At 38.3% G+C, this 71,841-nt stretch overlaps 5 protein-coding genes across 5 annotated transcripts; 4 read left to right on the top strand and 1 right to left on the bottom strand.

The window, feature by feature from the left end:
- The first annotated feature begins 1,338 nt into the window (after positions 1–1,338).
- LOC138868652 (uncharacterized) lies at positions 1,339–4,596 on the top strand. Its single transcript, XM_070146216.1, has 4 exons — positions 1,339–1,345; positions 1,458–2,368; positions 3,110–3,268; positions 4,411–4,596. Exons 1-4 carry the CDS (start codon positions 1,339–1,341, stop codon positions 4,594–4,596), a joined length of 1,263 nt encoding a protein of 420 aa, XP_070002317.1.
- A 2,420-nt stretch (positions 4,597–7,016) lies between these two features.
- LOC138868650 (uncharacterized) lies at positions 7,017–8,033 on the top strand. The gene has a single exon (XM_070146215.1). The coding sequence runs from the start codon at positions 7,017–7,019 to the stop codon at positions 8,031–8,033; it is 1,017 nt and encodes a 338-aa protein (XP_070002316.1).
- A 5,132-nt stretch (positions 8,034–13,165) lies between these two features.
- LOC104249068 (purine permease 3-like) lies at positions 13,166–15,396 on the top strand. Its single transcript, XM_070174049.1, has 2 exons — positions 13,166–13,978; positions 14,955–15,396. The coding sequence occupies exons 1-2, from the start codon at positions 13,268–13,270 to the stop codon at positions 15,300–15,302; spliced, it is 1,059 nt and encodes a 352-aa protein (XP_070030150.1). The 5' UTR covers positions 13,166–13,267; the 3' UTR covers positions 15,303–15,396.
- A 7,454-nt stretch (positions 15,397–22,850) lies between these two features.
- Positions 22,851–23,549, top strand: LOC138868649 (uncharacterized). The gene is made up of 2 exons (XM_070146214.1): positions 22,851–22,923; positions 22,999–23,549. The coding sequence occupies exons 1-2, from the start codon at positions 22,851–22,853 to the stop codon at positions 23,547–23,549; spliced, it is 624 nt and encodes a 207-aa protein (XP_070002315.1).
- Positions 23,550–38,303: 14,754 nt separating this feature from the next.
- Positions 38,304–40,156, bottom strand: LOC138868648 (uncharacterized). Its single transcript, XM_070146213.1, has 3 exons — positions 39,797–40,156; positions 39,212–39,700; positions 38,304–38,483 (listed from the first exon to the last, which is right to left on the bottom strand). Exons 1-3 carry the CDS (start codon positions 40,154–40,156, stop codon positions 38,304–38,306), a joined length of 1,029 nt encoding a protein of 342 aa, XP_070002314.1.
- Positions 40,157–71,841: the final 31,685 nt, after the last annotated feature.

Below are 71,841 nucleotides of genomic sequence, written 5' to 3'. Positions count from 1 at the left end.
TCGGGATTTGTGCCATTTGTTGATTATTTTCGCTTGGGCTTTGTTCCCTTAGCATATGTTGACGTACTCGTTCTGATTTTGGATAGATTTGATGCGCGTGGAGGTCGATTCCAGGGGCGAAGGCATCGCGAGCTAGAGATTTAGCCGGTTCGAGGTAAGTAATGATTGTAAATGATGCTCTGAGGGTTTGAAACCTAGGATTTGCCCATCGTAGTGCTATATTGAGGTGAAGAACACGCTTGATGACGAGCGTGGGGTCGTATACTATTGGGGATTGTGAGTTGGTCCATCCCGATTTGTTGGCCCAAGTTCAGGTAAAGTTTTTAAGAATGACAAATGATCTCAGTCATGGACCAGGTTCATCATGTGAGGCATAGTATTTATCAATCTAGACATGTGAGATACACGTGAAGGAGATAAGTCTCAATAATCAAGTAGCAATATCTCCTGAACTGATCGAAAAGGTTGCATATTGGATGAGGAGAGAAAGTCTCCTTACGGGAGGAGGACACAATCACACAATCCGGATAAATGATAGGGTTGGAGTTTGTATTGAACAAGGACTCAACTTTGATGGAAGATCAGCGATTGAGTCTCAATCAAAGTCTGATTACTAACTCATTAAATAGTAGTGATTGTTCTTTTTTACAGGTGTTGCACATACGGAGAAGTTAAACGTGAATAGGGAGCAAAATAGCAACACTTTTTGCAAGCAGTTCGTGTGTAATTCAAGTGTGCAAACCTGAAGCTTCTTGAACGAGATAGAAGAACCAGTTCCGTTGTATTTATTCTTATTCTAGTTCAATTATAGTAGGTGGTTTAAAGTTGTACCTTTTCATCTTTCATAGAAGCATTTGTAAAAGGTACTTTGAGTGTTCAAGTTATAGGCTAACTTGAAGGTGTCGCAACAGCTGAGGCTGTGTGCTACACAGAGATTAGAGTTAATCCTTAGGTTTACAAAGAGTTTTGCAAATGCTGTTTTGGCTTAGTGATTTTAGTGGATGTTTGGGAAAATCCTACTGAGTAGTAGGTCGTGGTTTTTTCACCTTTTGAGCCAGGTGTTTTTCCCATAAAACTCTTTGTGTTCTTTATTTTCTGTACTTTTAATTCCGCAACAGTAGCAGTTAGAACACCTAGAAGAACCAGGTTCTTCTAGATCGAAAAATTGGGTACCACACAAATCACCCCCTCTCCTCTTGTGTGGTATTGATGTTTAGAACATCAATTGGTATTAGAGGAGGTTATCCTTGAAGAGGCTAACACCTTAGGAAAAGATCAACATGAGTGCACCACCTGGGAACTGGGAAGGGCAATCCACTACCAGGCCTCCACTATCCAATGGACAGTACTACTGTTGGTGGAAGAACAGGATGAAGGATCACATCATAGGAGAAGACTATGAACTCTAGGACATAGTCACTGATGGTACTTTGGCAACTACAATAAAAATGAGGAAGGAGTGGTTGTGCCAAAGACAAGGGCTGACTGCACTGCTGAAGACCTAAAAAAGTGGGAGAAAAATGCTAAAGCCAAGAAATGGCTTGTGTGTGGACTAGGTCTAGATGAGTATAGTATTATACAAAGTTGTACTACTGCCAAGGAGATATGGGACACTTTGCAAGTGGCTCATGAAGGAACACCTCAAGTGAAAAGATCCAGAGGAATACTGTTGTATTCTCAATATGAGAATTTTACTATGAAGGAAGGAGAAACTATCCAAGAGATGTATACTAGGTTTACTACACTGACAAATGAACTTAAGTCCCTTAGAAGGATTATTATTGAAGAAGACAAGGTTGAGAAAATCCTGACAAGGGTTCTGCTAGTCTCATGGGAAAGTAAAATCACGGTCATTCAGGAATCCAAGAATATTGCTACTTTCAGACTGGATGAACTGATTGGAAATCTTACTGCTTATGAACTGAGAAGGCAAACCATGAAGATGGATACACCCAAGAAGGAGAGAAGCCTAGCTCTCAGAATTGCTGAAGGTTCAGATCTGGAAGATGATGAGATGGCTATGATCACTAGAGAATTCAAAAAGTACCTGATGAGAGGAAAGGGTTCTTCAAAAGGTACAACCTTCAACAAGTCAAGAGCTCCTAAGAAACAGACCAATGTGGGTTGCTACAAGTGTGGTAAGACTGATCACATGATCAAGAACTGCCCTCAATGGGAAATTGAGTGGAAGAAAGAAAGGGCTGAACGAAGGAACAGGAAGAAGGAACAGGTTCAACCAAAAAAGAACAAAGGTTCAACCAAGGCTATGGTTGCTGTTTGGGGAGAAATTTCATATGAAGATTCGGAAGATGAAGCTGAAGAAGAGCAAGCACTGATGGCCATCGGAGAATCAAATGATGAACAAGAGGTAAGTATCCTTCATCTCAAAAATAAGATTAAATTTTTGTCTAAAGAAAAGTTGGTTGAGCTACTACTAGACTTCATTGATGAGTCTGAGATAATTAACAATGAGAAAGAAGTCCTGTCTAGGGAATGTGTGATCCTAAAAGCAAAATGCAAAAGTCTAGAGTCTAGGGCTAATGAGAGTGATAACACAAATACTGAGTTGAAGAACCAGGTTCTTGAACTTGATAACAGTGTCCTAGAACTTAGGTCTGAAAACTTAAAACTGAAACTAGGAATAGGAAAGAAGAAAGTTGATCACACATATCTCACTCTATAAGAAAACTTGGGAAAAATGAAAGATGAATTGTATAAGAAAGATGAACTCATCAAAGTCCTAAAGGAAGATCTAGGAAAGGTGAAACATGAACTAGACAGAACTTGCAAGTGGAACAAGGCTTCTGATGCACTCTCTTGACTGCAAGAGCATCACAGTAGCAACAAAAGAGGACTTGGCTATGGGACTCTAGAAGCAAGTACCCCACTCTTCCTGAAAATAAAATCTGCACACATTGTGGCAAGGATGGCCATTACAAAAATGAATGTAATGCAAAAGAAAAGGCCAGTCAAAAGAACAATGTCTTTGTTCAAGAGAAAAACAAGCTGCCTGGGTGGGCAAGAAGGAATCTGATTCATCCTTTTGCCTATAGAAAGGGACCCAAACTAGTTTGGGTTCCTAAGACTAACCCCTGATTTCTTTTTGCAGGTCCAAGTGAAAAGGAGGATCCAAATATGGTATATGGATAGTGGCTGCTCAAAACATATGACTGGGAACAAGGACCAGTTCCTTTCACTTGAGGACTTAAAAGGAGGTAATATCTCCTTTGGTAATGGAAAGAAATGTGTGATCATTGGGGTTGGAAAGGTAGGCAAAATAGATTCTCATTCCATAGAGAATGTCTACCTGATATATGGCTTGAAATATAGCCTAATAAGTGTGTCACAATTGTGTGACAGAGGTAATTTTGTAGCTTTTACCTCTACCAAATGCTTTATGATTAACCTTACCACTAACAAGATTATTTTGCAGGGAAAAAGAGTTAACAATATTTACATTGTAGATTTTTCTACTCTCTCAGAAAATGAACTCACTTGCTTAAGTGTGTTGGTTAATGATCCCCTCCTGTGGCACAAAAGACTTGGTCATGCAAGTCTAAATCAGCTAAACAAATTTGTCTCTAAAGACTTGGTGATAGGGTTACCTAATATCAAGTTCAAGGAAGACAAAGTTTGTGAGGCATGTGCAAGGGGAAGTAGGTAAGATCATCCTTCAAAAGCAAGAAAATGGTAAGTACAACCAAGTCGTTGGAACTAGTCCATATGGATCTATGTGGTCCAATGAGAACCATGAGCAAAGGTGGAAAGAAATATGTAATGGTGCTTGTCGATGATTATTCTAGATTTACCTGGGTTCTATTTCTAACCTCCAAAGATGAAGCATTCGACATGTTTATTGCATTTGTTAGAAAAACTCAGAAATAATTAGGAAATCAACTTGCATCCATTAGGTCTGATCATGGAACTGAATTTGAAAATTCCAAGTTTGCTGAATTCTGTGATGAAAATGGTATAGATCATAATTACTCTGCCCCTAGGACCCCTCAACAAAATGGAGTAGTTGAAAGGAAGAATAGAACTCTAGAGGACATGGATAAAACCATGCTGCTTTCTAGTAAATTGCCCCACAGCTTCTGGGCAGAGGCCGTAAACACTGCATGTTACATAATCAATAGATGCATGACCAGATCTATGGTAGAGAAGACTCTCTATGAGTTACTTAAAGGGAGAAAACCAAACATATCCCATCTTAGGGAATTTGGCAAGTGCTATGTGCACAATAATGGAAAAGACTCCTTAGATAAGTTTGATCACAGAAGTGATGAGGGAGTATTCTTGGGATATTCTTCACATAGCAAAGCATATAAAGTGTTTAATAAAAGAACTCTGTGTGTAGAAGAAAGTGTACATGTAGTATTTGATAAAACTAACATTCTTTCTGAGAGACAGGAACATAAAGATGAAGCCATTGGATTGGTAAAGGAATTGACTGAATCCCCAACACAAGTCAAAGTGGCATCAAAAGAAGGAACATGTCCTTCAAATCAGAGCAACCTGACAGGGGGAACTAATCAAGGAGAAATTGAATCAAACCTCCTAGAGGAACTTGTTCATGAACCTGTTCCTCAGCAATAGAACATGGGAGAGACACCTAGCAGAAACCAGTTGGTTGTGAAACCTCACAAGTATCAAAGTTCTCATCCCATTGAGAACATTATTATTGATCCAACATCTGAAGTCAAAACTAGATCACAGTTAAAGAATTTGTGTGCTTTTGATGTTTTCCTATCTCTTATTGAACCTAAAAATGTTGTTGAGCCTTTGCAGGATGCAGATTGGGTGAATGCAATGCAATATGAACTCAACCAATTTTAAAGAAGTCAAGTTTGGCATCTAGTTCCGAGACCCAAGGACAGATTAGTCATTGGTACAAAATGGGTCTTTAGAAACAAACTTGATGATGATGGAACAGTTAAAAGAAACAAAGCAAGACTGGTGGTACAAGGATACATACAAGAGGAGGGCATAGACTATGATGAGACATTTGCTCCAGTTACAAGACTAGAGGCAATCAGACTCCTCATAGCCTTTGCAGCACACATGGAATTCACTCTTTATCAGATAGATGTCAAAAGTGCCTTCTGAATGGCTACCTAAAGGAAGAAGTGTTTGTGAAACAACCTCCAGGGTTTGAGAGCAAGGAATGTCCTGAGCATGTGTACAAGTTAGACAAGGCTCTCTATGGGCTCAAGCAGGCCCCAAGATCTTGGTATGAACGACTATCCAAATTTCTACTAGAGCATGGTTACAAAAGAGGTAAAATTGACAGTACCTTATTTTTAAGGGAAAAAGGTAAATATCTCCTTGTTGTGCAAATATATGTGGATGACATCATATTTGGGGCTACCACTGATAGGCTGAGTAAGGACTTTGCAAAACTAATGGGCAGTGAGTTTGAAATGAGCATGATGGGTGAACTTAACTTCTTTTTAGGCTTGCTAATCAAATAAAGTCCAAATGGAACCATGATCCATCAGCAGAAGTATACAAAAGAGCTAATCAAAAAGTTTAAAATGGAGGAATCTAAAGAAATAGACACACCTATTGCAACTGCCATCAAATTAGATATTGATGAACCTAGTTCATCAGTCGATCAAAAGTTGTATAGGGGTATGATTGGTTCACTCTTGTATCTTACTGCAAGCAAACCTGACATCATTTTTAGTGTAGGGCTTTGTGCTCGTTTTCAGGCAAATACAAAAGAGTCCCACTTGACTGTGGTAAAGACGATACTGAGATATCTGAAAGGCACCACTGATCTGTGTCTCTGGTATCCTAAAGGTAATAATTTTGATCTAGTTGGATATGCTGATTATGTAGGTTTCTTAGTGGACAAGAAAAGCACCTTAGGTATGGTGCATTTCCTTGGTTCATGTCTTGTGTCATGGGCTACCAAAAAGCAAAATTTTGTGGCCATATCTACTGCTGAAGTTGAGTATGTTGTTGTTGTTTCCTGTTGTGCTCAATTGTTATGGATCAAACAACAGCTGGTAGATTTTGGAATTGAAGTGGGATATATTCCAATATTCTGTGATAACACTAGTGCTATAAGTATGACAAAGAACCCTGTTCATCATAAGAGGACTAAGCAATAGATGTTAGACACCACTTCTTAAGAGATAACCATGAGAAAGGATTGATTTCAATAGAATTATGTACTACTGATAAATAAATAGTTGGCATCTTCACTAAAGCACTGAGTAGAGAAAACTTTGAGAGGAATAGATTGGATTTAGGGATGATTAAGATCACCTAATAGGTCCAGTTCAGAATGCACAATGACAAAAAAATAAAAAAAAATATATATTTTTCGGTTAGGAGTTCTAACTTTGTGTAAATATCTAGATCAATTCTTACTCAGTTTCATACTTTAATTAGTATACTCCCGTGACATGTGTATGACCCACTGTTCTCTTACAAAGTTTCTTCTATTTTGGCATTTGAGGCATGTTCAAGAGAGTTCTATATAAAGAACCCGGTTCATCAGTATGTGTTCATATGAAAAGCTCAGGTATGTTTTCTATACTCTGCACAATTAGAAAGATTATTTTCCCAATCATGAGCAGAAGTCCTACATTCATCAAATTCCCAGAAATTCTATCCGTTGAGCATTAAACCAGTTTCGTTCCCCTAGAACTTTTAAAATCGGGATTTTTGCCTAAAATCTAGAGATGCCTAATAATCACTAAGAGACAAGAATTACATCTTGATTAGACTTCTAATTGACCTCTAAAAAAGCTATCGTTACTGCATTTAAGTCTAATCGTCTTTAAATACATGCCACACCTCTTCTTTATTAGTCCATAACCGTCAAAACTCTTCTCAAGTTCTAATCGCCCTTCTTCTTTCCAAAATTTCCAAATTTTTCTTAAGAAACAATTCACCATGACTAACCCCCAAGATAATCCTGGCACTCCTCCAACAGTATCCCCTTCGAATACATCCTTATCTACACCCTTAGTGAAACCCCAAAACCTAGGTTTCGTAGGCATAAAATGTTAGCCAGAAAAACTGTAGCTTCTGGAGCTCTAAGACAAGTTCTAAATGAGAAGTTGAAGGCTAGCCAGAGGAAGGAAAGTCCTACTCAAGAATCTGACTCAAGCTCTGAGTCTGAAGCTTTTATTTTTGCCAGCGAAGGAGAAGAACATGGGTCTTCTGACACTGCCAAAATTCAAGAAACCCCTGGTGAGGTAAGTTCTTGTGTGGTACTCTCTATTGTGGTTGAAAATGTAGAAAATAGATTTGTCTTGGTTGGTCTTATCAAAGATGTAAAGGGGGATGAATCTAGTAGAAGTGGAGGTAAAAAGAAAGAAAAAGAGAGAGAGGGAGCAAGTGGTGATGATAGGGAGAATGGGAAAGAAAAAGTTCTGGCTATCTGTGGAGGTGTTGAAGAAGGTGGCAACAAGTTAGGGGGAAGTGGTTCCTGGGAGGCGGCTGAAGGGCTTGTGCATCTAAGCAAGCAACAAGATGAACCTGGTTCATCTGTTGAGGAAACACTAGCTGATCTTCTGAAGAAGGTTGGGGCCAGTTATGATCCAAAGAAGCATAAAGCTTCCACACAAAAGGCTCCAACTGCTTCCAAGCCAACAAATAAAAGCAAAATGTCATCCCCAAAACCTATTGTACCTTCAGTACCTAAGGGAAGAGCCACTAGAAGCAGGGTCAGACAAAGTGAAGCTGAGTTACAGAAAGCTCTGGAAGAAAGCAAGAAGAAAAAGAAGGAGAAGGGAAAAGCAAAGGTTGTGGAGAGTTCTGAGGTTGCAGAAGAAGATGGAGAGGAGATGGAACTGGTCAATCAAGAAAGGGGAACAACTGTGGAGGTTCCTACACCCAAACCAAAAAGGGCCAAGGCTTCTTCCAAGAAGTCTTCCTCTGAACCTGTATCTGTTGTACCCTTTTTAGCCAAAAGAACCAAATCTGCAGTGAAAGGTAAGCAGGTAAAAATTACTGAGGAAGAAGAAGAATGGAGTGGAGAAGAAGAAGAAAAGGAATCTGAAAATCGAACAAGATAGGTTTGCCATCTTTGGCAGAAGAAATTTTTTGAAAGGAAGACTGTTGAGAGACTTGGATGAGCCAGGAATGAGAAAACTGGTGGATGCCCTAGCTGCACAAGGTTGGAAGGACATGGTCCTTGAAATGGATGGGAGGGTGGATAGGAAAGAATTGATTGAGTTTATGACCAATGCCACAGTGAAGAATGGGGTAGTCACCAATACAGTGAAAGGAGTAAGGGTGCAGTTTGATGCACTCAAATTGAGTAAGATTCTAGACATACCTAGTAAGGGGTTTGATGATTATACAAGGCAAAGGTGGCCATGTCTAGATTCTCTCCCTACTGCTCTTCAAATCAATAGGAATTTTTGTGATGCCACAACTACTGAAGATGTGCCTGAAGCCAGGTTTGTGCAAAAAAGTGAGATGAGTCCTGAGCATAAGGTCTTGTTTGAATTTGTTAACAAGTGCCTGCTGCCCAGACAGGAGAGTAGGCACACTGCCAACTACATGGACCTGGTTCTTATGGAGTGCCTTGTGAGAGGAATGCAGATCAATTGGCCTGCCTTTATTGTCAAATTACTGGACAGGGTCATAAATGGCTACAAGGCTCATGCCACCCCATATGGGTTCATATTGACTACTGTTTTGGATAGGCTGAATATGCCTTCGAATAAATGGGAGATGGCATCAAGCAAGGAACACTTTGGCGTCAACACTCTTCTGGCTTGTGACTATCCAGTCAATGCCACCCCAGTTGAACCTGGTTCATCCCTGAAGACACCTGTGAACAGCAAGGTTAGGGCTTTGGTACAAGAGTGTGGATCTAAGGATGCTGAAATTGCTCGGCTCCAGGCTCGTGTAGCTGAACTGAAAACTGAAAGAGATGGCCTTAGAACTGAGCTAGCAAATGAAAAGGAGAAAATTGATGGGATGCTTCAGAATATGCTCAACCTTCTCCAAACCCAGCCCTCTAGTTCCTCCAAGCCTTAGGATGTCTAGTTGTTGTCTTCTGAACCAAACTAGTACCCCTAGTGACCCAGATTAGGGACTTTTTCATATATTTTTTTGCTCATGCTTTGGAAGTTTTTCTTTCTTTTTGTGGTTTGTTGGTGGAAACATATCTTATCAAAGACAGCTGTTGTTTCTCTTGTTCTATAAAGATTTTTCTCTTAATAGTTTGAATATGTTTGTTGATTATTGATGATTTCATCCATGTTTTCACTTGCAGTTGCCCAAGTGGCCATAAGTAATTACTAAAATCTAGGATTCACAATGCATGCAACTTTTCGATGATGCCAAAAGGGGGAAGAGATATTGTGCTTTACTCTTTATTCTAAATAATGTGATATTTATAACCTAATTAAATTTAGTCCTTGATGATAAGTTAAAATTCTAAGTTAATGTGTTGATGGTCAAGCTGAGTTCCTACAGGTTCTTTGATTAGTAAAAGCACAGAGTTTGTCATCATCAAAAAGGGAAAATTTGTTGGCCCAAGTTCAGGTGAAGTTTTGAAGAATGACAAATGAACTCAGTCATGGACCAAGTTCATCATGTGAGGCATAGTATTTATCAACCTAGACATGTGAGATACATGTGAAAGAGATAAGTCTCAGTAATCAAGCAGCAATATCTCCTGAACTGATCGAAAAGGTTGCATATTGGATGAGGAGAGAAAGTCTCCTTATGGGAAGAGGACACAATCACACAATCCGGATAAATGATAGGGTTGGAGTTTGTATTGAACAAGGACTCAACTTCGATGGAAGATCAGCAATTGAGTCTCAATCAAACTCTGATTACTAGCTCATTAAATAACAGTGATTGTTCTCTTTTACAGGTGTTGCACATACGCATAAGTTAAACGTGAATAGGGAGCAAAATAGCAACGCTTTTTGCAAGCAGTTCGTGTGTAATTCAAGTGTGCAAACCTGAAGCTACTTGAACGAGATAGAAGAACCAGTTCCATTGTGTTTATTCTTATTCTAGTTCAAATGTAGTAGGTGGTTTAAAGTTGTACCTTTTCAGCTTTCATAGAAGCATTTGTAATAGGTACTTTGAGTGTTCAAGTTATAGGCTAACTTGAAGGTGTCGCAACAGTTGAGGCTGTGTGCTACACAGGGATTAGAGTTAATCCTTAGGTTTACAAAGAGTTTTGTAAATGCTGTTTTGGCTCAGTGATTTTAGTGGATGTTTGGGAAAATCCTACTGAGTAGTAGATCGTGGTTTTTTCACCTTTTGAGCCAGGTGTTTTCCATGTAAAAATCTCTGTGTTCTTTATTTTCTGTACTTTTAACTCCTCAACAATAGCAGTTAGAACACCTAGAAGAACCAGGTTCTTCTAGATCAAAAAATTGGGTACCACACAAATCACCCCCCCCCTCTTGTGTGGTATTTACGTTTAGAACATCACGATTGATGATTTTTCGTGTATTTGATTGAAAACTATTTGCTATCATCATTATCTGGGCTAAATGCCATATTTGGGCCTAGTGCCAACTATTTGAACCTTCGAGGATTTTTATTGATATTTTCTCATTGTTTTGACTTTACACTTGAACTCAGTCCTGTTATTTTTTACTGTTTTTATACTCAGTCATGTTTACTCAGTTTTAAGACTTAAGTGATATTTTAAATGATATTTGGGCTGAGAAACACTATTTTACTATTGCCCGAGGGGCTTGTGAGTATTTTTGACTAAGTAAGGCCGAGGGCCTAGTTGTGAGGAAACACTGATACTGATATGAGGCCGAGGGCCTGAGATATCCCACGAGGTGGCTTGATTGATATGAGGTCGAGGGCCTAGTTGATGCCACGAGATGGCTTGTTATTGCGCTTGGGCCGTAAGGGGCCCCTCCAGGAGTCTGCACACCCCCAGTGAGCGCGGGTACCCATTGTGATATGAGATTGAGCCCGAGGGGCTGTTATTGTTCTGAGATGTTGCCCGAAGGGCGGATGTGGTGATACTGTGCCCGAGGGGCAAACTTCTATTTGATTACTCTACCTTAATTACCTGTCAATTACTTGTTTATCTCTAAGAGAGGATTTTACTTGACTTTTCACTGTTGTAGTGCTTTTAAATGGTTTTACTGCTTCATTATAGAATGCCTTATGCCTTACGTGTTTTCTTACTTTCAGCCGTTATTTACGTTTGTTACTCACTGAGTTGGAGTACTCACTATACTCCCTGTACCCCTGTGTGCAGATTCAGGCGTTGCTGATCCTGCCAGTGCGAGTTGAGAGCTCCCGGCGGACATCCGGAGTTCACGAGGTAGCTGTTTGACGTTCGCAGACCCGTGTTTCTCCCTCTTTGTCATTTCTATCTCATATCAGACTTTTGTACTAGTTGTAGACCTTTCAGACTTGTATTGGGTTTTATAGATGCTCATGACTAGTGACACTCCGGTTAGGGCTGTGTTGGGTTGTACTTCCACACTTTATTGACATTATCCGCTACTTAGTATTGCTACATCATGTTTTAGACTACTTTTATGTTATTTAACTGTTTAAAAGGGGAATTGGGTTTAATTGGCTGGCCTTGTCTTCACGAGAGGCGCCATCATGACCGGGTTCGGGTTTAGGGTCGTGACAACTAGCAAATTCAAAATGAATTGCTTACAAGAAAATACACATGACTTCACACCATAACAAAAAATGACCCATGTTTTTAAGTTTTACGCCACCTAGCCCACATTGTACATATTTTGAAAGTACTAGCAAATTCAAAATCTGTGTTCTTACAACTATTGCTTCTAAAAACTATGGAGTTAAATCTATGTTCTCACAACCATTGTTTTCACTCTCTCTTCTTCTCACATCTTCTATATATGCTTCAAGGGACCGTGTATTTTCTGTTTCTCCTCTTGTGTCACCTGCTTGCAATGTAAGAAAATTGAAGAGTAGAAGTCTACCATTGAAGACCATTCAAAGCTTTACTTTTGAAAATGGATTTTTTTGAATTTGTTAGTTGTTTGGATTGGGTGTTATTCCAATTGATTGAAAATATCAAAAGGAGCTCAAAATTTAAATTTGAAGTGATTTGGAGTAGATTTGAGCAAGATTTGAGTTAAATTTCAGAAAAGACGCAAGGAAGAAGACGAAATCAATTTTTTGTATAATTATGTATAATCTTGTATAATAGTGTATATGAGTATAGAAACACACCTTATAAACTATTATACACTTCTATACACCTTTATACAAGCGTCTGTAGACGAACTTTTTTCACGATTTTCAGTTGCAATTCTTATTCAAAACCAGTCCAAATCTCCATTAAATGACTTCAAATTTTATATACAACCTCCTTATACTATTTCTAACAAGTCTAAATAATACTCACTCCAAATTTCTCACAAGATTAAATTCGAAATTTAAACCCACATATTTAAGCTTGTTAAAAATCTAATTTTCACCATCCAAATGAATTTGGTTTGTTGAATTAATATTTGAGTCACAGTTACTGATTCAAAAATTAATTTAAAAGCTTGAGGAATCTTTTTAAAAATTAAATAGTAATTTTGAGAATCTATTAGAGTTGGATGTTGAATCTGAGTCTATTATTTTTGGGCTAGTTGGTTGTAAATTAAAATATGAACTATAAAATTGAAAAGTAGGAAGCTCAGTTCTTCTAATATAAAATTTTCCGGTAGAAATATACCCATGAGTTTCACGTCATTTTGTTTAATTATAGAAAATTTGAAAGAAGTCAAGTCTAACCATTGCCGCGCGTCCCACCAACTCCATGTTAGTTGGAGGTGGGGGAGTGGGGAAGACAGAAGACCAAAGTTGACTACTCATAATTATTTAATTAAACAAAATTGGCATATGGGTTGCTACTAATCATTATTCAATTCTTAACTATAACCCACGTTTGTCCCTTCCTTGTTAAGTTTATTAATCCATATTTTTCTCTTCACACGTGGAAATGCAGAATACTATGCCAACAAGTAGCGTTGTTATGACTATTTACGCGGCACCGTTCAATGCTGCAATAAAATAGTAATAAAGTTACTCATAATCGTTGCTTCTCTTATACTATGTTTTTTAATTGTCAGAGCTCGCCTAGGAACTCCAGGAGGTCATTATAGCAGTCCCAGTCAATGTCGTAAAACAAATCGTGGGAATATACTAAGTTTTTCCTCAATTATAAATAGCCGGCTACAAATCTCATCACTGCAAGTAGTCAAAACCTTTGGAGAAGAAGATCATTCAGCAGAATACTCCAACTTAGCATCCAAATCTCTTGAAAATTAATATGGAACATAAAGGATTAAGCACCAACATGAGGAGAATCCTCCTGCTGATTAACTGTCTTATACTCGCGGTTGGTATCTGTGGTGGCCCTCTAATAATGCGTCTATATTATGTCGAGGGAGGTTCAAGAGTATGGTTCAGCAGTTGGTTACAAACTGCTGGATGGCCACTCACTCTTATACCTCTTGCCCTCCTATACTTTTATCGTCGAAAAATCGAAGGCTCTAATACCAAGTTTTACTTTATGACACCCCGAATTTTCATTGCATCGTTCGTCATTGGCGTTGTAACTGGTCTTGATGATTTTCTTTATTCGTGGGGCGGGTCAAAACTCCCTGTGTCAACCTCTTCACTTCTTCTTGCTGCTCAACTTGCCTTCACGGCAGTAGGTGCTTTCTTCATAGTAAAGTTGAAGTTCACACCCTACTCCATCAATGCAGTGATTTTGTTGACAGTTGGTGCTGTTTTATTGGGTATTCGATCTAATGGTGATCGACCAGAAGGTGTGACAAGTAAAGCTTATATTCTTGGTTTTATGATGACACTTTTAGCGGCAGCTTTGTATGGAGTCATTTTGCCTTGTATTGAGTTGATTTACTTGAAGGCAAAACAAGCTATTAGTGCTACGTTGGTGTTGGAGATTCAGATGGTCATGTGTCTTGCTGCTACTACATTTTGCACCACAGGAATGATCGTCAATAATGATTTTCAGGTACTTTTTTCTTCCCCAATAACTCATTGCTATTCATGCATCTTACTCTCCATTGCGTTTTTGTTGTACCATTGTTTTGTGGGTTTAACTTCTATGCTACATTAATTTAAAATCTTTTACATTGTCAAATCATTTTACAAGATAATTATCGTTGAATTTTATGATACATTAGTTTGATAACCTCATAAAAAGAACTTTATAGTGTAACGGTAAATGATTCAAAACTTTTTTGGTATTGGTCCATTTCAAATAAAAGACATTTATGCATTTGAAAGTATTTAACTATAAATTTTTCGTTTTAGCGTAAATAAAAGATTTTTTTATGACCATACAATATTATTCAAGTTTAAAATTACAAGTTTGAAAAGACTTAAAGGTGCACAAATATTATATAACACGTTCAAGACCCTAGTTTCATAGATATATTCTTTTATCTGATGGTAATTAATACCAAACGAGAGAAACAAATATTACATATTTCTCTCGTTTGGTATTAATTACCATCAGATACATAGGACCTTCAAATGACATGTATTGGCGTTTACCAACGATCAATAATCTAGATTTCTTATATTCGTTGGAAACTTCTTTGGTTTTTTGTTTTTCTTCCTTTTTCGTTTATTTATTCTTATTTCAATTCCATTAAGTTTTCTTTTAATCTTAATGACAAGAGAAAGAACAAAAGCTTGTGATGACTTGTGAGTTTGACTTTAGCCGTGGGACATTAAAGAAGAAACCAGCTCGAAACACTAAATTATTCATATTCCATAGACTCTTTTATTACATTTTTTAAATTTGACATACATCAATATCGTGGGTTTGGGTTGATTGAGACATTTTACGTATATGACGTGTTATATTAAATTTGGATATATTAAGAATATATGAAAAATAGGTAGTACTGGATTTAATTTTGTTTTCAGCTATAGACAATGTCTTTAAAGAGTAAGGATTAATATATTGATCAAATTTGCAGGCAATATCAAGGGAGGCAAAACAATTTAACCTGGGAGAAATTAGATATTATACAGTGATAGTATGGACTGCCATTATTTGGCAATGCTTCTTTGTGGGTATTATTGGAGTCATTTACTGCTCTTCTTCTTTGATGTCTGGGGTTATGATCGCAGTTTTACTTCCTGTTACTGAGGTATTAGCTGTAGTTTTTTATAGGGAAAAATTTTCAGGTGAAAAAGGCCTTGCTCTTTTTCTTTCTCTTTGGGGTTTCGCCTCCTATTTCTACGGAGAATTCAGACAAACAAAGAAGCAGAAGAATAAAAGTCCAGAAATCGAAACGACAACAATGCATACTGAGTCTGTTTGATTTATTGAGACTGTTTGATAAGTCTTAAGTCTGTTTGATTTATTGAGACTGTTTGATTTACTATAATGGCTATACATATACAATAATTTTATTTTATTGTAGAAATAATATACGTCGTTTCCCTTTCATTGCTACTTTCATTATGTATGTGAAAGGGTCTCTTTCTTTAAAATTTCTGATGTTCCTCTTAAATTTATAATTTATAATACAACATTTGAAAGATTAGCAGTTGCCAATAATTACTCATTTTTCATGATTAATTCAATGTTACAATTTATGACACCATATTAAATACTAACTAAAGAACAAGAGTTTTATGGATATTGCTTAACTAATATTTTTGAACGTACTGGACCGTAAGTTATCAACATTCATCTAGGAGTTGGGAAAAATAAGAACTACGAGTTGTAAATTGTGAAAAATAAGAACTACGAGTAAAGCCAAACGTCCTGACTTTCAAATTAAATCAGTATGTTTTCGTTTGAAAAAGGGCTCTTCTAATTTTTAAAAAGTTCAGCTAAACAAGTTACAAATGGACAAGACAGCTAACTAGATCATGACATCCTAAACCAAAAATAATTTTACTTTAAATTTGGACCTAATTCATAAAAGAAAAAACAAAGTCCTAAATTTCACATTAAACTTATTCTTTTTTTCCCCTTCCTATAGCCCGTCACTTGGTGGTCTGTTATAAAAATGAACTATTCATTTACACGAGTGGAAGATGTATCTATTCATTAATGTTGATAGGAGAAATATATTCCAGTAAAGTGAGAACGTTTTTTCAAGAGAAAACTACCCTCTATAATTCCTCAAAATTCTAATAGCTCATGTTTTTTTTTACTTATACGAAATGCCCCTTCGGCCCAAATATATTACATCTAATAGCCCGAAATGGCTATTTTGTATATTTTTTTGTATAGTGATAGTCTATTTTGTATATTTTTTGTATGGTGACAGTCTATTTTGTATATTTATTGTATAATATTTTATATAGTGACAGTCTATTTTGTATATATTTTGTATAGTGACAGTCTATTGTATATAAATTATATAGTGACAGTCTATTTAGTTTATTTTTGTATAGTGACAGCCTATTTAGAATATTTTTTGTATAATGACAGTCCATTTTGCATATATTTTGCATAGTGACAGTCTATTGTATGTAAATTATATAGTGATAGTCTATTTTCTATAATTCTCTCACACTTTCATATTTGCCCATTAGGGACTCATTAAATCTCGTGAACACAAACTCCAGACAAACACGCAGAATTCTCAACTCATGTGGCCCACAATCCTAAAAGGAATTTAAGTTCTATAAATTAATATAATTACATATAAATTTTAATCGTTATTGTCAGTGTAAAGATTGGTAGTTCAATATGGAGACGGCGCTTGCGACGACGGCGTTCAGCAGTGGCTTCTTCGGTTGAGAAAAATACGTATGAACGCTGAGGAGAAGGAAGTTAGGGTTTTGAGGAGGTAGTAGTTGTGGTTTTGGGTGAGGATGAACAGATGGTGTGATTTGAATTCTGATAGCTACGGAGGAACGGATGGTGTGATTTGAATTCTGATAGTGGCGGAGGAACGGCGGAGAGAGCGAAGGAGGATGCCATAGAGAGGGGGAAGAGTGGCAGTGGTCTTGGGCTAGCCTTTTAATTAGTTTTGGGCTATAAAATGCATACTGCAATTTTATAGCTAGCGGCTAATATTAGTTTCTAGCGGCTGGCCATAAATGAAGTTTGCTCTTTTTTCAATATCTCTTCCATCTTAGTTGGCCCCATTAATATGCGTTTTCATAAGTTTCTTATTATCGGGTCAACGGTTCTGGAATTTCATATAAGAAAAGCTTTCAATTGTTGAGAATCTTGAGATATGAGTGATCAGTTTTTTTTGCATAAAAATTTCATAGATGACATGGCAATGCACGTCTATAAAGACTAGTTATATAAAAATGTGGGGAAAACATGATCACCAGATTAGAGAAAAGATTGCTTATAGTATAATGGCCCAATTAATAACGTGAATTTTAGCTGACTCTAAGAATGTTCAAGCAACTAAGACATTATATTTCTGTTCATAAAATCAAACAGAAATATTACTCCAGATGCAATTGTGTAACGAACCGGTCAGTCATTCTATCTATTGTAGTCTTGTTTCCCTATTTATTTCCTCTTCTATGTTCATTTGTGATTTTGTAACTTCCCGAGTTGGTTAGTTTTGGTTTTAGGAAGGTTTCAGAGTGAATTGAGTCACTTAGTCTCAAGGTTGGAGGCTTAAATTGAAAGAGTTGACCGGAGTTTGACTTTTATGTATATAACTCCGGAATAGAGTTTTGATCGTTCCAATAGCTTTGTATGGTAATTTTGGACTAGGGTGTATGTTCGGATGTCGATTTGGAGGTTCGTAGGTTGATTTGATAGTTTTTTGGCGAAAGTTGGAAAGTTGAAAGTCGAGAGATTTGACCGAGAGTTGACTTTATTGATATCACATTCGGATTTTTATTTCGGAAGTTGGAATAGGTCCATTGTGTCATTTGGGACTTGTGTAGAAAATTTGGGGTCATTCGGCGTTGGTTTGATATGATTCAGCATTAGTTTTAGAAGTTGGAAGTTCATTAATTTCATTAGGCTTGAATTGAGGTGTGATTCGTGGTTTTGAAGTTGTTTGATGTGATTTGAGGCTTCGAGTAAGTTCATATTGTATTTAAGGACTTGTTGGTATGTTTGGATGGGGTTTGGGGGGCCTCAGGGGTGTTTCTGATGGTTAACGGGTCATTTTAGAATTGGTGTTATTGCTAAAGCCTGGAGTTCTGGTGCAATAGTACCTGCGAGGGATTTTTCGCAGGTGAGACGCTGCAGAAGCGGCCATGTGATCGCAAGTGCGGGTTTGGATGGGGCTGATGAAGGTCGCAGGTGCGAAGGTTCGATCACATCTGCGAACCCACAGATGCAGATAATGGGACGTAGAAGAGGAGGAAGGCTAGCAGAGCTAGGACCTCAGATGCAGAACTGTTCTGCAGGTGCGAACGCACAGAAGCGGGAGTCGGACCGCAGAAGTAGTTGGTCAGAACTTAAGTGAAGTGCACGGGTGCGCAATTTGGACCGCAGAAGCAGAAATTCGGAGTGCAGGTACAAGTTCACTAGCAGGTTCTTATATTCGAAGGGTTTGAGTGTTTTCTTATTTTGGGAGATTTGGAACTCGGTTAAGGGCGATGTTGATAATGATTTTGCTACAATTGAAGGGGTAAGTGAAGTTTAATCACTTTTGATGTTCTTATTGATTACTCTTTGATTATTACACCTAATTTTAACGAATCTAAGGCGGGATTTGGGGATTGGAGGGTCGATTTTATGAATGGAATTAGATGGAATTAGTATGGTTGAACTCGTAATTGAATGGGTGTTCAAAATTTGTTAATTTTGTCGGGTTCTGGGCTACGAACCCAGGGTTGACTTTTTGGGTTGACTTTGCATATTTGATTCAAGACTTTAGCTTTATCATTTGGAATTATTTTCTATGACTGTTATTGATGGTATTAAGTTTTTTTGATAGATTCGAGCCATCCAGAGATTGATACGCGGGGGAAGGTCTTGTTAGAGGAATGATTTGGCTTTCTTGAGGTAAGTATCTTGTCTAAACTTGGTTGAGGCACTAGTTGTCTAAATTATTTGTGATAGCTACATGCTATGGATGTGCATATGTGTGGGTTTGAACCCATGTGTGTGCACGGGGTATTTATCCATATTCAGGGTAGTGTTTAGGCTATAATATGCCTAGAATTGACTGTTAAGCTTTAATCTATAATGTTTGTCATATTTGTAACCTTGTTGTAAACTATTTGAGCCATGAGGTTACATAGAGACTAATTCCCCTGAATGAACATGATAATTTCTATTTTGTGATGAAATTGCTGATTTGAGCTATGATAGCACACTTTGCACATGCCTACACTTTAGCATGTCATTTATACCAGTCCAGGAGCATGAGATCTCTTATTCATTCATCATATATATGTATTCTTGTATATTTGCTTCTATGTGATATGATTTGGACTGGGTGCTTGTGGCCACATCGGGTGGATTGTGTTGTTGTGCATATGACGACAACGGGCGGTGTTATGCCTATGACCATGCCGGGCGGATTATGATATTGAGCCTGTGACCACGCCCGACTGATAGCACACTGAATTGGTCGTGCATGCATGTAGATATGGATCCATCCCCCTAAAATCACCCTCACATGCTTCTCTCTTGATGTGTACGCACGAATATTAAGGAAAACTGATCAGTGGTTTGGGCACGGATATGGAGAGGTTAGGGAAAGTCTGGCCAGTGTTTGTTTTGGATTTTGCATTTTTATCTTTACTTGCAATTTCCATGGTTATTTTTCTGACTCATTTGCATATCATCCTTATATGCCGTATCATTTACTAAGCAACGTAATTGAGTAATTGTGCGCACAAACAGAGATAGTTCTTTCTGTGCTTTATACTTGATCACATTATTGTTTCGTACTTGTCGGATTTATAAAACTGTACAGGTTATCGCAAGCATCATTTATGATTCTTGCTTCTTTTATCTCGCCGAGGTTAGTTATGATACTTGCTGAATATATTGGGTCAGTTGTACTCATGATACAATCTGCACTTAATTATGCAGATCCAGGTATCAGACCTAGTCATCAGTAGCTGAGGCTTGTAGAAGAGTTGATTACGGAGAGACAATGTAGATTTGCATTCTTGATCGCAGTACTGGTGTCTCTTTTCTTATGTATTGTTGTCTTTATTTAAGACAGTAATGTATTTGGTCATTTCAAAATTGTATTTCTGTATTAGAGCTCATGACCCATATTTACCAATTTTGGGGAATTTATCATGTATTAGCCTTATTTGTTATATTGAGGTTTCAGACTTATGTTATTTATGTAAATTCGACTATTATTGTTATGTCTGACTTGCCTAGTAAGTGTGTTAGGTGCCATCATGACAGGTTGGGATTTTGGGTCATGACAAGCTGGTATCAGAGCCCTAGGTTCATAGGTATTATGAGTCATGAGAAAGTTTAGTAGAGTCTTGCAGATCGGTACGGAGATGTCACTACTTATCTTTGAGAGCTTGCGAATTGTTAGGAAAACTTCACTTTCTTGTATTCTTGTTATGTGGATTTGTTATTTCAAAAGTTTGAAACTTGACTCTTATATTCTCTCATAGATGGTGAGGACACGTGTGATCGGATCAGGCAGACGGCTACTAGTACCACCAGTTAGGGTTGCGATAGAGGCAGAGGTGTGCCTCGTACTACAACAAGAGCAGCACATGTGGAGCCACCAGTTTTTCCAGCCGATGAGCAGGTACCAGATGTTGGTGAGTGATGGTAGGATATAATCACATGTTTTAGTCGCTTATTACACTTTAATTTACTACACTTTAATTGAGTTTGAGCTTTAATCTCTAGTGTTTTTGATAATTGTGTGTTTTATGCCTTGTAGGAGTGATTCCGGGTGATGTAGATGCTATGGAATGAATTCGAGTGATTTAGATCTTTGAAGTATGAGTAAAAGCCCAAAGGATTCAGTCGGGATCGTGTTCGGAGATCGATAACTACGTCTGTACTTCAAAAATGAAGCAAAAGGCAGACTCTGAGAATCCACCACTGTCGTGGCGCGTCCACCAGTCAAATTACAAGCTCTCTGACAAGCCCCACTGCTGCCCCGCATGGCGCGTCAACCCATGCAGTGCGCCTATGCATTTTTTATAGAGTAACAATCCAATTTCGTCTGGAAGAAGGTGGTTTCATTTGGGTCTAACCCTACTTAGTATAAATACATGTAAAAACGTTATTTTATGAACTTTTTTATACATCTTAGACCTAAGGAAGCTAAGGAGAAGGTGGAGAAGCAAAAGTACAAGGATTTCATCATTCAATCCTTACTTAAGACAAAAGCTTGAATCATTTATGTTTTCCTTTAACATAAACATATTTGTGATGAATTGCTCCATATCTATGGAGTAGTTCTCTTTAGAGTTTGATGGATTTGGTGTCTTGATACTTGTTAGTGGATTATAACTCTAGTTTTATCTATTGAATCGTTTTGGATGTTTTAACTGTTGCATCTATATTCACTTGTTTATGTAATCGAGAAAAGCATAACTTGTGATATTCTTGCATTATATTTTGTTGGTTGGATTCATTAATTTTTCTTAGTAATTGAAAGAGGCTAGTTGAAATGTTGATTAAACCTAGTTAGGGGGATAATCGAGAGAGGTTCTCCTAAAGACCAATTCACTACGAAATCTCGCATATCTTCACATGCTTAAATTGGTTCATCTTGTGAGATTGAGACTTAATCGAGAGAGGAGTTTCTACTAAACATTTGAACTAATAACCAAGTAAATTTGAGAGATTCACTTGAACATTAGAAGTGAATTATCTAGAGTTAGATTCAAAATATTTGTCTTGCACCTATCCTATCAACCCTATTTTTTCTCCCATTGATATCTTTCCTTGCTCATTACTTGCGTTGATTGTCACTAGTCAATAGTTTAGACTCTTAGTTAATGTTAGTTTTAATCACATAATTCTCAATTGTTGATCATCTTGGATAGCAATCTAACTACAAATGATAATATTATTTAACTCTAATCTTTGTGGATATGATATTATATTTTACTATATTCAACAAGCGAGTATATTTGAGTGTGTGTTTTGCACTCGTCAAATTTTGGCGTCGCTGTCGGGGATTGGTAATCAATAGTGTTAGAAATAGTTTGTAGTGCTAATTCGGGAATTTTTCTTTTTTAGTTTATTTTTTTCTTTTTATGTTTAGTGTTCTCTGATTGTGCGCCGGCTACAGGTTAGAATGGTGCATGACTCGATCTTCTGGGAAAGAAGTGCAACCATATATACGAGCCAGAAATTGAGAAACAACTACGACAGCTGAGGAAGAAAAGAAATCTTCCAGAGAATATGGAGAAGGTTGGGAAATCCTCAACCAAAGAAAACATGGCTGGAGATGATGATAATGTAGATTTGGCTGCGAGGGAGGCAACCCAACTCAGAGAGAAAGCTGCAAGGGATGTTGATGAAGCAGCTCTGAGAGATTCACAAACTGCCTATGAAGAGGAAATGGCTCGAAGAATGGCTCAAAATTATCCCTTGGGTGCAGACCAAATCAGAAACATAGCTCTTGGTGTAGGGACACCACTTGGAGATTATGCTAGACCGGTCTACAACCAAAGCTTATCAAGTGTGAGACCACCTCTAGTTGCAGCTAACAATTCTGAGTTGAAGCAAGGGTTGCTTCAAACCATCCAAAACAGTTGTGTCTTTAGAGAAAAGATGAACAAGATCCAAACAATCATCTGATAGACTTCGAGGAGATTATGAATACCTTTCAATACAATAGTGTGTCACAAGATGCAATTTATTTAAAGGCATTCCCCTTCACACTCAAAGATAATGCAAAACATTGGCTTCGAAGCTTGCCCCAGGGATCAATTAGAACAAGCCTCAACAACCAAATCAACCTGGCCTAGAAGATCTAATGAAGTCTTTCATTGTCAAGACAGATGAGAGACTAGATGCTCATGGTGCAGCCATTAAAGAACTTGGCACATGTTTGCAAAATTTGGAGAGACAAGTGGGACAAATTTCAAATATATTGTCTTAGAGAATCCCAAGTACTCTGCCAGCTAATACTGAGAAGAATCCCAAAGAAACTGTGACCTTGAGAAGCGGGCAAGAGTTGAAAGAACCCACTCTAGTCCGAAAAGTGGTGTCACCTGAAAAAGAAAGTAGGAAGGAGCTGAAAACTGAAGATGATAAGAAAAATAAAGGCAAGAAGGGAGTTGACAAAAAGAAGAAGGAACAGATTTCAAGCAGGGAGGAACATGATGTGAGCGAGCATATTCCTGCTCTACCTTTTCCCCAAAAACTCTATAGAGAAAAGCTGGACAAGATGTTTGAGAAATTTCTAGATATGCTGAGACAGGTTAATGTTAATTTGCCATTCATAGAAGTTCTCTCCCAAAAGTCATCTTATGCGAAGTTCTTGAAGGAGATCATTACAAAGAAGAGAAAGATAGAAGAGACCTCAGTGGTCAAGCTCATAGAGCATTGCAGTGCAATTTTGCAAAACAAACTCACACAAAGTGGAGATCCAGGGAGTTTTGCCATACTTTGCTCTTTAGGCACTCTTAACTTTGATAAATCTTTGTGTCATTTGGTGCCTCAATTAATCTAATGCCATTGTCTATTTATAGGAAACTAGAGAAGGAGATTTGAGAGATAAGGTCGGTGCCAATATCTTTGCAGCTGGCAGACCAAACGACTATAACACCCGAGGGGATAGTGGAAGATGTCTTAGTTCAGGTAAATAAGTTCGTATTTCTTGTGGATTTCATAGTGGTGAAGATGGAGGAGAATAAGGAGGTCCCCTTTATCTTAGGAAGACCATTCTTAGCAGCAGGTAGAGAAATATTGGATATACATGATAGAAAACTCATGCTTAGAGTGGGTGAGGAGGCTGTAACTTTTGAGATGAATGTAGCAACAAGGGTGAAAAAGGAGAAACCAGTTGCAAGTGTTGAGTGGAAGGTGAAGGGCGTGAAAGAGAAGGCTGCATTTAGTGAAAAAGATAAGTGTGGGGTGTATCCTAAGAAGGCTGAGAAGAAGCTTTCTACATGGATGTGTGCACTAGTTAGGGCGCGTAGATAGATACCCACTTTGATTTAGACCCCGACTAGAGATTCAGGGAAGTTTCCTCTACCTTATGCTTTTAATTGTGCATCATGGGGATATGCCACAACTTAAAGTGTGGGGCAGAGGATATTTGTATGTTGTATGTATGTATGTTAGTTTTAGTTTTTTTTTTCCTTTTTAGTAGCTAAAGAAAATATTGAAAAAAACATAATTTTTTTAAAATTTTTGACTTTTTCCGACGATGGATATCATTCGACAGGTTTCTTGAGTGATTAAAGTCAAAACAAAAAGGCAAAAAAAATTTCTTTTGTAGGTAGTGTAATAATTCCCTCTTGATTTTTCTTTGGGCCACTGTTCTTTTCCAAGAGTTTTGTTTGAATCGGGTGTAGTTAGTTTTTATCTTTGTTAAGGAGTAGAAAACCTTACGCTATGATTTGTATGGGAAGCAATATCTCTTGACTTTGTTATGCCTTAAGAATAGTGAGTGCTTTAGTTTTGACGCTTAGACTCAATTGTGGACTTGTATAGGTACTTTAAATTATATAATCTTAACTTTGCTTAACTGTTTTGACTAGAGTGTCTTGATGAATCCAATCCTGAGTGAGTTATGTGCCAAGTGTGTGTGAGGTTTTTGTGTTATTCTGTGCATTACACTTGATTTCTAGAACTTGTCCTGTGTATTTGCAAAGCGAAATAGTAGTTTTTTTATTTAGTTTTGGAACTGATATAGGCATTTCTTTGTTGAGCCAGTTATATGCTATTATCCACCTAATTGTGATGTATCTTAGCTAACCCCTTTGAGCTTGTATTCCTATTTCTCTGGCAACCACATTACAAGCCTTATCTATTTGTTTGAATTGACCATCTTTTTGAACCTTTTCACCTCTCATGAGCACTTGAAAATTGTTATAAACTTTGTAAAAGTCGAAGTATGAGGTGGTTGGTTTGGCTTTTGAATGAAACTAATCAGATAAGGAGAAAGGTGCAATGTTTTGAAAAGGTAAAAGCCACTTGAATTGAAAACTAAAGAGAAAGAAAAAAAATATAGTCGTATTGTTGTGCAAATTATTCTTTGAAAGTAAAACTCTTGATGTAATTGTGCTTAAAAAAGTAGGGAGTTAATATATATTGATGTGAAGGTGGAGTCTTGGATGGACATAAGTGTGGAGTTTTGAACGGTTAATTGTATGTATTAAAGTGCTTAGGAAGGTGTAGTCACTCTTAAATCTAATTGTATCCTACTCGTCCCGTAGCCTACATAACAACCAATTAAAGTCCTACTTGATCCTTGACTGAATGAATTCGATTAGTAGAGTAGTACACTATAGGCAAGCCTATGATTCATCTTTTGTGGCATATTAATGTTGTTTTTGAGAGTGAGTGAATTCTTTCTATCTTGAGTTCCTAATAGTTATTAAACTTTATTGTGTGCGGAACTACTCTCTTTTATTGGGTGAGGGCACTTGATTCATGAAGGAAATGTAATGTCATTGACCTCTGTGTTAGAGTAAGTGAGCGGGTTGTGAATAATGTGTGGTACTTGTGAGTCAAATCATGAGGCGAGGATGTTACACTATTGTGCTAAGTCTATTTTAAATATTCTTGGTGTAATGAGTTAGGAGAGTTGTTTAAAATGGTCATGTCTATATAAAGTGTAGTTTAATTGCTCGAGGACGAGCAATGGTTTAAGTGTGGGGTGTTGATGTTAGGCTATAATCACGTGTTTTAGTCGCTTATTACACTCTAATTTACTGCACTTTAATTGAGTTTGAGCTTTAATCGCTAGTGTTTTGCACTAATTGTGTGTCTAGTAGAGTTTTGTTTATGGGTGTGTTGTGCACCACACTTATAAACAGGAGGCTACAGGACATATAAGATGTTATCCTTTCTTCTTATCTTAGATCGTGCAATATAAGAATTTATGTTCCTTAATGATATGTTACGTTTTCAGCGATGCCTCTAAAGACTACAGCCGCTAGTACGGGTCAGAAGGCTACGAAAGTGTTAGAAAGAGATATAAGTTGCACTATGGAGTCAGACCCATCTGAGATCATGAGTTCTATTGAGGAGGATCCATCCGAGGATCCATGTGAGTCATCTATTCGAGCTGTTTCAACCACTCCGGCAGCAGATGGGGTGAGAGGAGTTCCGACCTCACCAAGGCACGTAGTTTCATTATCACAGCCGGTTGATCAGGGTATGAGGGGAGTAGTACATAGATTGGCACAGCTGGGTTTCCCTCAGGTTCAAAACTATGTCAGGGTATTTGCGGACACCAGCTCTTCTGAGGTTCTAGATAGTCCACAGTCTTGGGAATCCGTCAATCAAGGTTTATTTGTGTATGTTATAGGATACGCAGAGGAAAAGGATAGTAGTTGGGCCAAGAGGAGGAAGGTAACTGATAAGGATATGAAGGTTCCGTTTCAAAGTGTGTTTGATCGAAGCTCTCATATAGAACGAGGCAAAGACCTCTCATGTAGACTTCCTCCAGATGTTAGCTTTTGGTTGGAGAGTTCCACCTCTTTTTGGAGTATTACCAAGTCAGGGCTATGAATGTGTTAGGTTGTTATGAGGACGTAGGGAGCCCCGTCCCGACTTGTATATATTATGGTTATGCTTACTTAGAGGTTTTGTAGACAGTATCCTGTATATAGTTTTGGATATGATATGTCTACGGCCTTTCCGACCCCTATGTATATAAACCTTTTTCTAAATTAGTTATGCGAGTTAAGTCTTAATATTTTTACTTATATATAAGGATGTCGTTTATAATGGCCCGTGATAGATTTGATAATAAACAAGGATAAGGTACTTGGTGTTTGGTTGGGTAGAACTTAATATTACAATGGGTACAGATTGGTTGGACTTTTGTTATGCTAACATCAAGTGTAGATCAAAGATAGTTTGATTTCAGTTCCTAGAAGCGCCTATTTTAGAATGGAAAGGTAATACGGCATCGCCAAGAGGTAAATTTATCGCCTATCTCAATGCAAGGAAGATGATCAGAAAGGACCATATTTATCACTGAGTTCGGGTTTGGGATGTGAAAGTAGAGTTACCAACCATTCAGTCCATCCTTGTGGTTAATGAGTTTCTCGATATTGTTTTCCAATGAACTTTAGGGTCTTCCGCCAGAGCGAGAAATTGAGTTGCTATTGACCTACTACCAGATACTCATCCAATATCTATTCATCCCTATAGAATGGCCCTCGTAGAACTAAAAGAGTTGAAGGAACAACTAAAGGATTTGCTTGAAAAATGCTTTATCAGACCTAGTACTTCATCATGGAGAGCACGTGTGTTATTTGTGAGGAAGAAATATGGTTCCTTACGAATCTGTATTGATTATAGAAAGTAGAATAAGGTGGCAATCAAGAATAAGTACCCCGCTCTCGAGGATTGATGATTTATTTGATCAGTTGCAAGGTGCCAAATATTTTTCAAAGATAGACTTGAGGTCCGGGTACCATCAGGTAGGTCTTAAGGAGGAAGATATCCCGAAAATAGCATTCCGGATCAGATATGATAACTTCAAGTTTCGTGTTATGTCGTTCGGTTTGACCAATGCTCAGCAATGTTCATGGATTTGATGAATCGTGTCTTCAGGACCATTTTAGATCTTCTCGTAATCATATTTAACAACGATATATATTGGTATATTCTCTTTCAGAGGCTGAGCATGCAGATCACTTGCATACTGTGCTCAGAGTTCTACAAAAAGGGAAGTTGTATGCAAAATTCTCTAAATGTGAATTCTAGTTGAACGATGTAGCTCTCCTTGGGCATATCATATCGGGTGAAGGCATCCGGGTGGATACACAAAAGACAGAGGTAGTGAAGACTTGGCCTAAACCCATAACACCGACGAAGGTTTGTAGCTTCTCCATTTGGCAGGTTATTACGGGAAACTTGTAACGGAATTTTCTTCTCTTCTAAGCACTTTTGACCAAAGTGGAATGTGGTGTCTTGCTTGATGTTCCGGAATAACATAAGGAAATCTATGGCGCAAGTAAGTTGAATAAAGGTTGTGAATAAGTATAAATAGATATGTGTAGGTCGCAAGCTAAAGTATGGTAGAGCGACAAGGTTTTAGGAAGACGGGAAGAAGGATAAGAAAAGATGAGTGAAAAGGTAATGGGAATGGATAAGTCCTTAGGGTAAAGCTCATAAGAGAGCTGATGATTTCTCTAAGTTCCAGAAGGCTCAGCATAGCCTGAAAGACTCAAAAGATTCTAAGACTTGTAGCATTTAGAATAAATAAAATGCTGCCCTGATAGTGGAATAAGGGCGAAATTGTGATGGATAAAGGATGAAGTTTGGGCCTCCAAAGAGGAGAATTTCATAAATTGTAAAAGATTAGGATACCCATGTAAGTTAACTCAGAAGGGAACTAAGTTTCAATAGATCGATGCTTGCGAACGGAGTTTTCAGGCATTGAAGGACAGATTAACTTCAGCACCAGTTCTACCGCTCCCAGAAGGGACCGATGGTTATGTTATCTATTGTGACGCTTCAGGCATTGGGTTGGGTTGTGTGCTGATACAGCATGGTAATGTTGTATCTTATGCTTCTAGATAACTAAGAAAGCACGAGAAGAACTACCTGACCCACGATTTAGAGTTAGCCGCGATGATTCATACACTAAAGATGTGGAGGCACTACTTGTATGGCATTCATGTTGATATCTATACGAATCATAAGAGCCTCCATTATATCCTCAAGCAAAAAAAAGGAATTAAATTTATGTCAAAGGAGATGGTTGGAACTACTTAAAGACTATGACGTTGATATTTTATACCATCCGGGGAAGGCAAACGTAGTAGCCGACGCCCTCAGTCGTAGATCTATGGGTAGCCCATCATATTTACAGCCAGAAAAGAGGGGAATAGCCCATGAGGTTCATCAGCTAGCTAGTCTTGGAGTTCGGTTACTGGACTCATGTGATATTGGAATTACTATTCAGGATTCGGCAACATCCTCTTTAGTAACTGAAGTAAAGGAACGCCAGTACGAGGATCCTGTGTTAGTTCATTATAGGGATACCACCCCTCAGAAGGAGAAGACACCATTTGAAATTACAGAAGATGGGGTCCTCAGATATCAAAGACGATTATGTATCCCTTTGCAGGGCTGCGTTGGTAGGCCATGGGAGAAACTCACTATTCTCGTTATTCTATCCATCCAGGAGCGACAAAGATGTATCATGATATCAGGGAAGTATATCGGTGGGACGAAATGAAAAAGGATATAGCGGAGTTTGTTGCTCAGTGTTCTAACTGTCAGCAGGTTAAGATTGAGCATCAGAAACCCGGTGGGTTATTGCAGGCTATGGAGATTCCAACTTGGAAATAGGAAGTAATCAATATGGATTTCATCATAGGCTTACCTCGTATCCAGCGTAAGTTCGATTCGATATGGGTGACTATTTATAGGCTTAAAAAGTCAGCCCATTTTTTGCTCGTTAGAACTACATATTCCTCAGAGGATTATGCAAGGTTTTATATTAAGGAGATAGTACGACTACATGGTGTCCCTGTATCTATTATCTCGGATAGAGGAGCTAAATTTACAGCTAACTTCTGGAGGTCCTTCCAACAACGGATTGGGGACTCAAGTAAGTCTTAGTATATTATTTCATCCCTAGACAAACGGACAGGCTGAACATACTATTCAGACACTGGAGGATATGTTATGAGCTTGTGTGATAGACTTCAAAGGTCGCTGGGATGATCATCTACCATTTATTGAATTCACATAAATAATAGCTACCATTCCAGTATTCAGATGAAGCTCTTTACGGATGGAAGTGTAGATCACCTGTAGGGTGGTTCGATGTTGGAAAAGCTATGTTAGTAGAACTAGACCTGGTTCAGCAAGCTATAGAAAAAGTAAAGCTTATCCAGGATCGACTGGTGATAGCTCAGAGTCGTCAAAAGTCATATTCTGACATGTGGCGATGCGATTTAAAGTTCGAGGTTAATGACTGGGTATTCTTAAAGGTGTCACTTATGAAGGTGTGATGAGGTTTGGTAAGAAAGGCAAACTTATCCCTCGATATATTGGGACTTATAGGATCATTCGAAGACTGGGCCAAGTAGCTTATGAGTTAGAATTGCCCTCAGAATTGGAGTCTGTCCATCCGGTTTTTCACATATCTATGTTACGGAAGTGCATTGACAATCCTACCTGAGTGGTGCCTACGGATGATGTACAGATTACAGAGGACTTGTCATACGAGGAAATTCCAGTTGTCATCCTAGACCGACAAATCCGCAAGCTACGAAATAAGGAGGTAGCCTCCGTGAAAGTACTTTGGAGAAACAATAATGTGGAAGAAATGACTTGGGAGGCTGAAGAAGACATGAAATCTACATATCCTTACTTATTTCCTCCTCCAGAGAAGGGTTCGACTGGGACATCACAATCATAAGGTACATGTATGAATTCTGGTGTTGGTTATTGTCATTGGTCGGTGAGGCCATTGTCGTTAGTAATGATTGTGGTCCTATGTGGCTTTAAATTAATGAATTTCTACATGAAGAGTGGGTAGTATCGTTGTTACAAAGTTGAACCTACCAAAGTTCTATTGATCCCGGGGAGTTGAACATTCGAGGATGAATATTTCTAAGGGGGAAAAGATGTTACATCTCGCGTTTTCGTACGTTAAAAGTTTCGTCTTCAGTTAATTGACGTAGACTCGGGGATGAGATTATCTTGAGGTTAACATATTTATGCTAATTATAACAAGCGATAAGTAAGTGTCATGAAGGATAAAGGATACACGAATTAAAGAAAATGAGTTTCGTTGAAGATTGCCAATTTGGAATAAAATACGGATCGAGCGATAATACCCAATATTTATGGACTAGTACCATGCAAAGTACTATATGACCACGGTAGTACGATGTATAAAGTATATTAAAAATAACTAGAATTTAAGTAATTTGAGATAATTTTTAATTATGCAAGTAATTTGTTAATTATCGGATAACGGTGATTATCACCACCCCAAAACGTGGCAACTAACCACATGATAAAAAAGCGACCAAGGGTCAAATTATCTTAGGTGGCTATCTAGGAACAAGGCTTCACGTGTAAGAGACAAGTCTATGTAGTCTCTTAGTCATAAGACTTAATAAGTCTCTTATAGAAACCATATACTTTCCGTTCAAATGGAAAAGCACTTCAAAAATATAAGCTAACACCCATGAATCTGAGTGTAAAGAAAATGTTAGAAGCAGAAGCCTAATTTTCATTCCAAAAAAAAGCTTCATAAAGTCAGAAACAATTTCGTTCAAAAATTTCGAAGAATCAAAAGCAAAGTTTCGTTCAAGGATTTCAAAAAGAAGAAGCTTAATCCGATTTTTTTGAGTTCTAAGTTCAATCAACGAAGGTTTTCCAACGAAATATTATACGAAGTTTTCCCTACTCTAGGTATGTTAAGGTCATCCCTTCTTTCTTTTGGCATGGTCCAAATTATACAAAAGAAATGAGCAAATGCACAGTTTCCATAAATTACTCTATCCATAGAAATACTAGGGGAGTCTATATTCTTGATTCCCCATGTGAATTGTTATTATCTTCTGTTCATGGGTCTCGGAATAATACACAATTAAAAAAGTTTATCCGGAAGGAATATTGAAATTTTTACGTATTTTTCATGCATTTCACCCATTTATACATGTGCATTGACCGATGACCAGATGTCGTTATATACACGTATATATGTACATTATATTTATATGGGATATGGGAAAAGGTTACGGCGTTATATACGCATTGTCAGACCCCTTTTTCCTACTTCACTTAACCTCTTAAATTAATAAAAAGATTTTATGAAGCTCAAAAGGATTTTCAATTTTGAAAGTGACAAAGTTGTGTTCAAAAGAAAATAACTCAGAGTCACCACCTGACATTGATTTCGGTGTGCCAGATCACCGTTTTTTAAGAAATAATTTTCCTTTTAAAACACTTTAGACTCTAAACTAAGTCTGCACCAGAAATTCGGGTAAGGGGGTTCATTTGACTCGGGGAGAAGGTGTTAGGCAATCCCCAAGTCCCGTGAAAGTCACGGTTGCGTACTCGTTCTAGTTGACTTTTAAAATATTCAAATTGAGGTAAAATCACAAAAAAGGAAAATAAACACAAAAGAGGCTCGAAGTCGTCCCCACCTAAATAAAAGAAAAAAAAATAAAAATAAAATAAAAATACTAGAAGTTCTATTTTCGGCCTCCGAATACAAATACTACGGGACATACCCCGGATAAATATATACAAATTCTACGGGGCATTCCCCGAATGAATTAACTAACTAAAGGGGGCGACCTCTCACCTCGAAATCAAAAGCAAATAAATTGAAAAATCCTAAGATTGCCTGCCCAATTATGGTTGGCCTAGCATGCTCCTACGATAAAGCAACAAATATTCCAATTCAAATTTTGCTTCATTTACTTGAGCACACAAGCGGGCATTAATACAATCCGCACAAATGAGCATTCAAGTAAATCACAGAAAAGCATTTCATTTTCACAAATAAACCTGTCTTCTGGCTCAAACTAGATCAAATTTGGAACTTAGTGTCTTTAGTATAAGGAAAATGACTTTAAACAATTAGAAAGTACCAACCAGATTAAAAATTATAAAACATTCAGGTAAAGAGATGAAACAGAGCACACATTATCAAAGAAAGTTCAACCAAACTCGTCGCTACTCGAAAATTGCGGAACCACATCTACCAGGACTCGGATTCAACACGAAAACCATAAAACTACAAGTTATGCATCAAACTAACTTAACAACTAATGAATCTCACGATTCCTAAATCCTTTTAACTAAGGCACCAAATCATAGTTTAATCACACAAAAAGAAGCGAGGGAAAGAAGTGACCTGAAATTGTTTTTAATTAGTAGAATTTCGGCAATTACATCAAATGAATTGAGCAGTTGATGCACAAATCCAGGGATTTCAGCAAGAAAACTTCAACGGGACAACCGACTTCGACCGGAAACTCGAATGGAAACGAACTTCAACTCAACTACGTCTTCAATCAAACTTCATTTTCGGAACAAGAATCCGAAAAACTGAAGAAACAGAGCTCTAATTTTGATTTTGATTTTTATTTTTTCGAAATTAACTATGTCAAGAAATCTGAATAATAAAAACTGTAAACAGAAATTTTCCCTTTCTAGACCTAGCTTTTTTCCTTCTCGTCACTCTTTCTCTGTCTGCTCTCGATTGTGCGTGTGTGTGGCTGTTTCTGGGGAACAGAGAGTGGTGGAGCAAGGAACCGCGTCGTTGGTGCACGGGAGATGGGGCTGTGGCTGGTTCCTCCCCGGCGAGCTGTGGTGGTGAGGGTGGTCGCTTGGGGTGGTGTCGCGGCTGCTGGCTAGTCAGATGGAGTGAAGGGGTGAAGAAGGTGCTTAGGTCTTCTCTTGTGTATTCTTCTGCTATGTGCAGATCACCCCCTCCTCTTCCTTGGTGTGTGCGCCTTTTTTTGTATCAAAATTCTTGGAGAATAAGAAATGAGAAACCGTGTGGACCCTACGTGTAGTGTGCAGGTGGTGAGATAATGAATTGGGGTGGCCAAATATTAGAGTGAATTTTCAAGAATGTGTACTGTATATGCTTTTCTTAAAAAAAAAATAACGTGAGGTTCCAAAGTTTGTTAAAGAAAAAGAATAAAATAAATAAAAAAATTAACAGGACCTTTCTTTTTTGAACTTAGTAGGAGAAAATTTTGAAATATCAAAATATAATTAGTTAATTAAATTAAAAGAAAATAACATATAAACTTTGCACAGTAACGAAAAGTTTTGAGAAAAGCAAAAATATTACGTATTAACCACTTATACTATGTACATCTTAATTTAAACCCATGTGACATTTTGTTTTGTCTGTTTTTCTTAAAATTCATCAATATTAAGATAAACTAAAAGTAACTAATAATGGAAAATATTTTTGTAATTTTTATTTTAACAGAAACTAGAGCAAAAGGATCAAAAATTTGCAAAATAAAATTATTAGAACTAAAAGAAACATCTAAGCACTAAAAGGTGTAAAAATCTCGGGGAGGGTAAAAAATTGCATGTCTATAGCTACCCCTCTTTGACTTAAAATACGAAGTATTTTCGGACAAATAACGACTAGACAGGTTTTTTGACCCGACCCTTATTTAGGGAGACCAAAAACTAAGAGGAAGGAGAATGTGACCGAGCCCTGGTATCTGAGCTGCCTACATATCCTTGGCTATAAAGGAATCAGGTCACGTATAGTTCAGAAGTAGGAACAGTGATGGAGTATACTGAGATGTCGAGCCAGTCGAGGTGTCGTTCCGTCGAGATTCCGGTCCGCGGTTCTGTTATTACATCAAAATCAAAATATGAAAAAGACTAACTAAGCCTGTCAATTATGAGTTACAAGATTCCTATCTATAAGTCTTCTGAAGCTTGATCTTGAGTCTTGAATGGTTCTTCATGCAGACTTTAGATTTGAACCTTGACGCTTGCTAGTTGCAGGTGCTAGTTCATTCTTCTTAAGCTTTTCGGATCAAAACCGGACACACCATGCTTGTGACTTCAGTCATGTCTTGAGCAGCTCACATCTTTCATCTACTTCTGCATTTGGATTCACTTCTTGCTTTTTTTTATATTCTGGATTGTGACTAACTTCTGTTGATTATCTAGGACAGTTGACTCGCATTCTTGCCGCGAACTTCTGCTACTTCTAACTTGAATTAAATTCTGAAATGACTTCCCTTGTTCTCCAGGTGGGCACCTGATTGCCAAAACTTGAACTGTATTCCCTTATTCTCTAGGTGGGCGCCTGCAATTAATAGAACAAAACAAATAAAATTTTCTGCCCCAGTTTGCACTAGGAAGATTTGTGAGTTATTAGCAAAACTATAAATCACCTATGCTACAAATGCAATGATGAGAGTAAAACTAAAGACTTGACTAGCATGTGCATCTCCGGTGAGTAAAACCAAGAATATTTGACTAGCAAGTGTGTCTGCTAAGAATAGAACCTGAATGACCCAGACTAGGAAGTGCGTCTTCTAGATTTAAGATTGAGCTTGCGGAAAACTATAAACTAAGCTTGACTAAAGTAAAAACTGACCCTATTCTCCAGGCAGGATCCCTGATTTCAAGAAAACTAAAGATTAATAACTTAAGAAAACTAAAAATCTATCATAGGAGAAAATTCATCAGACTAGGTTTTCTATCTTAGGAGAAAAATTCATCAGACTAAGATTTCTATCCTAGGAGAAAATTCATTAGACTGGGTATTTTTTTATTTTTTTTATTTTGGTATCTTAGGAGAAAGATTCATCAGACTAAGATTTATATCCTAGGAGAAAGTTCATCAGACTAGGTCTTCTATCTTAGGAGAAAAATTCATCAGACTAAGATTTCTATCCTAGGAGAAATCATCAGACTAAGTCTCTCATCTTAGGAGAAAGGTTCATCAGACTATGATTTTGATCCTAGGAGAAAGTTCATCAGACTAGGCCTTCTATCTTAGGAGAAAAATTCATCAGACTAAGATTTCAATCCTATGAGAAAATTCATCAGACTAGGTCTCTTATCTTAGGAGAAAGGTTCATCAGACTAAGATTTTGATCCTAGGAGAAAGTTCATCAGACTATGTCCTTTTTTTTGTTATCTTAGGAGAAAGATTCATCAGACTAAGATTTTCTATCCTAGGAGAAAATTCATCAGACTAGGTTTCTTATCTTAGGAGAAAGATTCATCAAACTAAGATTTTGATCCTAGGAAAAAATTCATCAGACTAGGTTTTCTATCTTAGGAGAAAAATTCATCAGACTAAGATTTGATTGGGAGGAAAATCTATCAGACTAGGACTTTTATCCTAGGAGGAAAAATATGAAGAGCAATGCAACATTTTATGCACACTAGCAAGACAGGTAAGGAAAAAGATTTGAGAAACTTTCCTTTGTCGACTCTTCTCTTCTTCTTCTTCTTCTTTTTCCTTTTTCTTTCTTTTATTTTCTTTTTCTTTTTTTCCTTTCTTGTTTTTGAACCAACTTGTTTGCACTGCTTTGTTCCTATTTCAAACAAAGAAAACTTGTGAGTTTAAATGTGGTGGTTAGTTTATGGCATTGACCTTGAGGGCGGCTGCTTCTACACTTGCCAAGATAACTTTGATTTCAACTTGGATGACCTTGACTGTTATCGACTACCCATTTTCTTTCAACCCTTATCACAAAAAACACCTCCGCTCCATTCGATCTCAATATCCTCTATCTATTGCATTTTGCTCATGAATTGACATTTACTGAACCCTTGCATTTCACATGAATCTCAAAGCATGTTGATTGTTACCAACTTAGTGCGCATACCACTTTTCCCTAACTTATGCCACTCTGATGTGGTAGCCAAATTCGTTTTGTGCAATTGGGAAGCTGGTAGCAAATTTTGAAGTCATTTCTCACTTATTCTGACCAAACAGACTCAAGAGGGAACTCAAACAAAACAAGAGGAACAAAATAAGGGACAAGGGAAAGAGGTGATACCTAACAAGAAAATTACAATATAGAAACGTATCAGATGTAGATACCAATTCTAATGACCATGATAGGCACATTTGGATTAAGTGGCCTAATCTCTCAAGCAAGTCTAATATTCAACTCTTGTTGTACCTCTTCGCTGTGAAACTGGGCTTCAGCGCTTCAATTGTCCCATCTGATCCACAATCCCCGGTTGACTTGTAGTGCCCTGAAGGGTTTTCACCATCAAGCCTCTCTCATTTTTTGCTCTTTTCCTCAACTCGCCGCCGCCTTACGGTTCTCATGAGGGTTTTCACTGATAAGACTCTCTCATTTTATCATTTTCTCTCTTTGTGCTGAGAACAAAGGTATTACCCATGATGCAAGAAGATCATACTTTCACCACACACTTGATTTGGCATCCTCAAATATTGGTCGAAAGGTCTTTCTTTGGACCGTAATGTAGGTTTTTGGACAAGGTTGGAAAGAAAGGGTGGCATGAACGCTCAAAATAATTTAAGATGAAAGGGTTCAAAATTACAACTTTTGGAATCAGATCTTTTGGCAAAATTAAAACTTCTGCCCCAATTTCTTAGAGTTTGGGGATTTTTCTTTTTTTACTTTTTTTTTTGTTTTGATGGGATTTCTAAGAAAAACTGCCCCACTCTTGACTTCGGAGATTATGAAATATTTTATTTTATGTGACCAAACCGTAAGGCTGCCTACGTATCTTGTGGTGACAAGAATCAGGTCGAATGTAGTTCAAACAAAGTTGGTATTTTTTTCTTTTCCTTTTCTTTTTTCTTTTTCCTTTTCTCTTTTTTTATTTTTTTCTTTTTCTTCTTCTTTTTCTCTTTTCTTTTTTCTTCTTCTTTTTCTCTTTTCCTTTTCCTTTTCTAGTTCTTAATTCTATTTCTAATTCCAAAAGAGGGGTATGAAACAAAAATTAGGGCTCAAAAGGGGTAGCAAAAGATAAAAGTGTTTGGGTAGCAGAATAAAATGCATTCGTCATACCAAACTTTAAAAATGCCAGGTACAAGCATGCAATTGAAGATAAGTAAAGAAATCATACATAGTACCTATTGACGACATCGACACAAACAAAACATGCTATGGGCAATACTTTTGTCCCAATGAATGATCCTTGCCAGTTCGAAGCAGACTTGATTCAAACTTATCTTGATGTGGAAGAGTGCATTTCAGCACTGACTGATCTACCTCAAATTGCTTGAGAGACATTCCCCTGTTGTATGTTCTAATCAACCTCTTGATTTCCCACACTAATTGCCTCAGTTTCACTCAATTCTTCAGGTTATCTCAGAATGCGTGAATCTTTACTTGTTTCCTCAAATGCATTCTTTTGTCAAAAACTGTGTCATTGCTTCATGATTAGACTAACTTTCAAAATCAGACTGTGAATTATGCGTGCATTATGTCACTAGAGTCAGCATGAAAAGAACTATAAAAGAAAAAGTGACCTAAACAAAAACTGACTAGAACTAACAGAAATTAAGAGATTGCATTAGACAGATGGTGAAACGGGTTTGAACAAAACAAGCAAAATAGACATGTGTTACAACCCTGGAACAATCCTAGATAACACTAGACAAGTTACTACCACTAAACGAACTAGGAAAATAAGAGGAAGAAGAGTTTGAGCCACAAGACAATATCCGGATTACAACCCTGAAATAACCCGGACAACAGAAATGACAACAAAATAAAACCACCAAAACTCCTCAATGGCTAGCCAGGAAAGGAGTGTCTTTCCAATCACCAAGCTCTACATCTTAGCCATTAGGTTGCACATCAAAATTACTAGGACCTTCACCAATCTCAATATCATTAACTTCAGTCAGCAAGTTCCCAAGAGGATTCTCATACTCCCTGTCACCATGCATCTTCCTCACAAAGTGTGCATCATCATGTGCAGATAAAGGATTCTGTGCGAAATTCTGGGTGTCACTGTCCTGGACCACAATTATCCTTCTTGAATCATTCTTTCTATCTCTCTTTTCAAATCCCGACAACTTTCAACATTGTGCCCCTAGGCATTGGAATGATATTCACACTTTTAGAAGGATCAAAGATTCTTGCACGCCAGTCCACATGATTCGGAGGAATAGGTGCAATCAGGTCATAATGCTTTAATTTCTCAAACAAGCTTGCATAGGACTCTCCTATCGATGTAAAATTATCTTTCAACCTTTGTTTACCTCTATACACCTGGCTTGGATGTGGGTTATGGGGCACTTGGAAATTTTGTGGAGGCTGGAGGAGATTTTGCGGTGCTGGTGCTATCCTTCTGGGGTGTCTTGGTGGCTGGACAACATACTAGGGTGGAGCAACAGAGTATTGCGGCTTCTCAGGGGAATTATCAAAAACAAACGAGGCTGGTCATGCCTTCGAGATGTTCTTCTAGGACCTCTTCTCGACCTTGATGTCATCATGATTTCTTCAACCTTCTCACCGTTCCACTAATATTACCAGATTCAATTTGGACAGCCTGAGTTGCAGCTTTGAGAGCTGCTTGACTTATAATTTTGCCTGTCTTAAGGCCATTCTCTACCATTTCTCCCATTTTGATTGCTTCCGAGAATGATTTTCCAACTGCGAACATCATGTTTTGAAAGTAATCAGGCTCTTGAGCCTGAAGGAAGACAGTGATTAGTTCGTGGTCATCCATGGGTGGCTTAACTCTAGCTGCATGTTCTCTCCATTTAATGGCATATTCCCTGAAACTTTCAGTTAGTTTCTTCTTCAGATTTGAAAGGGAATTACGGTCCGGGGCAATGTCAATGTTATATTGGATCTGTTTGACAAAGGCCTGGGCCATGTCATCCGAAACATACCAGCAAGATGTGTCTTGACCCATAAACCATTCAGAGGCTATACCCGTAAGGCTTTCCCTAAAATAAATCATCAGAAATTTTTCATTTCCTCCGGCACCTCTTAGTTGATTGCAATACCTTTTCAAGTGGGCTATGGGGTCTCCATGTCCATTATACTTTTCAAATTTGGGATTCTTGAAACCAAGTGGCAAACGAACATCGGGGAACATACATAGATCCTTGAAGGCAATACTCTTTTGACCTGCCAGCCCTTGTATGTTTTTCAACTGTTGTTCCAAGCTTTTCAGTCTTTGGGTTATTTCTTCCGGTGCTATTTTTCTGCCAGACTTCTCAATCTTTGTAGGAAGATCAAATAGGTAAGAGTGGTACTTAGGAGAGTGGTATTGTTCTTGCTGGGTAGCAAATTGTGACTCATGAGTTTTTCTCTACACCACTGCTGGCTGTGGGATGGTGAAGAAATACATAACTATAGTGGTTGTCTGATTGGTTGTCAATGGCACACTTTGGTAGTACGCAACAGAAGTTCTAGCTATAGTCATGCAATTGGGATAAAGACTGAACCTAATTGGATAGAATTGATTGGACAATGAAATCAGACTGGTAGTAGCCGAGATGGGTGTAAACTCTAGGAAAGCATAAGAAAGGGGTGGTCCTTGGCCATTGGCCCATGCTTGACACATTTCAGACATTTGTTGTTTTAGCCTTTGGACCTCATCGTTCAATTCAGATTCCGACTCCACAATCTCCCTCGAGGGGTCGACAACTCCTGTATCCAAGTCTTTGCTAGCCATGGCTTCCTTGCTTTTGACCTTGTGTTGTATGAACGAATATCCAAAGTGCCACAAACTAACCACCCTCTTCAAAGTAGAAAAAAGGAGCCTTTGACCGAAAAATCTTGATGGCAACGGGAACTCGAACACGGACTTCGAGCTGCATCTCAACTCAGTGATCAATTTTTCCCTCTATCATAGCTATACTAGTTGCCATACAAACTCGACTTAGATAACTCATATTGTTTGCTATTTTTTTTTTACCAAGATTGAAATTATATTATATGGGTAGATAAGATTTGTGCACGGATGCTGCAGCTATATAGGAATTAATGGATCTGTATCAATTGGCATAGGACATCGATTTTGGAGACACGTGAGTCGACGGTGACGGTGATCGGAAAACTTTGGGCAGCTACTGCTCTCTATTCCTACATGGGTCTCTAATCTCAGCACAATACTTTCCCCGTTTTCTCTTTCGAACCCCGGATGGCAATTTGCTAGAAAAAAATGTAGTTTTATATTATCTTGAAAAGTTTCATGAACAGTGAGCTTTTGTTTTCTTTTGGGGGGTGCGTAGGCTATTTCTTGAATGGAGGAGTTAGGTGGGTCGTTGGGTGTCGAGCGGCTGGTTGGTTCAGGGAATACCCTAGGGTTTTTGGTCTTGTGTATATGAAGAAGAAAGGTTAGGGTGTAAGGGTTAATTGGGCCAAGAAGATTGGGCTTGGAAATTTTACAAAATTAGGCCAAAAGAATGCTGAAAATTCAATTTAAATACCTACAAAAATGTAAAAACTCTTAATTGATTTTGATAAACTATTAATATTAAAAATAAAAACTAAAAATTAAAGTTGAAACTATTTTTGATATTTTCAAGGATTATATTAGAATAAAAATAAGTTAAAAGTAATATATCTTTCTAAAAATACCTAATACTGAATTAAATAGAAAAGTGAAACTATTTTTTGTATTTTTCCATTTTTTGTGCCTAAAAATAAAATTAGATTTAATAATAGAGTGAAATAATATAGAAATAAGCTCAAATAATATTCTAAAAATACTAGGACTATTAAGGGTAATTCTAATACAAGAGTCAAAAATTACATGTCTACAGCTGCCCCTCTTTGAAGGGAAACACGAAGTATTTTCAGAAAAAGAACAACAAGACATGTTTTTAACCCGACTCTTTATTTAGAGAGACAAAGAGCTATCACACCCCTTTTTCCTACTTCACTTAACCCTCTTAAATTAATAAAAAGATTTTATGAAGCTCAAAAGGATTTTCAATTTTGAAAGTGACAAAGTTGTGTTCAAAAGGAAATAACTCAGAGTCGCCACCTGACATTGGTTTCGGTGTGTCAGGTTACTATTTTTTTTAAAAATAATTTTCCTTTTAAAACACTTTGGACTCTAAACTAAGTCTGCACCAGAGATTCGGGTAAGAGGGTTCATTTGACTCGGGGAGAAGGTGTTAGGCGCACCCCAAGTCCCGTGAAAGTCACGGTTGCGTACTCGATCTAGTTGGCTTTTAAAATATTCATATTGAGGTAAAATCACAAAAAAGAAAAATAAACACAAAAGTGGCTCGAGGTCATCCCCACCTAAATAAAAGAAAAAAGAAAAATGAAAATAAAATAAAAGTACTACAAGTTCTATTTTCGGCCTCCGAATACAAATACTATGGGGCATACCCCGGATAAATATATACAAAGTCTACGGGGCATTCCCCGAATGAATTAACTAACTAAAGGGGGCGACCTCTCACCTCGAAATCAAAAGCAAATAAATTGAAAAATCCTAAGATTGCCTGCCCAATTATGGTTGGCCTAGCATGCTCCTACGATAAAGCAACAAATATTCCAATTCAAATTTTGCTTCATTTACTTGAGCACACAAGCGGGCATTAATACAATCCGCACAAATGAGCATTCAAGTAAATCGCAGAAAAGCATTTCATTTTCACAAATAAACCTGTCTTCTAGCTCAAACTAGATCCAATTTGGAACTTAGTATCTTTAGTATAAGGAACATGACTTTAAACAATTAGAAAGTACCAACCAGATTAAAAATTATAAAACATTCAGGTAAAGAGATGAAACAGAGCACACATTATCTAAGAAAGTTCAACCAAACCCGTCGCTACTCGAAAATTGCGAAACCACATCTACCAGCACTCGGATTCAACACGAAAACCATAAAAGTACAAGTTATGCATCAAACTAACTTAACAACTAATGAATCTCACGATTCCTAAATCCTTTTAACTAAGGCACCAAATCGTAGTTTAATCACACAAAAAGAAGCGAGGGAAAGAAGTGACTTCAAATAGTTTTTAATTAGTAGAATTCCGGCAACTACAACAAATGAATTGAGCAGTTGATGCACAAGTCCAGGGATTTCAGCAAGAAAACTTCAACGGGACAACCGACTTCGACCGGAAACTCGAATGGAAACGAACTTCAACTCAACTACGTCTTCAATCAAACTTCATTTTCGGAATAAGAATCCGAAACCAAACTGAAGAAACAGAGCTCTACTTTTGATTTTTATTTTTATTTTTTCGAAATTAACTATGTCAAGAAATCTGAATAATAAAAACTGTAAACAGAAATTTTCCCTTTCTAGACCTAGCTTTTTTCCTTCTCGTCACTCTTTCTCTGTCTGCTCTCGATTGTGCGTGTGTGTGTGGCTGTTTCTGGGGAACAGAGAGTGGTGGAGCAAGGAACCGCGTCGTTGGTGCACGGGAGATGGGGCTGTGGCTGGTTCCTCCCCGGCGAGCTGTGGTGGTGAGGGTGGTCGCTTGGGGTAGTGTCGCGGCTGCTGGCTAGTCAGATGGAGTGAAGGGGCGAAGAAGGCGCTTAGGTCTTCTCTCGTGTATTCTTCTGCTATGTGCAGATCACCCCCTCCTCTTCCTTGGTGTGTGCGCCTTTTTTTTGTATCAAAATTCTTGGAGAATAAGAAATGAGAAACCGTGTGGACCCTACTTGTAGTGTGCAGGTGGTGAGATAATGAATTGGGGTGGCTAAATATTAGAGTGAATTTTCAAGAATGTGTACTGTATATGCTTTTCTTAAAAAAAAATAACGTGAGGTTCCAAAGTTTGTTAAAGAAAAAGAACAAAATAAATAAAAAGAATCAACGGGACCTTTCTTTCTTGAACTTATTAGGAGAAAATTTTGAAATATCAAAATATAACTAGTTAATTAAATTAAAAGAAAATAACATATAAACTTTGCACGGTAACGAAAAGTTTTGAGAAAAGCAAAAATACTACGTATTAACCACTTATACTATGTACATCTTAATTTAAACCCATGTGATATTTTCTTTTGTCTATTTTTTTTCAATTTTATCAAAATTAAGATAAACTAAAAGTAACTAATAATGAAAAATATTTTTGTAATTTTCATTTTAAGAGAAAATAGAGAAAAAAGATAAAAAAATAAGCACAATAAAATTATTAGAACTAAACGAAACATCTAAGCACTAAAGGTGTAAAAATCTCGGGGAGGGTAAAAAATTACATGTCTACATGCACCACCACCTGATCAGCTGGTATATGTTGATGATGTTGCCCACAGTGGCCGATATGATATGATGGGATGCCCTCAGTGGCTTGATGATGTTATGTACACCTATACCCATGCATGACATGACATTTATATACACGTGCATGACATTATAAACGTTCCAGAATCTACAAAGTTATTCAGATTTACAGATGAATTTCTTTATTTCATATTTCATCTATGTCTTTTACGTACAGATTTTCATGCCTTACATACTCAGTACATTTTTCGTACTGACGCCCTATTTCACGGGGCCTTCGTTTCATGCCCGCAGGTGCAGGTAGGCAAACTAACGGTCCTCCTTCTTAGGATCCTTGATCAACGAGAGTTGGCATGCTCCATTTGATCCAGAATTGCTTTATATTTTGGTATGATATGTTTGTATATATATGGGTATGACGTGGCTCCGTCCCGTCTTTGTACATTTATATTTCTATTAGAGGTCTGTAGACAGTATGTCTAGTTTGATAGTATGTGGCCTTACCAGCTTCCCGTTTTGAGGTATGCAGTTCTCTATAGCAGCCTTGTCGGCTCGCCCTACGTATGTTGTACGTATATGTATATATGCCTTTTTGGGCAAATTTCCTTCATGTTCGTTATTCTCTTAATTCAGCAGATGTTATTCAGGTTTATATCTTAGACGCATGCTTAGGGGTGTTTGATAGGTAGAACTTAAGCACCTGTCGAGGCCCATCGATTTGGGTCGTGACAGAGAGAACAAGAATAGAATGATTCAAACTCAATGATAGAATAAAGTCGCACGACAGAGATAGAAAGAAGGTGAAATTTCATAAAGCCTTATAGCCTCTATGTCACGACCCAAAAATCACTAGTCGTGATGGTACCTAACTCGATCCACTATGTGAGCCAACTAACAGAAAATACAATCCAAAAGAGATTATAGGAAAATAGTAAAGAATTAGCTGAACATTTACAAATTGACCCAAGAATTGATAGTACGAATCCTGAGCTTCTAAGACTTGGAATTTACAAAGTTGGTAGAAGTAATTACACGATCTGGTTGAAATTTATATAAACAGATTACCAAAATCTAAGCTACCAAGGATAAGTGGCATCTATATCTGGAATGCACGAGCATCTTCAGAGTCAGCACCCGGCATCACCAGCAGCTCCGCTCCAAAAATCTGTACGCAATGTACAGAAGTATAGTATTAGTATAACTGACCCCATGTACTGGTAAGTATTTTATCTAACCTCGTCAAAGTAGTAATGAGGCTTTTTTTGGTTAAAAGATACTTTCTGATAAAACCTGCACCGTAAATCAACAATAGAACTATACTATGATATAATAGAGATGAATACATGAAACGGATATGCAGAACAATAACCGAGTGTTAATAGAGATCACAACCTGGCATCTTCAAATACCTTGACCAATCCTTTCCTTAGAATGAAGCCAATAAACCACAACCGTCAATTCTTAATTTTCCTAGCACGAGGAATGCACTCAGATATCTAGTCAATTGCGTGGTAATACCCTTCGTGCTTTTATCTCATCCTTACCTAATTTACATATAACAAAACCAACCAGATGATAGAAATACCGATAATAGGAATTACAAAGTAGGAAAATACACAAATAGCTATAATGAATGAGGGTATACATGTGGGCACCAGTAAAAGACAAGGCGGAAAGCAGGTGAGTGATGACAGCAATTAGAAACAAGGAATATCAACTTCAACTAACTAGAATGATGGAGGCCTAAGTACAGATATAACAAATAAGAAGGAAACACATGATCTTTACAAGTTAACAAGTAAAGGTATGAATGACTAGCATGGTGGAAGGCTTGTACCAAGTGCAACTGAATAGATACGACATGAGTTTAATTTTAAAAACAGGAAAATAGGCATGATATTGCAATTTAAACAAGCAGAAGATATGATCAAAACAACAACAATTGATATAGAGATAAATGACAGAACAATAGCAACAAGTCATATCAGATCTGAGATTGTGACAATAAAAGCTCAAGGTAAAGACATAAATATATACATGGGAAAACAGATATCACAACATAATGCATGTCCCTCATCCTCACCTGCACAGAAACACCCATCGTGCCATGACCTCACAATAATATAAAAACATAACAGTATAGATAAAATGTCATGGAATCACCCTTCGTGGTTTACACTCTCATAACATGGCATGACATTACTCTTCGTGCTTTACACTCTTACTTACCAAGCATATGTGTATCAATGACAAACAAGGCAGGAGGCATAAATAACATCAAGAGGAGTATTTTTAACGGATATTCCAAACAAATCTGAATCACAACTTTTCAATCCAACAATGGTTAAATAAACCCTCAAGAACTGTATTATTCAAATACTCCACAAATCTCACAAATGATCCACAACACAAGTATAGAATCTAGTACCTCAAGAAGATTGGCTGTAGCAATGTATTAATGATTACACATAGGGATGACCGAATTAGACACATCAATATATTCTAAGAATCCCATCAAATTTGATCAAGTTATAATAGGCTAAGTCTTGATTTCTAACATTTAATACTATGTTCTTAATATCTAGAAGTCAAGTGAGGCATGAATCAAGAAGGTCACGTAGTTCTACAAGACATAATTATAATATAATCTACCCCGGAACATGATTAACCCCGTCACATACATATACGCTCGTCACCTCATATATGTATTACCCCCGTATATAGCAAATAGTATCAAATAGGGAAAAAATTCCCTCAGTAAAGTTAGGCAAGACAATTACCTCAAATAAGACAATTACAATACCGAGCAAGTCAAGCGATGCTCCAAAAATGCCATCACGTATGTAGTGACCTCCGAACGGCTCAAAACTATCCAAAAGAAACTCAAATGCATCAAATAAAGCCCAAGAAAACAATTCTAAATGATAAAGATCGAATCCTAAATCAAATCCCAAATCCAGCCAAAAATACACTCGGACTCATGCCTCAGAACCTTACAAAACTCACGAAATCCGACAACCCATTCAATTACGAGTCCAACCATACTAGTTTCACTCAATTCCGACTCTAAATCGATCTTCAAAACTCAAAAATTCATATTATGAAACTTAAGACCAAAACCCCCAATTTTTTCTTTAAAATTCATCAACCGAAAGCTAAAATTGAAGATAGATTCATGGAATATAACCAAAATCAAGTACAGAACACTTACCCCAATTTATATGGTGAAAATCGCCTAAAACATTTTCAAATTCCGAGCTCCCCAACTCAAAATATCTTAAATGAACAAAACTCTCATTTTTACACTATTCTACCTCATTTCTTGTGCCAAATGATCTCAAAACGCGATTCATTGTAAAATTCTAGTCAAGTTAGACTCTTGAATCGCTCCATTTGACCTTATATTGAAGGAGATATGTTGGTTTCAATATTTGAAAACTGTGCAGATTTTTAAATACGAAGTCAGTGGCAATTTCGTAATTAACATGAAAAATCTAGCAAACCAGTTCTTAGTATAATGACCATAAACTTCTCATACGATGCCTAAATTTGATGATTCTTTTTTATATGACTCCGTAATTACGATACGAATATAATGCTTTAATAAAAACTGAAATTGGAGTTCATTTGCTTAATATAGCAACATTTATGCTTGAAGAAACAACGTCGAAACATAAAAAAACGAGCGACACAACCCAAACCTATTCGAAACTCACCCAAGCCCCTCGGGATCACGTACAAACATACCAACAAGTCCCATATCATAACACGGACTTACTCGAGGCCTCAAAACACATATAACAATTGTGAGCATGTGATTTTTTCCCTATGTGAAATACTCCTACAAATCAAATAAATAAAAATTTTCCAACTGTTTGCAATTTTATAAGATTTTTTGTAGGAATTTGTGTTAATTTGTTTGTATTTTTGTGCATGTTTACTTTTGTTAAAATCATGAAAAATACAAAAATACCATGCATTGCATTGAGATTTTTTTCTTCGTATTTTTAGGATTAATTAGTAAATTAGGTGTCTCATTAAAAATGAAAATCACAAAAATTGGCTTACTTTTACATATTTAGCTTTTAATTCTAGATCAGTAGTTTTTCTCTTTTAATTTAGTATCAATTAATTTTTATAAATCTTAAGATTTGATAATTAGTTTGATTTTACAACTTAGATTAATTTAGGATTTTTATTAATTAAGGAAAAGAAAAGAAATAAAAAAAGATTAAAAAGGGAATTGGAAAAAAGGTTTGGTCTTAAGTTTAATTTGGGTTAATAGTTGCTGAAGCTCAATTATTTCACCCCAAACCCACTCAAATCCGAGCCCAAAAACCAAATTACCCGGCCCTGGTGTTTCCCACCACCAAACGACCCCGTTTTTGTCCCTTTTCATCACAGCCGTTGGAATAACACCCCCCCAAATATAAAACTGTCCAAAGACTTTCCACCCCCCCATTCGAACCCTAACCCTCACCCTCATCTGCCCTAATCAAACCATAGAGACAGCCACCCCAAAATCCCTGCCGTCTCCGCCGTCAACCACCCTTCAGAAATCGCCTGACGGCAGTGCCGACACTCCAAACCTCCCCAAATCTTTACCAGGCCATCCCCATCCCCTCCTTTTTCTAAATCCCTTAATGTTTCCCTTAAATATCTACCAAATTCCTCCAATTTCATATCTGAACACCAATCCTAAAAAACCCTAATGTTTCAAACCTCCCCAAATTGATACTAGGGAACCCCTGTCCCCTCCTCTTCCTAAATCCATCATCAATTTCCCCAAAAAGTACCCTCAAATTCCCTAAATTCCAGATCTGAAAATTGGAAGAAAACCCTAGTTCTTCTGAGTCCGACTCTTTGTTTTTCAGAGTTCGATTTGACTCAAGACTCGTGTTAACCAATCGTTCTCGTTGAGAACCCTTAATTAATACGAGTTTTGGTTCGTTTTCGAGAGCCACAGCTGCTTGACCAAACCACTGTTTCTTCGCCTTTCTTGGTTGTTGGTTCGATTCATTCATCAGGCCTTTTCCGGTTAGTCAACACCTCACCTCTTCATCTTGGATTTTTGTTTTGTTTGTTTGCTTTCTGATTTTTTCTATTTCTAACCATCTATTTGTCTGGGTTGTTTATTTGTTTAAATCAGTCGTTAGTATTTACTCGCTCGAATTGATTGGTTTTTGATTTTTAGATTAATTTAGATTCCTGGTTTGTCTAGGTTAGGATTTTGTCATGATTTTTTGTTCTTCTTGTCTTTTTTGTGTTTCTGTTATACTCCGTGGTCTTAATTGCATGATTTAGATTTTAGGGTTTTTCGTGATTCATTGTTTTAAATGTTCAATGTCCATTCTTCTCTTGATTGTAGTAAAATTGTCACTAGCCGTTAAACCTAGATTTTGGGAGTTCATCATAAAATGGAATCTTTTCTGATTTGTGTTAAGGGTTCGGATATTCACCCTTTCAGTATTTATTTATTGTTTGACATATCTGTCTATTTTGTGTTGTTTGCCTAGTCTAGTAAATTATTAGAAACTCCTAGGGTGTTAATTGAACAAGTGAAAACTTAGGAGATTAATTTGGGAAATAAGAACAAGATTTTCAGATAAGGTTTATATTGGAAGGATCTAGAATAGGGGCAACTGGCCTCATTTGTTTTGCACAAAATGCATAAACCAATGAGGGACAACCAACTATCCAAGTTGGTTAAAAAGATGCCTTGTGGTTGAAGGAATAATCCCATTATTCTCTTCAGCACATGGCACCCCTGAAAGGCTATATATAAACCCTTCCCTTCACACAAAAGAGGAGATTTCAGACCCTAAGAAATACCCCAAAAGTTTCTGCATTGTTTTGAGTCTTCTTCTGATATTTCACAAAAACGGTAGCATAAGTTTCTTTTGAAATTATTGGATTCTCAAGGGTTTAAGCATTGTTTAAGTTTGGAATCTAGGTTCTTGCTGCTGATCTACTGTTCTTGCTCTTCTTGGTTGATATTGCCTACTGGTTTCATTAGCTCTACTGTGTTGAATCCTTACTCCTTTTTGTCTTGTTGCTGAATTCATGTACACTCATGAACTGCTGAAAGGCAAATGAAGATGTACAACCTCTTCTACTTGTTTCATTGTAATAATAGATAGAGTATTAAGTTTAATGTATCTTATGTAGGTCATTTGCAATGAGTATGAGTATTCGAGTCATAATTTAAGCTTTACCATGCTTATGTTATTTGCAATTTCTTTTTAGCAGTATGTTTGTATATACACTTTGAAATATGGACATTCTAGGTCGTTTAGTCAGATTTTGGATGAATGTTCAAAGTTGTTAGGTTGTTCCTTATGATTGCATGAATAGTTTAGAGCAGTTTCAGCTCATGTTCGTTAGCGAAAACTTGACAGTAAATTAAAAGCCTATAACCTGACCATTCCTACATATTTAAGTTTCTTAGAATTTTGTATAAGTGTTTATTTATTTGTGAACATGGAGGAAATGTGGGTTTCAACTATGGCCTTGGTATGTTAGAGGCCTTTGTGTCACTATACTGGGGTTTAATTCTAGCCCCATAAGCTAGCCCGTCTGTCACGAGGCCCAAAGTGACCAGATTTGGTTTTCTTTGCTTTGGGCTAAATTTCGAGCCCAATAGGGTTTAGCCTTAATTTGTTTCATTTAATAGGGTCTTGCTTTGATTAATTTCAATGTGTATTTTATGGGATTGTTGGGCTGAGCATCAGTCCAAACAAAATGGCCCTAACCGTGTTAGGCCTGATGAGGCCTTCAAAGATCCATGCCTTTTGGGCTCAGCTTCGAGCCCAGGAAGTCCCAACATTTTGCTCCCCTAATCAAATATTAAATTGGGCCTGTTGTTGGTCCAGTTTCCTCTAGATAATTAAAAGGCCCAGCATGTACAACAATTCTTTTTCTTTTCAACTAATAGTCATACAAGAACATCCTTAGATTATCTTAGTTAAGTACAACTCTTAAAAATGGATTGTGGCGTGCCATCCATAATTAGATCACCCATGGCCCTCACAAATATTCTAACTTAGAAATTAAAAACGAATATTCGCAGTTTTGCTTTAGGCGCGTGAAATGTACCATCGTGATTGTGTACACGTTCGCGTGACATAATTACGATTCTAAAAACAAAATCGGAGTATGCGTTATCACAACTTCGACCAAACCTTTCTTAATAATAACAAAGCATTATTAATTGTGGACACGTTCGCGTGATATGATTTTTGACGCGCCAAACAAATGGGTACATGTGTGCGTGACCCGTTTCAAGATAATTTCCTAATTAAAAGGGCAAATGCACATAAGTTCTAAAATGAGTAATTAAACAATTTATTAAGCCAAGTATGATCATAGTGACCGTGCTAAAACCATGGAACTCGAGAATGCCTAACACCTTCTCCCGGGTTAACAGAATTCCTTATCCGGATTTCTATGTTTGTAGACCATAAATAAGAGTCAACTTTCCTCGATTCGGAATTTTTAACCGGTGACTTGGGACACCATAAATTATCCCAAGTGGCGACTCTGATTTTAATATAAATAATCTCATTTCGATTATTACTTAAGTTGGAGAAAACTCCCTTATATACCCTTCCGGGGGTATAAAAAGGAGGTGTGACAGCTCTAGCGACTCTGTTGGGGATAACTACCCAGAATCTCTGGTTCAGGGTTCAAGAATTCGAGCTTGTTAATATACTTTTTACTTGGCTTTATTCATTGTTGATATTACTTTATTTTGTGAACTTAATGTGCTAATTGCTGTCTATTTACCGCTTTAATATTATTTGAATTGTATATAACTGTCTTCTTACGCCACCCCTCTGAGTCTTCTAAAAATGGTGCACACGTTCGCGTGGGTCGCTTTTTCTATAGAAGTCATACCAAATAGAACGAGGCTGGGCCAACAACAAGGCCATGTAGACTTTAGTGTTCTCGGTACGTTGCCCCCTCTTCGGCTCGAGTTGTCCGCTCGGGTAAGCCAGGTCAAGAACACAACCCCAGGTTTAAACTTAGAATAACACAACCTTATGCCGGATCCCTAGTGGAGACGTTTGTTTGCATCACATGCATTTGACTTTGGAGACTCAACACAGAGGTTGGGTCCGTCTAGGACAGGTGTACCCAAAATAATAAACCATCCTGATGCATCCTACGTGCTATGTGAACGTTTATTTGTTTCGGCTTACATGTTGAGCGGCTAGAAAAAGTAAGTCAAGAGAAAAATCAAGAGTGATGTAGGGAAGAAATAAAGCCCGGTTCTGAAAAATCCCCAGTATTTGTAAATGTCCTGGAACTCTGCCGAAATTTTCAAAAACAAAAGAGAGAGAAACAGAAAAAGAGTCAATAATATGTCTCTTTCAAATATGTTAAAACTGACAGAACTATGTAGGTCTGATTCTCACCGGATATGGGATACGTAGGCAACCTACATAAGGTTCGGCCTTACTTTTCACAAAAAAAGAAGAGAAAAGAGTAAATGATCAAATAAATGTAGTTTAGGGTTTTGGTCAAAAGAATAAGCCGATCCAGCTTCGGTTATGTCTTAAGCCGTTCTTGCCGTGATAGCCTTAGAGTATCTTCAGTTGTCGAAAGGCTATTTTCGTAAAGAATGAATAAGTCTGTCGATGAAGTGTCATTTTTTCATAAAGTACCTTTCCCTGGTCTCAAAATCTATTTGGAATGGTGAAGGGGCCACGTTTGCAAAATGACCACTTTTGCTAAAGTAGCATGGGGGGGAAGTCATTTTTCGTTAATTTTTCTTTTAGAAAATTGAAAACCTGTTTTTCGAAAGAGTCCACCAGAATCAACCCTAACCTTAACCTTTTATAGGTACAGGTGAACATTGTCCAGAACCCGTCACAACTGGTCGTAGAACAGGCTCAACTGCAGCTACGTATGTAGTGGAATGATCTAGATGAAGATGGTCAGGATTGGGTAAAAGAGCAGTTGGGTGCCCTTATAGACATTATGGAGATCAAATCACGGGAGGATCTAATCAAGGCTTTGGTAACTTTCTGGGACCCCATCCACAATGTTTTCCATTTCCCGGAGTTTGAGCTCTCCCCTACTCTAGAGGAAATGGCTGGGTATATTGAGTTTGGTCATGACTCGAGGAAACAACAACTTATATTCTCAAGGGCTCCCTCTGTGCACAAGTTCTTCGACCTCCTAAATATTAGTAAGCAAATGAAGAAGGCCCATGTGAACGAAGGATGTTGTTCTTTCCACTTCTTGTACTTCAGGTTCGGGCACTCAGCTGGGTTTGAAACCCATGAAAAGGGTTTGAACAATAAACAAGATAAGGGCATATGGCAAATTCATCATCGATTCGCTTTCATTGTGGTGTTTTTGGGGATTATGGTCTTTCCAAATTCAGAAGGGACAGTAGATATCCGTATGGCCAGAATTGCACAAATCCTCACTACTAATAAAGATCATACACTTGCTTCGTTAGTGCTGGCAGACATTTATCGAGCGTTGACATTATGCAAGGCCGAGGCTCAATTTTTTGAAGGTTGCAATATTTTTCTACAAATGTGGTTGATCGAGCATCTCTGCCATCACCCCAAATTCATGAGCTATGGTTCGAGCACAGATAACTTCATCAAGAGTTACAAGGAAAGGGTGAAAGACTACAATGCTCAAGAAGGGTTTGAAGCCTAGGTCTCCCATTTGAAAGCTCTAAAAGGAAGTTAGGTCGAGTGGACTATAGGATGGCTCCCGATGATAGAAGTCATACACATGACGGCTACCAAAGGTTACCTAATGGTGATGGGTTTGAGGAGTGTCCAGCCATATGCACCGCAGAGGGTCTTAAGGTAGTTAGGAAGATATCAGGTGGTGCCTAAAGATGAACATCTAACCACCCAGGTCATTGAGCTATATCCAGAAGATACATTGCCCAAGGCTTTAGTTCAGCAGGATTGGAATGGTTGCCGGAATCTGAAAAAATAGCACCCAAGTACCAGATGTCGCAAAGGGGAAAATGGATCCAGATTATGCTGCATGGTTTGAGAAAAGGTCTTGTGCAAACAACAAGCCATAGCCCAAACCCGAGCCCGGGAGGCCTGCCAAGAGACCATATGTTCAAGATTTTGATGATAAAGTCCAAGAAAGGTTGGCCTGGGGAGAAAAGGAGAAAAAATATCAAGTCGCCATTCACACCTTGGAAGAGAAATTGAGAAACATAGAATTCAATAATGATCTCCAGGCACAAGAAGCAGAAGGTGAAAGGAGGAAGTTGGCCCAAGAAAACGAAGCCCTCCGAGCCCAAATCCGAAAGATGAAAATAGTAGCTGAAAACCCTGTTAGAAGTGAAAGAGATGAGAAACTTATAGACAAACTCAGGCTGAAAGTATGTGATTATGGATTCGACTTGGAAAAGACTGAAGCTGAACTAGCAAAGGCCCGAGCCAAGTTAGCTAAGAATACGGAGGGATGGGCAAGTTTCGTTTGACAGTTGAAGGAGAAGTACGACAAAGGAATCATGGGTATAAAGAAAAAGATCAATGTCCTTGAGAACGAAATGACCAAGCAGGCAAGATACTTCAAAAAAGAAAGGGAACACTACTATGCCCTGATGTCATAGCTAGAAAAAGACCTGCAACAGCTTCAAGAGTAAAATCACACAGCCGAACAAGTTTTGGAGGCCAGATCTCAGTAGATTGGACGGTTACTACAAGAGAAGGGTATCATCAGGGAGAGGGTTAGGAGGATTACAGACTACATTGTGATGAACTGCAAAGAATGCGAGGACATGACCAGGTCCATGTTCTTCGCTTCAGTTATGATTTTTGTCCGGCAGATCATGGATGACCTGTTTCGCCTCCAAGAAGATATGGCGCATAGGCCCGCAACGAGACCAACCGGAGCAGCAGTGGAAGCACTTATGTATTCTTGATTTTTTTTTCGACTCTGTATTGCAGTTTCTTCTAGAGTCTGTTGGTCCATTTTGAGTCTTGTTTTAGTTTTTGAAAATGTTTAAGTCTGTAGAGTGGAGTCATTGTAATATGAAAACCCGGAATGTTTTTATTTTTATTAAAAATTGAAAAAAATAAAAAAATATGTCTTTCTTTTATTTCGTATTTATCCCCTGAACTATGTAATGATCTGATTCATGCAACGTCATGATAAGTAGGCAATCCTCATAGGATTCGATCATAACCCTAAAACAAGAAAGTGAAGAAAAGTGAAGAAAGAAAAAAAAAGGAAAGGGAGAGAAAATAAAAAGAGAAAGATTGAGTGGAAGAAAAATAATGGCAAAACGAGAGAGCAAAAACAAGGGCAAAATAAAAGGTAAGTGACAAAAACCAAGTGGAAAAGGGCAAGGAAAGACTGGAGTGAAAAGAACGGAAAAGAGAGAAGAAAAGGCGCAAAATAAGGAGAGTTAGCTAGAAGTCGGGATGAAACATGCAGTCGTTCAAATACATAGTAGAAATTTTTAAATGTCCAGGTGCATTTCATCCCAAATGTGTGGTTGCCTATCTGTTAAATCGTAAACACTAACAAGTCTAATGTTATCATTGAGAACAGGAAGGTGGTTAGTTTGTTTGACATTCTGGCAACCCACCCGTACAACACCAGGTCTAAAAATAAGTTGATCATGGCTGGCCAAAAACTGGACGCAAGCATTATTGATCCACCGAGGGAAGTGGAGGAGTCTAAATCTGGTCTGAAAGAGGAGTTACATAAGTTGAAACACCAGATGGCCGAAATGTACCAGGCATGGATGAAAGGGAATCTCCCACCATCATACCCCGCCAACCCTGCTTTCATTCCACCACTAACTCAATCTTAAGAACCTCCCACTGTTGATTCATCCCCACAACATGCACTAAGCTTCACCCCTTACCACCACTATCATGGCACCACTTCCAAAACCATATAAACTCCACTAGCCAAAACAACCCCATACCCCCCTCTACCAGCTACCCCTGTTTTCGTAGCACCTCCACCAGCTACACTCCATCAATCTTCCAGTGAGCCGTTATTTCAGACCCAAGATAATCAGTACTATCCCCTAGAGCCTACCTTCAAGGCCCAAGATCATTACTCCTACACTCCTCATTTCGACATTCCTGTTGAGACTAAGAAACCACCTAAAAACCCAGAACATGAGGAGATGTTTAGGAAAGTGACAAACCCGGAATAATCGCTCAGAAATATGCAAGGACTGGGAGGCCAAGTGAGTGTAGCCTACAAAGATCTGTGTTTGTTCCCTAACGTACAACTACCTGTTTAGTTCAAAATGCACAAATTTGACTTGTATGACGGGCATAGAGACCCTGTTGCCCACTTAAGGGGATTTTGCAGTAAAATGAGAGGAGCTAGTGGGAAATATGAGTTTTTAATGGCGTACTTTAGCAAGAGTCTGAGTGGCACGACATTGGAGTGGTACACTCATCAGGATCACAACAGATGGTATACCTGGGATGATTTGGCCCAAGCATTCGCTTGACATTTCCAATACAACATAGAAATTATTCCAGATCATTTGTCTTTGACTAAGATAGAGAATAAGCCTAGTGAAAGTTTCAGGGAATATGGTTTCCGCTGGAGAGAACAGGCAGCATGGGTTAACCCTCCGATGGAGGAGGATGAAATGGTGGAATACTTCTTTCAGGCCTCAGAGCCTACTTACTTTGGTCATCTGATCTTGGCCATAGGTAAATCTTTCAATGAAGTAGTAAAAATGGGAGGAATGGTAGAGGAAGAGCTCAAATCAAGCAAGATCATGAGCTACTCTGCCATCAAAGCAACTACGCAGGCAATCCAGAATGACACCGGAGGCGTGCTAGGGAAAAAGAAGAAAGAGGACGTCGCTATGGTCATCTCAGGATCATGGCATGGCCCGGGGGGGTTCTCCTATCCAGTACACCCAACCTCGACCCCAGCTTCCAACCTATACCCCAACTCCATATAATCCACCCCAATACTACTTCCCACCACCAGAGCCTCAGTATTCAATTAGGACACCACAATATCATGTCCATCACGCTCAGTCATAGCCTTAACCCCCTCCTCACCCATAATGGCGTGCCCCAACTCCACGAAACCCTTACCCACCTCCACAAACATACCAAAACCCTACTGGTCTGAACTTTTGGGCCAAGCCAGAATTCAGAAATGAAAGGTTGCAGTGGTAGAAAACTTTCACCCCGCTTGGGGAATCTTATTCCAACTTATTTCAAAGGTTAAGGCAGTTGGATGTTCTGAGGCCAATTGAGTCAAAACTACCAAACCCCCTCCAAAGAACTTGAATTATTCTCTCAGATGTGCGTATCTGATGTTCCAGGGCACGACATAGAAAAGTGCTAGGAATTGAAGAACACCATCCAAGAACTTATTGATACAAACTAGATTGTGGTCCATAGACCAGAAGCACCCAACATAAATCAGAACCCATTGCTAGCCCATGCTGAAACGCACATGATTGAAATAGTGAAGAAGGATGGGGAGCCCAAGAAGCCTTCACAATCCGTCATGATGATCTGATCTAGTGAAAGTAAGTCAGTCAAGGACCCAGTTGTCACAAAAGCAACCTCTTCAATAGCTGAAGGATCGATAAACAAGTTGAGCATGCCAAATGATAAGCCAGTTGTGGTAGTTGAAAAAGGTCCCCAAGTGATGTTGTATGAAAGCAAGAAAATCCAAAGGTGATAGTGCCGGGGGTAGCGAGTAAGCATGTCATAATTGTGGATGGTGTGCGCACGGACCCTATCATTATCAAACCTGTGACCCAGTTGCCGGTAGCCAACACCAAGACTATCCCATGGAACTACGAGAGAGTAATAGTGACCTATAAGGTAAAGGAAGTGAAAGAGGAAGTTAACGAGGCCTAGCGATTAACTCGTTCAGGGAGATGTTTTGCCCCGGAAGAGTTAAGGAAAGCTAAAACACTCAGACAATCCAGTTCTAGTGAAGAAACCAATTACTGAAGAAAAGGCAGAGGAGTTTTTGAGAAAAATGAAGGTACAAGATTACTCCATCGTGGAACAGTTGAGAAAGACTCCTACTCAGATTTCCCTGTATCATTGTTGATCCATTTAGATGAGCACTGCCGGGCTCTGATGAAAATTTTGAACGAAGCTCATGTTCCTGATAAAATCACAGTGAACTATTTGGAGAAGATTGCCAATAAGATATTTGAGTCTAATAGGATCACACTCTCGATGATGATTTGCCTCTAGAGGGTATGGAACAAAATCGAGCCCTTTATCTCACAGTGAAATGCAAAGATTTTGTGGTCACAAAGGTGTTAGTTGACAATAGTTCCAGTGCAAACATCTGCCCTCTCTCTACTCTGAACAAGTTAAAAGTTGATGATGAGAGGATCCACAAGAACAATATATTTGTCCGAGGTTTCGACGGAGGGGGAAAAGACTCTATTGGCGACATCATGCTCGAATTGACAATAGGACCAGTTGAATTTACCATGGAATTCCAGATATTAGATATGGTCGTTTCTTACAATTTGCTATTGGGTAGGCCTTGGATACATGTTGCCAAAGCGGTTCAATCTTCTCTATACCAGATGGTGAAGTTTGAGTGGGATAGACAAGAAATCGTCGTGCATGGTAATGAGAACTTATGTGGTTTCAATGATACATCTGTCCCGTTTATTGAGGCTGAAGAAGATAAGGGGCCATGGGTCTATCAAGTTTTTGAAACAGTGTCGGTGGAAAAGGTTCCGGAAGGGGAATACATTCCAGGTCCAAAGCTATCTTCTGTAATCGTCATGGTAGCAACTAAAATGTTGAAAATAATTTTGTGCCGGGTAAGGGTCTGGGTACATCTCTGCAAGTTAACGTACAACCAGTATCCTTACGTGTAAATCTGGGTACATTTGGTCTAGGGTTCAAGCCTACAGGGGATGATGTGAAGAGGGATAGAAAGCTAAAAAAGAAGGCATGGTCGCTCCCTAAGCCAGTCCCACGTCTCTCCACGTCTTTCATCAAGGAAGGGGTTGTGAAGCATCCAGTGACAACAGTTCCAAAGCCTGTGGTTGATTTCGATGAAGAATTGGTTAACATGTTCCAGAGTCTATTCCATGAGGTGAACATAATAGAAACTGGGGAAGGTTCCAGCAAAGCGGATGTGCAGTTTATTAGGCCAAAAGTGAAGCTTAACAATTGGGATGCCACTCCTCTCCTTACCAGGAAGGAGTTTTGGTAGTTTGCTTTGTTTTCCTTTCAGTTATCTGGATTATTCCAGGGTTGTAATTCAGATTTTTATTTTTTGGCTGTTTTGATGTATAAACCCTTCTATCCTTTATTTTCAATGAAATGCAATTTCCCTTCTCCATTACTCCTAATAATGTCATTTTCTTTTCTTTCTTTTTACAGTTCTTTTTATGCCGGTTTCAATGACATGACATTCATGAGGAATCTTCGGCCAAGTCTTAAAAGCGAATCTAACTCTGAAATAATAATCTAAGAAATAGAGTGTGATGATTAAATAGAATATGATGAAGAGGAAGCATTTGAGGAAATCAGTAAAGAGCTAGGCCGATTTGAATAAGGTATTGGGATATGTTTGTGCTTTTGGTCGGGTCCTGGGGGCCTCGGGGTGATTTTAGATGGTTGACCAAAAGGTTTGCGACTTGTTGCAGCGGTTAAACTTTGCTGCTTCTGGTATTTCCGCACCTGCGGATTGGGGACCGAAGGTGCGACGCCGCACGTGCGAGAGATCGATCGCAGATGCGAAAAAGGGCCTGATGAGCAGCGATGTCGCAGATGCGGAAGTGTGATCGCAGATGCGATTTTTGGCCGGATAAGTGATTTCCGCAGAAGCGGATGATGAACCGCAAATGCGGTACTGCAGTAGAGGTTAAAGGGCCGCAGATGCGAAAATGACTGGGCAGAAGGTATAAATTGTATCCTTCCCAAATTTTAGCTAATTTCACCATTTTCACCTCGGCTTGGGAGTTTTTTGGACGACTTGAAAGAGGGATTTCAAGGGAACTTCATTGAGGTAAGGAATTTGGACCTAAAAATCGTTCCTACGCTATTATTTCACGGATTAGAGCTAGAAATCATGGAAATTAAGGGTGAAAATTGGGGAGACTAGGTCTTGGAAACTTAGAACTTTGCTTGAGGATTTGAAGGACCATTTGAGGTGGGATTTTAGAACTTTTGATATGTATGAACTTATGGGGAGATAAAGAATCTACTGATGTAAAAATTATCGAATTCCGAGACGTGGGCCCGAAGGTCGGGTTTTGGTAATTTTGGGATTTGTGTCATTTATTGATTGTTTTCGCTTGGGCTTCGGTCCCTTAGCATATTTTGAAGTCCTCATTCTGATTTTGGATAGATTCGACACGAGTGGAGGCCGATTCGAGGGGCAAAGTGTACACTTGGAACCACAAATCAGGGAGGAAATAATCAAAGTACTGTTTGAATATAAAGACAGTTTTGCATGGTCATATGATGACATGCTGGGTCTAAGTACTGACTTGGTGGTTCACAAATTGCCCACTAACCTGGCATTCCCTCCCGTAAATAAGAAGTTAAGGAAGTTCAAAACTGACATGAGTGTGAAAATCCAGGAAGAAATCACAAAAAAGTTAGATGCGAAGGTCATTCGAGTCACACGATACCTCACTTGGTTAGCTAATATTGTGCCAGTACCAAAAGAAGGATGGAAAAACCAGGGTGTGCATTGATTACCGCAATCTCAACAAAGCAAGTCCAAAGGATAATTTTCCATTACCAAATATCCATATTTTAATCGACAACTGTGCCAAGCATGAGATCGGGTCTTTTGTGGATTGCTATGCGGGGTACCACCAGATCTTAATGGATGAGGAAGATGCATAAAAGACAACATTCATCACACCATAGGGAACATACTACTACCAGGTAATGCCATTTGGTTTGAAAAACGTTGGGGCAACTTACATGAGGGCAATGACTACTGTGTTCCATGACATGATACACAAGGAGATTGAGGTTTACGTAGATGATGTAATCATAAAGTCAAAGCGACAGTCTGACCATGTCGGAGATCTGAGGAAGTTTTTAGAGGTTCCGCAGGTACAATCTTAAGCTCAACCCTGCAAAGTGTGCATTTGGTGTGCCCTTTGGAAAACTGCTGGGATTCATAGTCTGTCGGCGAGGCATTGAGTTGGATCCATCAAAGATCAAAGCTACCCAAGAATTGCCACCTCCAAGGAATAAGATTGAGGTGATGAGTCTGGTAGGACGCTTAAACTACATCAACAGGTTTATTGCTCAACTCACGACAACTTGTGAGCCCATCTTTAAGTTGCTGAAGAAGGATGTTGCAGTCGAATGGACTGATAAGTGCCAGGAGGCATTTGATAAGATCAAGGGATATTTATTAAACCCATTTGTGTTGGTCCTGCCAGAACCCGAAAGGCCTTTAATTCTTTATTTGACAGTCCTAGATAATTTGTTCGATTGCGTGCTGGGTCAACATGACATCACTGGCAGGAAAGAGCAAGCCATGTATTATCTCAGCAAGAAGTTCACATCCTATGAGGTTAAGTATACTCCCCTTTAAAGGACATGTTGCGACCTGACTTAGGTGGCACAAAAGTTGAAGCATTATTTGTCGTCCTATACTACTTACCTCATTTCTCATTTGGATCCTCTAAGGTATATCTTTCAGAAGCCTATGCCTACGAGAAGACTTGCAAATGGTTGATCTTGCTCACAGAATATGACATCATCTATGTGACTCGGACCGCGATGAAAGCCCAAGCATTAGCCGATCATTTGGCCGAGAACCTGGTAGATGAAGAGTATGAGCCATTGCAGACTTATTTTCCTGATGAAGAGGTGATACATATTGAGGGGGTGGAGCATGATGAAAATCCAGGTTGGAAACTTTTCTTTGATGGAGCCGCTAACATGAAAGGTGTCAGAATATGGGTTGTGCTCATTTCTAAAACAGGGTATCACTACCCTGTTACAGCCTAGCTTCATTTCTATTGTACTAACAACATGGCTGAGTATGAGGAATGCATTCTGGGTTTAAGGTTGGCGGTAGATATGGGAGTCCAGGAAGTCTTGGTCTTGGGAGACTCAGATCTTTTGGTTCCAGATTTAAGTAGAATGGGAGACCCGTGATTTAAAGCTCATACCGTATCGACAATGTTTGTATGATCTTTGTCAACAGTTTCGATCAATAGAATTTAGGCATATTCCAAGGATCCATAATGAGGTTGCCGATGCTTTGGCTACCTTGGCATCAATGTTGCACCATCCGGACAAAGCTTATGTTTACCCTCTGCATATTCAAGTTCGGGATCAGCATGCTTACTTTAATATGGTTGAGGAAGAATTTGATGGTGAACAATGGTTCCATGATATCAGGGAATACATCAAGATGGGGGTATATTCGTTACAGGCCACAAGTAATCAAAAGAGGACAATCTGACGTTTGGCAAGTGGATTTTTCTTAAGTGGGAGAATTTTGTACAAGAGAACTCCAGCTCTTGGGCTGCTGAGGTGCATAGATTCTAAGCAAGCCACGAATATAATGACCGAAGTGCATTCTGGAGTTTGCGGGCCGCATATGAGTGGTTATGTTCTAGCAAAGAAAATTCTTCGAGCAGGTTATTATTGGCTCACCATGGAATGAGATTGCATCAGTTTTGTGCGCAAGTGTCATCAATGTCAAGTACACGGTGATTTGATTCATTCTCCGCCGTCTGAGTTGCATACAATGTCTGCGCCTTGGCCTTTGGTTGCTTGGGTCATGGATGTCATTGGACCAATTGGACAAGCAACATCAAATGGGCATAGGTTCATTCTGGTGGCCATTGACTATTTCACTAAGTGGGTCGAAGCTATGACTTTCAAATCTGTGACCAAGAAGGCAATGGTTAACATTGTTCACTCGAACATCATTTGTTGGTTTGGAATTCCAGAGGTAATCATCACGGATAATGGTGCTAATCTTAATAGTCATTTGACGAAAGAAGTATGTCAACAGTTCAAGATTACACATCAAAATTCCACTCCGTATCACCCCAAGTCAAACGGAGCGGTTGAGGCGGCCAACAAGAACATAAAGAAGATACTTCGAAAGATGGTGCAAGGTTCTAGGCAATGGCATGAAAAGCTGCCTTTTGCTTTGCTGGGTTATTGCACCACTATTCGCACTTCAGTAGATGCAACTCCTTATTTGTTGGTATATGGTACTGAAGCAGTGATACCCGCAGAAGTTGAAATTCCATCCCTTCGGATTGTTGCTGAAGCCGAAATTGATGATGATGAGTGGGTCAAAACCCGATTGGAGCAATTAAGTCTGATTGATAAGAAAATATTGGCGACAGTATGTCATGGCTAGTTGTATCAAAAGAGAATGACAAGAGCGTACAACAAGAAGGTGCGTCCCCGGAAATTTGAAGTGGGTCAGCAAGTGTTGAAACACATCCTTCCCCATTAGGCTGAAGCTAAAGGCAAGTTTGCCCCGAATTGGCAAGGGTCGTTCATTGTAACGAGAGTGTTGTTCAATGGTGCTTTGTACTTAACAGATATAGAAGACAAATGTGTAGATATGGCTATCAATTTTGATGCGGTCAAAAAATATTATGTATGATTTCTTTGGTTTGTCTAAATTGTTTGTTTGTACTTGACATGTTTTGAAGATTGGAATGAAGAAGGCATTTTATTCTACTATCTAAATACTTTATCATTTGTTACCCCTTTGAGACTTATTTATTTTCTTTCATACCCCTCTTTTGGAATCATTAACAATGTTCAGAAACACAAATATAGAAGATAAATAAAGAATAAAAAGAACAAAAAGAGAAAAGAAAAAGAGAAAAGAAATAATGGGAAATAGAGTAAAGAAAAGAAAAAAAGAAGAAAAGAAAAAAAAAGAGAAAGAAAAGAAAAGAAAAGTAACAAAAACAAAGCAATTCCTTTGACATGAACTACGTCTGACCTGATTCCTTTTAAGGATATGTAGGCAGCCTCACGGTTCAGTCCCATCAAAATAAAAATCCAAAAGTCCTCAGGCAAGGAAACTAGGGTAGAAGTTGCGGTTTTGTAAAATATCTGATTCCAAAAGTTGTAATTTTAAACCCCTTCAAGTTGTTTTGAGCCTTTATGATATCCTTTCTTTCTAACTATATCCAAAAGCCTGCATTATGATCCAAAGAAAGACCTTCCGATCAATCTTTGAGAGGGCCAAGTCAAGCGAGATAGAGTTATGATTCGCATCAGGGGCAACACTCTGTTCTGCACAAAGAAAAATGAATAAATGAGAGAGTCATATTGGTGAAAACCCCCACGGGCACCGTAGGGCGATGGAAAGATGAGAGAAATTAAAATGTGAGAGTCTTATTGGTAAAAACCTTCATGGGCACTGTAAGGCGACAATGAGTTGAGAGATGAACAAATGAGAGAGGTTTGTTGGTGAAAATCCTTCAGGGCACCACAAGCCGAACAAGGTCGGTGACTTTGCAAAGAGATTGAATTATGGAAATCTCGGGGCATAAAATATGACAACTGAAAGGTGATTGGTTGAACTGGCTAGGCTGATTAATCCGAAATGCATGTCATGATCATCGGTACCAGCAACCTCGCTCAGATAAGTCTCTTTTCCTTTTCTCCCTCAAACAATCATCATGTTTCGAATTTTCTTCTTTATTCCTAACTCTCGAAGTCATTGCATTTCATTTCTTTTGGGTTTATTTATCTAAGGCTTTTCCAATGTCAGCTTTGTTTAAGCAAGTAAGAAAGGATTTCAAAGCTTACTACCAATTCCCAAATTGCACAAAGCAGAGTGCGGCCCAAACATACCAGTAACAATATGATGCAAAATGGAAAATAAGGTGTTAGTGAAAGTTCAAGTGGTCGTGTGGTTTGTGAATTTTGTGGAAAATACTGAGGTTCAAATTGGAAGGACAAAAATGTAAACTAGAGTGCAGGGCACTTGGGTCATTCAGGATCCTATAGTTGAGATCCAGTCAGAAGGTCAAACAATTCTTTGCCAGTCCAAGGCAGCCAATCAGAACAAAGCATGGCAGTGTAGAAGCCACCTTCAACAAGAATGCCGCAAACTAACCACCACATTTATCTAAGGCTTTTCCAATGTCAGCTTTGTTTAAGCAAGTAAGAAAGGATTTCAAAGCTTACTACCAATTCCCAAATTGCACAAAGCAGAGTGCGGCCCAAACATACCAGTAACAGTATGATGCAAAATGGAAAATAAGGTGTTAGTGAAAGTTCAAGTGGTCGTGTGGTTTGTGAATTTTGTGGAAAATACTGAGGTTCAAATTGGAAGGACAAAAATGTAAACTAGCGGGTTGAGTGCAGGGCACTTGGGTCATTCAGGATCCTATAGTTGAGATCCAGTCAGAAGGTCAAACAATTCTTTGCCAGTCCAAGGCAGCCAATCAGAACAAAGCATGGCAGTGTAGAAGCCACCTTCAACAAGAATGCCGCAAACTAACCACCACATTTGCAAACCGATAAAATTTTCTTTGATTGAAACAGGGACAGGAAATTCCATTTGTTCCTAAGGAACCCTCCATGAGGAAAAACATGGGCCAGACAGGTTCGACCGTAAATCTTCAGGACCCTCCTGGATAATGGGATTTAGTTTAAACTTTCAGGGCCCTCATGGATAATGAGATTTAATTTTTAAAGGTTCTTAGGACCCTACTGGATAATGGCACTTAGTTGAATTCTTAGAAGTTTTCACTTTTAAATTCTTAGGGCTCTTTTGGGTAACATAATTCGATTAACACTCACAGATGTGCCCAGATACCAAACTAGGGCAGGAAGCTTTTTTTTGTTTTGTCTATTTTGTTGGCAATCAGGCGCCCACCTGGAGAACAAGGGAATGCAGTTCAAGTTTTGGTAATCAGGCGCCCACTTGGAGAACAATGGAATACAGTTTAGGTTTTTGTAATCAGGCGCCCACCTGGAGAACAATGGAATAAAGTTCAAGCTTTAGGTAATCAGACGCCCACCTGGAGAACAAGGGAATACAGTTCAATCTATAGTAATCAGGTGCCAACCTAGAGAACAATGGAATAGGGTTCAAGTTTTTGATAATCAGGTGCCCACCTGGAGAACAAGGGAATACAGTTCAAGTTTTGGTAATCAGGCGTCCACCTGGAGAACAAGGGATTATAGTTCAAGTTTTGGCAATTAGACGTCCACCTGGAGAGCAAGGTAATGCAGTTCAAGTTTTGCTAATCAGGCGCCCACCTAGAGAACAAGGGAATACAGTTTAAGTTTTGGCAATCAGGCGCCCACCTGGAGAACAAGGGAATACAGTTCAATCTATAGTAATCAGGCGCCCACCTGGAGAACAAGGGAATAGGGTTCAAGTTTTTGATAATCAGGCGCCCACCTGGAGAACAAGGGAATACAGTTCAAGTTTTGGTAATCAGGCGTCCACCTGGATAACAAGGGATTACAGTTCAAGTTTTGGCAATCAAGCGTCCACCTGGAGAGCAACGGAATACAATTCAAGTTTTTGGTAATCAGGTGCCCACCTAGAGAACAAGGGAATGCAGTTCAAGTTTTGGTAATCAGGCACACACCCGGAGAACAAGGGAATACAGTTCAAGTTTTGGAATTTAGGCGCCTACCTGGAGAACAAGGGATTACAGTTCAAGTTCTGGTAATCAAGTGCCCACCTGGAGAACAAGGGAATACAGTTCAAGTTTTTGGCAATCAAGCGCCCACTTGGAAAACAAGGGAATACAATTCAAGTTTTGGAAATCAGGCGTCCACCTGGAAAACAAGGGAATACAGTTCGAGTTTTGGCAATCAGGCGCCCACCTGGAGAACAAGGAAATACAGTTCAGATTTTGGAATAGGAGCCCACTTGGAAAATAAGAGAACTCATTTCAGAATTCAATTCGAGTTAGCAACAACAGAAACTTGCCTCGAAAGTGCAAGTCAATAGTTCAAGACGTACAACAACACTGCAGAAGCGGCAGGATGAAGTTTGAGATCTGTAGATAGGATTTTTGTAATTCCTAGATCATAGTTTAGCCTAGCTTCTTTTTATTTCGTCTCAGTGTAATAAGGAGTTCAGCAAGCAGTAGCAGCAACAACGACATTGAAATCACAGCTTTCTGTAGTCCCAGCTACCGAAACTTCCCGAACTACAGTGACCTATTTCCTTTATAGCCAAGGATATGCGGGCAACCTTGGAAGCAAGGTTCGGTCAGATCTTTCAAAAAATACTTCCCACGAAGTATTCAAACGGGCAAAAATCGCTCATATCCGCTCACTTTATCTTTGCCCAAAAACTCTTCATGTTTCTGAGAAAAGAGGGGCAGCTGTGAGCACATGATTTTTGCCCTATGTGCAATACTCCTACAAATTAAAGAAATAAATTTTTTCCAACTGTTTGCAATTTTATAGGATTTTTTGTAAGAATTTGTATTAATTGTTTGCGTTTCTGTGCATGTTTACTTTTATTAAAATCATGAAAAACTATAAAAATACATGCATTACATTGAGATTTTATTTTCGTATTTTTAGGATTAATTAGTAAATTAGGTGTCTCATTAAAAATAAAAATCACAAAAAATTGGCTTACTTTTACATTTTTAGCTTTTATTTCAAGATCAGTAGTTTTTCTCTTTTAATTTAGGATCAATTAATTTTTATAAATCTTAGGATTTGATAATTAGTTTGATTTTACAACTTAGATTAATTGAAGGTTTAATTTAGGATTTTTATTAATTAAGTAAAAGAAAAGAAACTTGAAAAAAGGTTTTGTCTTAAGTTTAATTTGGGCAAATGGTTGCTGAAGCCCAATTATTTCACCCCAAACTCGGCCCAAATCCGAGCCCAAAAACCAAATTACCCGGCCCAGGTCTTTCCCATCGCCAAACAAACCCATTTTGTCCCTTTTCATCATAACCGTTGGATCCTAGTGATCCAACGGTTCGGAACTAACATCCCCCCAATATAAAACTGTCCGAAGTCCTCCCCCCATTCGAACCCTAAACCTCACCTTCATCTGCCCTAATCAAACCCTAGAGACAGCCGCCCCAAAATTCCCACCGTCTCCGCTGTCAACCACCCACCAAAAATCGCCTCACAACGGTTCCGACACTCCAAACCTTCCCAAATCTTTACCAGGCCGTCCCCATCCCCTTTTTTTCTAAATCCCCAAATGTTTTCCCTTAAATCTCTACCAAATTCCTCCAATTTCAGATCTGAACAGCAACCCTAAAAAATCCTAATGTTCCAAACCTCCCCAAATTGATACCAGGGAACCCCTGTCCCCTCCTCTTCCTAAATCCATCATCAATTTCCCCAAAAAAATACCCTCAAATTCCCTGAATTCCAGATCTGAAAATTGGAAGAAAACCCTAGTTCTTCTAAGTCCGACTCTTTGCCTTCCAGAGTTCGATTCGACTTAAGACTCGTGTTAACAAATCATTCTCATTGAGAACCCTTGATTAATACAAGTTTGGTTTGTTTTCGAGAGCCACAACTGCTTGACCAAACCACTATTTCTTCGCCCTTCTTGGTTGTTGGTTCGATTCATTCACCAAGCCTTTTCCGGTTAGTCAACACCTCATCTCTTTCTCTTGGGTTTTTGTTTTGTTTGTTTGCTTTCTGATTTTTTCTTTTTTCTAATCATCTTTTTGTCTATTTGTCTGGGTTATTTACTTGTTTAAATCAGTCATTAGTATTTACTCGCTCGAATTGATTGGTTTTTTGATTTTTAGATTAATTTAGATTCCTGGTTTGTCTAGGTAAGGATTTTATCATTATTTTTTGTTCTTCTTATTTTTTTTTGTGCTCCGTGGTCTTAATTGCATGATTTAGATTTTAGGGTTTTTTCGTGATTCAGTGTTTTAAATGTTCAATATCCATTCTTCTCTTGATAGTAGTCAAATTTGTCACTAGCAGTTAAGTCTAGATTTTGGGAGTTCATTATGAAATGGAATCTTTTCTGATTTGTGTTAAGGGTTCAGATATTCACCCTTTCAATATTTATTTATTGTTTGATTTGGTTTTACTCATATCTGTCTATTTTGTGTTGTGTGCCTAGTTTAGTAAATTATTAGAAACTCCTAGGGTGTTAATTGAATAAATGAAAACTTAGGAGATTAATTTGGGAAATAAGAACAAAATTTTCAGATAAGGTTTATATTGGAAGGCTCTAGAATAGGGGCAGCTAGCCTCATTTGGTTTGCACAAAATGCATAAACTAATGAGGGATAGTCAGCTGTCCAAGTTGGTTAAAAAGATGCCTTGTGGCTGAAGGAATAATCCCATTATTCTCTTCAGCACATGGTACCCCTAAAAGGCTATATATAGATCCTTCCCTTCAAACAAAAGAGGAGATTTCAGACCATAAGAAATACCCCAAAAGTTTCTACATTGTTTTGAGTCTTCTTATGATATTTCACAAGAAAAGCTAGCATAAGTTTATTTTGAAATTCACGAATTCTCAAGGGTTTAAGCATGGTTTAAGTTTGGAATCTGGGTTCTTGCTGCTGATCTCCTGTTCTTGCTCCTCTTGGTTGATATTGGCTGCGGGTTTCATTAGCTCTGCTGTGCTGAATCCTTACTCCTTTTTGTTTTATTGCTGAATTTAGGTACACTCATGAACTACTGAAAGACAAATGAAGATGTACAACCTATTCTGCTTGTGTCATTGTAATAATAGATAGAGTATTAAGTTTAAAGTATCTTATGTAGGTCATTTGCAATGAGTATGAGTATTTGAGTTATAATTTAAGCTTTACCATGCTTATGTTATTTGCAGTTTCTTTTTAGTAGTATGCTTGGGTATACACTTTGAAATCTGGACATTCTAGGTCGTTTAGTCAGATTTTGGATGAATGTTCAAAGTTGTTAGGTTGTTCCTTGTGATTGCATGAATAGTTTAGAGCAGTTTCAGCTCATGTTCGTTAGTGAATATATGACAGTAAATTAAGAGCATGTAACTTGATCATTCCTGCATATTTAAGTTTCTTAGAATTTTGTATAAGTATTTTATTTATTTGTGAACATAGATGAAATGTGGGTTTCAGCTATGGCCTTGATATGTTTGAGGCCTTCATGTCACTATGCTGGGGTTTAATTCTAGCCCCGTAAGCTGGCCCGTCTGTCATGAGGCCCAGGTTGACCAGATGTGCTTTTCTTTGCTTTGGGCTCAATTTCGAGCCCAATAGGGTTCAACCTTAATTTATTTCGATTAATAGGGTCTTGCTTTGATTAATTTCAATGTGTATTTTATGGGATTGTTGGGCTGGGCATCAGCCCAAACAAAATGGCCCTGATCGTGTTAGGCCTGATGAGACCTTCAAAGATCCATGCCTTTTGGGCTCAGCTTCGAGCCCAGGAAGTCCCAACATTTTGCTCCCCTAATCAAATACCTGTTGCTGGTCCAGTTTCCTTCAGATAATTAAAAGGCCCAGCATGTACACCAATTCTTTTTCCTTTCAACTAATAGTCATACAAGAACATCCTTAGATTATTTTAGTTAAGTACAACTCTTAAAAATGGATTGAGGTGTGACATCCATAATTAGATCACCCATGGCCCTTACAAATATTCTAACTTAAAAATTAAAAACGAATATTGATAGTTTTGCTTTAGGAGCGTGAAATGTACCATCGTGATTGTGTACACGTTCGCGTGACATAATTATGATTCTAAAAACAAAATTGGAGTATGCATTCGCGCAATTTTGACCAAACCTTTCTTAATAAAACAAAGCATTATTAATTGTGGACACGTTCGCGTGACATGATTTTTGATGCGCCAAACAAATGGGAACACGTGCGCGTGACCCATTTCAAGATAATTTCCTAATTAAAAGGGAAAATGCACATAGGTTCTAAAATGGGTAACTAAACAATTTATCAAGCCAAGTATGATCAAAGCAATCGTGCTAAAACCATAGAACTCGGGAATGCCTAACACCTTCTCCCGAGTTAACATAATTCCTTACCTAGATTTCTGTGTTCGCAAACCATAAATAAGAGTAAACTTTCCTCGATTCGGGATTCTAAACCGGTGACTTGGGACGCCATAAATTATCCCAAGTGGTGACTCTGATTTTAATATAAATAATCCCGTTTCGATTGTCACTTAAATTGGAAAAAACTCCCTTATACACCCTTCCGGGTGTAGAAAAAGGAGGTGTGACAACAATATTGAAACGGCGAATCACACCTCAATCCAAAAATCAATGAACTTGAAACTTCAAACTTCCACAACCGAAGCCGAAACCTATCAAATCACATTCGATTGCCCTCAAATTTTGCACATAAGTCACATTTGACATTGCGAGCCTTTTCCAACTTCTGGAATTGAAATCCGACCCCGATATCAAAAAGTTCACTCTCGGTTAAACTTTCCAAAAAATCCAACTTTCGCCATTTCGAGCCAAATTCAACTATAGACCTCCAAATGACAATCTGGACGCACTCTTAAATCCAAAATCACCCAACGGAGCTAATAGAACCATCAAAATTCCAATTCGAGGTCAAATACTAAAAAGTGAAACTCGATCAACTCTTTCAAATTTAATGCTCCCTAGTTTAGAATCATTCTTCCAAATCAATCCCGAATAACCTGAAAACAAAAACCGACGATTCACATAAGTCAAAATACATCATACGGAGCTATTCATGCCCATAAACTACCAAGCAAAATGCAAATACTCAAAATGACCAGTCGTGTCATTACGTCTAGAAGATAAGTACAGATGTCTCCCTACCGAGCCTCCAAACTCTACTTAGCTTGCTCATGACTCGTGAGACCTAGGCAACTTAGTGCTCTAATACCAACTTGTTACGCCCCAAAATCCCAACCACTAAGGGGGTTGTGATGGCTCATAACACTGCTTACTAGGTTAGCCAATACAACAGATACTAGGCAAAGGAAAGCAATAAATGACCAACATTTGAACAAATAACATAACGTGAAACTACTCTACAATAACATAATAATTACCAATACCAAATACAAACATAAAACCACCCCAAGGATTTGTGTCACAAGTACATGAGAGTCTACATCCAACTAAATACAAGGTTCTAAAAGAAATACAACCTTGTCCGAAATAAAATAGAAACAGTACAGTAATGATAGGAAAGTGACTCTAGGGCCTGCAATTGGGATGCAGCTCTACCTCGAAGGGACTCCACTATTACCAATGTCAAA

Source organism: Nicotiana sylvestris, chromosome 5 (assembly GCF_000393655.2).
Source record: "Nicotiana sylvestris chromosome 5, ASM39365v2, whole genome shotgun sequence".
Lineage (NCBI taxonomy): Eukaryota > Viridiplantae > Streptophyta > Magnoliopsida > Solanales > Solanaceae > Nicotiana > Nicotiana sylvestris.
The sequence above is the reverse complement of the archived record's forward strand: the minus strand, read 5'-3'. Positions and strand labels throughout refer to the sequence as shown.

What these genes read in the sequence shown, in the direction of transcription:
- LOC138868650 (XM_070146215.1), top strand. Translation starts at nt 7,017, where the DNA reads ATGTTAGCCAGAAAAACTGTAGCTTCTGGAGCTCTAAGACAAGTTCTA.
- LOC138868652 (XM_070146216.1), top strand. An exon ending in AATCAAATGATGAACAAGAG is followed by an intron (nt 2,369 to 3,109) that starts GTAAGTATCCTT and finishes TTCTTTTTGCAG; the next exon opens with GTCCAAGTGAAAAGGAGGAT. An exon ending in TGATCATTGGGGTTGGAAAG is followed by an intron (nt 3,269 to 4,410) that starts GTAGGCAAAATA and finishes TCTGAGAGACAG; the next exon opens with GAACATAAAGATGAAGCCAT.
- LOC104249068 (XM_070174049.1), top strand. Translation starts at nt 13,268, where the DNA reads ATGGAACATAAAGGATTAAGCACCAACATGAGGAGAATCCTCCTGCTG. An exon ending in TCGTCAATAATGATTTTCAG is followed by an intron (nt 13,979 to 14,954) that starts GTACTTTTTTCT and finishes TCAAATTTGCAG; the next exon opens with GCAATATCAAGGGAGGCAAA.
- LOC138868649 (XM_070146214.1), top strand. Translation starts at nt 22,851, where the DNA reads ATGAAGTCTTTCATTGTCAAGACAGATGAGAGACTAGATGCTCATGGT. An exon ending in CATTAAAGAACTTGGCACAT is followed by an intron (nt 22,924 to 22,998) that starts GTTTGCAAAATT and finishes GTACTCTGCCAG; the next exon opens with CTAATACTGAGAAGAATCCC.
- LOC138868648 (XM_070146213.1), bottom strand. Translation starts at nt 40,156, where the DNA reads ATGGCTAGCAAAGACTTGGATACAGGAGTTGTCGACCCCTCGAGGGAG. An exon ending in CCATCCCACAGCCAGCAGTG is followed by an intron (nt 39,701 to 39,796) that starts GTGTAGAGAAAA and finishes CTTCCTACAAAG; the next exon opens with ATTGAGAAGTCTGGCAGAAA. An exon ending in GGAGAGAACATGCAGCTAGA is followed by an intron (nt 38,484 to 39,211) that starts GTTAAGCCACCC and finishes ATTGTGGTCCAG; the next exon opens with GACAGTGACACCCAGAATTT.